Source organism: Malus domestica, chromosome 04, assembly GCF_042453785.1.
Source record: "Malus domestica chromosome 04, GDT2T_hap1".
NCBI lineage: Eukaryota > Viridiplantae > Streptophyta > Magnoliopsida > Rosales > Rosaceae > Malus > Malus domestica.
In genome coordinates, this window is record NC_091664.1 from 10,362,883 (window position 1) to 10,434,971 (window position 72,089).

At 36.8% G+C, this 72,089-nt stretch overlaps 5 protein-coding genes across 8 annotated transcripts; 2 read left to right on the forward strand and 3 right to left on the reverse strand.

Annotated features, from left to right (window-relative positions):
* Positions 1–16,196: 16,196 nt before the first annotated feature.
* Positions 16,197–21,328, forward strand: LOC103437197 (AT-hook motif nuclear-localized protein 1). Its single transcript, XM_008375656.4, has 5 exons — positions 16,197–17,139; positions 19,068–19,135; positions 19,417–19,548; positions 20,482–20,643; positions 20,782–21,328. The coding sequence occupies exons 1-5, from the start codon at positions 16,776–16,778 to the stop codon at positions 21,013–21,015; spliced, it is 960 nt and encodes a 319-aa protein (XP_008373878.2). The 5' UTR covers positions 16,197–16,775; the 3' UTR covers positions 21,016–21,328.
* A 6,362-nt stretch (positions 21,329–27,690) lies between these two features.
* LOC103437196 (ATP-dependent Clp protease proteolytic subunit-related protein 2, chloroplastic) lies at positions 27,691–32,220 on the reverse strand. Of its 4 annotated transcripts, XR_011579960.1 has the most exons (11): positions 32,001–32,220; positions 31,846–31,889; positions 31,679–31,751; positions 31,130–31,250; positions 30,568–30,705; positions 30,379–30,495; positions 29,267–29,335; positions 29,065–29,160; positions 28,788–28,941; positions 28,538–28,589; positions 28,333–28,432 (listed from the first exon to the last, which is right to left on the reverse strand). XR_011579960.1 is itself a non-coding variant. In XM_070820487.1 (10 exons), exons 1-9 carry the CDS (start codon positions 32,075–32,077, stop codon positions 28,804–28,806), a joined length of 873 nt encoding a protein of 290 aa, XP_070676588.1. In that variant the 5' UTR covers positions 32,078–32,220; the 3' UTR covers positions 27,691–28,589; positions 28,788–28,803. The 4 variants fall into 4 exon arrangements, 3 of the variants coding, with proteins under 3 accessions (XP_070676588.1, XP_028956875.1, XP_008373877.1); XM_070820487.1 differs by having other exon boundaries at positions 27,691–28,589; XM_029101042.2 differs by lacking the exons at positions 28,333–28,432; positions 28,538–28,589 and adding an exon at positions 28,595–28,662.
* Positions 27,884–28,623, forward strand: LOC103437207 (uncharacterized). Its single transcript, XM_008375665.2, has 2 exons — positions 27,884–28,403; positions 28,559–28,623. Exons 1-2 carry the CDS (start codon positions 27,884–27,886, stop codon positions 28,621–28,623), a joined length of 585 nt encoding a protein of 194 aa, XP_008373887.2.
* Positions 32,221–42,588: 10,368 nt separating the features above from the next.
* Positions 42,589–45,520, reverse strand: LOC103437195 (protein cornichon homolog 4). Its single transcript, XM_008375654.4, has 4 exons — positions 45,099–45,520; positions 43,807–43,988; positions 43,084–43,206; positions 42,589–42,984 (listed from the first exon to the last, which is right to left on the reverse strand). Exons 1-4 carry the CDS (start codon positions 45,168–45,170, stop codon positions 42,951–42,953), a joined length of 411 nt encoding a protein of 136 aa, XP_008373876.1. The 5' UTR covers positions 45,171–45,520; the 3' UTR covers positions 42,589–42,950.
* A 22,538-nt stretch (positions 45,521–68,058) lies between these two features.
* LOC103408289 (uncharacterized protein At4g22758-like) lies at positions 68,059–69,037 on the reverse strand. The gene is made up of 2 exons (XM_008347145.4): positions 68,595–69,037; positions 68,059–68,480 (listed from the first exon to the last, which is right to left on the reverse strand). Exons 1-2 carry the CDS (start codon positions 68,914–68,916, stop codon positions 68,317–68,319), a joined length of 486 nt encoding a protein of 161 aa, XP_008345367.1. The 5' UTR covers positions 68,917–69,037; the 3' UTR covers positions 68,059–68,316.
* Between the last annotated feature and the right edge of the window lie 3,052 nt (positions 69,038–72,089).

Here is a 72,089-nt window from a genome sequence, read left to right on the forward strand (position 1 = left end):
TGGATACCACAAAATCTTATGTTATACTTAATAAAAGTATGAATAAACTCTTAAGTATTAGTGAATCTATTGTTTTGATGGGATACTCATTCTACGAAACTAGTTTCAATGATCCAACCGTCAAACATGTTTTTATATATTTCGAGATCGCATATGCCAAAAATTGCAAAAAACAAACATTCAGAGAGCAAGTAACTGGACAAAAGTTTTCGACGGTTAGAAACAAAAAATCACGATTTAACGGTTATTTTAACTCCGATTTTGATGATTTTTTACAACTACACTCCTTGACCCTATATGAATACAAGTAATGAATTCGATCTTCAATTTAAAATATGTACACTAGTGGATACCACAAAATCTTATGTTATACTTAATAAAAGTATGAATAAACTATTAAGTATTAGTGAATCTATTGTTTTGATGGGATACTCATTCTACGAAACTAGTTTCAAAAATCCAACCGTCAAACATGTTTGTATATACTTCGAGATCGCATACGTGAAAAATTACAAAAAACAAACATTCAGAGATCAATTAACGGGACAAAACTTTTCGACGGTTATAAAAAGAAAAATCACGATTTAACGGTCATTTTAACTCTGATTTTGATGATTTTTTGCAGCTACACTCCTTGACCTTATATGAATACAATGATTGAATTCGATCTTCAATTTAAAATATTTACACTAGTGGATACCACAAAATCTTATGTTATACTTAATAAAAGTATGAATAAACTATTAAGTATTAGTGAATCTATTGTTTTGATGGGATACTCATTCTACGAAACTAATTTCAAAGATCCAACCGTCAAACATGTTTGTATATACTTCGAGATCGCATACGTCAAAAATTACAAAAAACAAATATTCAGAGATCAATTAACGGGACAAAACTTTTCGACGGTTATAAAAAGAAAAATCACGATTTAACGGTCATTTTAACTCTGATTTTGATGATTTTTTGCAGCTACACTCCTTGACCTTATATGAATACAATGATTGAATTCGATCTTCAATTTAAAATATTTACACTAGTGGATACCACAAAATCTTATATTATACTTAATAAAAGTATGAATAAACTATTACGTATTAGTGAATCTATTGTTTTGATGGGATACTCATTCTACGAAACTAGTTTCAAAGATCCAACCGTCAAACATGTTTGTATATACTTCAAGATCGCATACGTCAAAAATTACAAAAAACAAACATTCAGAGATCAAGGAACGGGACAAAACTTTTCGACGGTTATAAACGAAAAATCACGATTTAACGGTCATTTTAACTCCGATTTTGATGTTTTTTTACAACCACACTCCTTGACCCTATATGAATACAATGATTGAATTCGATCTTCAATTTAAAATATTTACACTAGTGGATACCACAAAATCTTATATTATACTTAATAAAAGTATGAATAAACTATTAAGTATTAGTGAATCTATTGTTTTGATGGGATACTCATTCTACGAAACTAGTTTCAATGATCCAACCGTCAAACATGTTTATATATACTTCGAGATTGCATACGCCAAAAATTGCAAAAAAAAAACATTCAGGGATCAAGTAACGGGACAAAACTTTTCGACGGTTATAAACGAAAAATCACGATTTAACGGTCATTTTAACTCCAATTTTGATGATTTTTTACAACTACACTCCTTGACCCTATATGAATACAATGATTGAATTCGATCTTCAATTTAAAATATTTACACTAGTGGAAACCACAAAATCTTATGTTATACTTAATAAAAGTATGAATAAACTCTTAAGTATTAGTGAATCTATTGTTTTGATGGGATACTCATTCTACGAAACTAGTTTCAATGATCCAACCGTCAAACATGTTTGTATATATTTCGAGATCGCATACGCCAAAAATTGCAAAAATCAAACATTCAGAGAGCACGTAACGGGACAAAACTTTTCGACGGTTATAAACGAAAAATCACGATTTAACTGTTAATTTAACTCCGATTTTGATGATTTTTTACAACTACACTCCTTGACCTTATATGAATACAATGATTGAATTCGATCTTCAATTTAAAATATTTACACTAGTGGATAACACAAAATCTTATGTTTATACTTAATAAAAGTATGGTATAGTACTATTGTTTTATTTTTTTTTCATAATTATTTTGGTAAACTTCTCATAATTTGAATGATTTTTAATGTTTGGTTTTTCTATGCTTAGTTTATGCAGAAGATAGTTATGACGTGGAAAGCCTTACTGAAAACATCATCAACATAACTATTGAAGGTAATAGATCAAGCCAAAGTTCCAATGCAATTTCATGATGATCGATGTAAATCGAGGATTTTGTAAATTGAGGTTTAAACTTTTGAGAAAGATTTCACAACCTTGAAAACAAAAACTGTTTCATTTTGCATATCCTTGCACATTTAAAATTTGTAATAGATTAGTAGTGTATGTATTATTTTTTTATTAGGCTCTTATTTTCGAGTGTAGATGTAGTACTTAAACGACAAATGTGTTTTAATGTTTTGAAGTAATATTTATGTGGCAATGTGTGGTATGTGCAAATTTAAGTAAAAAAATATATTTTTCTTAACGGGTCATAACGGGTCGGGTCACTTTACCCGTTGGGTAAAGTGACACAACCTGTTAAGGACCCGTTAAGATAACGGGTGTGACACGACACGACCCGTTAAGATAACAGGTGTTACACGAAAACGATACGAACACGACTGACACGACCAGTTTGCCAGGCCTACCGCCAACCCTTAACTAGCGACGAAGAGTTTTTTCTCACTATTTTTCTTTTCTTTGTACGCTTCAAACTAACTGGATAGACTAAAGTATACCTAGTCCCTCCCTCTCTTTAAGTTATGGCATAACAACTTTGTCACGATATCCTTGGCTACCTTTCTCCATAAGTTCTCGACCAGCGACTTCTCCTCGACTCAATGTGTCTTCATAACTCATATTTGGTGGCATGCTATGGTGTTGCATGGCAAATAAGTGTGTTTCGCACGATTTGGTAATTATGGGCAAGGTATAAAATATCGATATTATCGATGATATTTCGTCGATAATATTGTTTTTTTAGAGGACGATATTTTCATACTTATCCACTTAATTATCATCAATATATCGATATTTTTGTCGATAATATCGGAGACGATATTTTCAACATTTTAATGCATTATTTGGGCAATATATCGTGACATTATCGATAATATCATGAGATGAAACCCAAAAATACTTGAAAAATGCTGAAAAGTCTCATGTACCAAATTAGCATACTAACATAAATTTTGATGGACTTCTAATGGAATGACTACATTGATTTACATTTGTTCATACATAAATACATTCTTATAATTACAGCGCGCTATGTGCAACGTATAATGTTTAATTTTAATTTGTACATTTGTACCTGTCAAGAGACACTCATTCATTTTAACTTTTTTAGTTAACAAATTGTAGAAAATTTTGCATTGCTAAGTTTAAAATAAGATATTTCTTGCATTCCTGAAAACGTAAAGGAAAATCGTATAAGCAGTAAACTAAAAATAACATGATAGAAATGTTAGCTAAAAATGAGAACCTTATTGTATGCCAAGACGACTTTTTCTCTAGATGTCCAGGTATTATGCTTAATTTTGCCAAACTGTTGCAAAGAGAATGAATGTCAAAGGAAAATTAAACTTCAACAATTAAACCGATTAGAAAACATAAAAATGAAGTCAACCATATGATGGAGATATAAAATAGAGAGGAAAAAATATCTTAACGGAACCATGAATACGAATGAGAAACACAAACTTGCCAAAAGAAAACCTGTTATAGCATGTCAAGATACTTATAGCATTTTTTTACAGTATTATCCTTTTCAATTCATTAAACAAATTTTCATTTGGAAAAGCTTTGCTATGATTCCCATATTATAACATGAATTCATAGTTCAACAAATTTGATGAATAAAAAAAATCAAAACAGGGCTAAAATTTAGCAAGAAACGTACTAATCCAAATGAAAGCAAAACTTTGATAAACAAAGTAAGACAAACATAAAGAGCATACCCGGTTGAATCCTCTAGCTAAACTTTGATAAGTCGAATGATTTTCGTTTTAGTTTTACAATCTGTACAAAAAAAAAAAAAAAAAAAAAAACTTTCAATCATGCAACTAAAGAAAACAAACACCAAAAAGTAGAATTCCAAAACAATTGACTTAAGTCCCTCAAACACAAAAGAAATGATTAACTTAAAAGAGAAAAAAAAATGGAATTAGTAAAAACCAAAGACATCGTTTACCCACAATTCATCCATTCAAGGGCCGGTAACTCTCAAAGGTAGGGTTCTGGCTTTTTGCCTGCGCTTTCCCTCATGTGAGAGGACTTTCTTTTATCATAGTGCACTACGTGCGAATTTATTTTTGTGACTACAAACAATATATATCATTTTATTTATTCTGTGACTTTATATCGGAAGTAAAAGTCAGAATTAATTCGCTCTACTTACGTCTCTGAAAGTTTTGTACAATAAGTAAAACACATCCACCAATTGTAGTAGTTCTTTGAAATCCCAAACTCATTTGCTCCCTCGCATCTATTTTTCAAACACTCTTTGACTATCGTAATTTGCCTCCTCGTACAGTTGTAGAGCCATGAACTATGATGTCCCTACTTCAATCAAAATGTAGATAAATCTAAACATATATTAACTTCTTTAAGTAAATCATCACATTTCTCACAAACTAAACACCAACATTTGACAGGGAGGTAAAGATTTTAAAGAGAATTCTAATTGTTGAAGCAATAAAGTGCTAATAAACAATTAATAATGTCCATAGTGCAAACGGAGAGAATAAAACTGTAATTTATATTCTCTCTTGAAGGTAACCATAATATATAACCAACGAATGGTTTTATCAATAATTTACACATGCTGATCGAACTTCAGAAGTTGGAAGAAAGAGATGTCCACAGAAATTACCCGATTACATGCTACATATTTGAATTCAAAGTAACCCATGATCAACTTGCTTTCCCAATTCTATCTCAACCAAAATTCACCTTCCAAACACAAAAGTTCACGTCAATTCAAATTCATCATAATAAAAAAACAGAGGAAAAAAAAAATTAACCAATTTCACATGAACAAATCAATCTAAGTTCTAAATTAGTTTTCCTACAATAAAACGACCAAAGATAAGAAAAACCAAAAACATAGAATGAGCGATAAGGGAGAGAAACAAATCCCGCTAATAATTTTTAAAATTGACCCAAATCATTCGAAGTAGCAGGGACAAAGCTTCTTCCCTCCTCCTCTAGATTTGTGGAATACTCAATGTACATTTGTGAGTTCTTGGAAGTTATTTTATCTTCTCCGTTGCGGCAGTTTACTTGGAGTCCTCCACGATCATGTTTCCTTTTTGCACATTTAATTTCTTTTCTTATTTTCCTTCTGTTTAATCTCTTTTAATTATTACTTTTTCTTACAAAACTACCCGTGGTAAAAAAATTCTGTATTTCTTTTCAGTTAACGCATTTTTTTGTTTCAGGGGCATTGTTGTCCAATTATTTTTGGTGAAGTCTTGAGACACCAAAATTGACTTCTGGCTTTCTAATAGTAGAGATAAAAATCCTAAATTTTTATTAAAAAAGACGGGTTTTCTCGATCATATCATAAAATGACTGTTGAGTCATTTTTTTGAATATAATGCCTAGGCGGTGAGTGACACACCCTGACCTAGATCGAGGCATGCTAGCCGTCACGTGAGGGTGACATAGCCATGTGCACAATACGGAAGCAATAAAGACATAAGAAATGCGAATAAATAAAAACCAAACCAACTAGAGCACTAGATAATGTAAGGTGCAAGTGCGACATTAAGTGTGAGTTCACAATCAGAGCATAAGTAGCCTAAGTCAGTCCAGCATGACGAATACTAATTATACAACACCAAAGATAATCCTACATTGGTGATAATTTGGCAAAGCTGCTGTGAATTCCTTGTAAGCCACCGACAAGCACTCTTAACTAGAACCTGGAGGGGCGCAAAACAGAAAGTGTGAGTAGGCAAAAACAAAACTTTTCAAAACCATTTCATTTATCAAAAGTTCTAACTCCTCGTCGTAAAACCTGTATAATTTCCCAGAAAATAGAATGCATATATATATATATATATATATCTCAAAACCATGCTCAGAAAATGATATTCATAAATATGCCATGCCAAATATCTCAAAATAACATAATAAGTAACTCAGGTGAAATAACATATCAGCCGGATCCACCTAAAGTGGCCTGCACGGCTGATTCTATATCTCAACAAGTATGCCTGCACACGAGTTGGAACCACCTAAAGTGGTCTGTACGACATGACTGGGTGTAAATAAATAAATACGCTCTAGTGCTTCGATCACATGAAGACTGTGCGAATAATCGCGGGTCATCTACGAGTCGGAACCACCTATAGTGGTCTGTACGATAGGACTGTGCACCTAACTTGGATCCAAGGTGAGCGTATGGTGCAGGAGGTGAACATCACATGAAGGCCTGTGCCCTGGCCACGGGTGGGAGCACTAACATTAGGGTGCAGGTTTATAAATTCTCAACACATCTCACATCATCATCAAATCACATATACACAGTCTACAACTTACATGGTACTTACCTGAGCGTCCACATCATCAAATCACATTTATGCATACTATACTAGTTCATACTCTAAGCATAAATTCAATAGGCATGGCAATTCAAAACATAATGTCATTTAAACGCATTTTTTGGGGAAAAATACCAAGTATATAAGTATATACTGAAAATCAAAAGCCCATTCACTGATAAGTCGAAGGGTCGTAACCCCCGAGTCTTGCTTAACTGTGCTCGTCCTCAGGATATGTCTCACCTATATGCGAAACAACTATATAAACATTATTTAAAGCACATACACAAAAATAGGTAATAACTTCTCATACAAAGCTCAAATAGGGTATTTGAATATACCACCGAGACCTACTCAACCTCAAGAACATCCCCATATTTTTAGAAAAAATTTTCGAGCACCCACGCGCCCTCAAGCGCCGGCCAAGGCACAGCCAGACGCGCGGCCCACGCACAGGCATGTGCCTGACACACCAAACAGATTCCCTAACGACGTTAGGGAATATTCTGTTAAAAATCAGCATATACCATTATAATTACCTAACGGCGTTAGAATATTGCATCAAAGTTGACGGAGTATTCTCCTCCTTCAACCTCAGTTCGCCGAAGTCCAGCGCCGGTGCCGCTGTTATCGTCGAAAACTAGATTTTTTTAAAAACTTCATATCTCTTCCATTTCTCAACCAAATTCAATGAAATTTGTACCAAAATGAAGCTTACAACGAGAAGAACACATTCTTAACACTTTGGGGGACCTAAATTCAACGAAAACTCGCTGAAAAAACTCGAAGAACCGGCCAAATCATGCAACCATATAAACCTGAGTGTTCTTACGTCAAAACCACTCCAAAGTTGATCCAACGTGCTAGAAAAGTAAAAATAATACCTTTTTAGGTCTCAAAACAACTTAAAACCTTCGCGATCACGTCGGAGGAAAAATCACTCATCGCTGGAGTTCGGATATCTCGATTTCTACAGGTCCCTTCCTCAAACAAAAGGTATGACTATGCTCTTGTAAGGAGTTCAAAACGTCCTTATCTAGCTCGATCCATGAGTGATTAAGCTAGTTGGAAGGTTGACCATACGTATTGTACAGACAATGGAAGGAAATCGAGAGGGAGAGAGAGAGAGAGTCAACGAGATTGGTTGGTGTGTATGTGTGGTCCAGATTTGTCACCAAACAAAAACAAACAAGATCTCAAGTTCCAATTGGGTCCAAATCTTTAGGAAAGGAAGTAATTGGTCAAAATATTAAGCTCCACACACAACACAACTCAATGTCCAAGGGTAAATTAGTCAATTCACACCATTGCTAAAATATATTTCGGGACGGGCTGTCACAGTGAGCACTTCCTAAGTCGTTGCAAAAATAATGACACTACCAAACATGAAAATGCATTTAAGGAATCCAAAACTGTTTCTTTACAAGGACAAGCTTGATGCAGGAGTGAAAATTCTAAATTTTCATCGATTTTTGAAACCTTGTAAAAGATATTTTGTCTTTTTTAAAAGAAAAAAAAACATAATAAAATCTAAGTTTACTAGCAAAGATATGCACAAATGAGCTAAATATTTTCAAGATGGGTACTTTCAAAGTAGGGTGGGCACTTGGACCTGAAAACCAAAATCAAAACACAAACGAACAGAATCGCATCGAACGGTTCGGTTTTTGCGGTTTTGAAACTGTTTGGGCTTGAAATTGAACCACAAGCCAAAAAAAGGTTATGGTTTTGGTTCTTAATATCTAGAACTAAACCAAAACCGAACCAAACCGCATAATATAAATAAAAAAAATATATATATATATATATATTTGCAGGCTTTATAAAGTGTATAACAATTAATGTAATTTATATTGTTTTTGTATTGAGCAGAGTTGGCAAATTCAAATTCAAGCATCCATCTCTTACTCTTAATCCACTACCACAACGAGAAGCTCCAAGGCAATCTCAAGTTTCTAGTTCACAAGGTTCAATGGTTTCTCATCCATCGATTTCACTTGCACAAGATCCAAGGTCTTTCCAAGTATCGTCTTCTCAAGCCCGTTCACAATCTCCAACCAAAAGGGTTAAACATTGCCCCGTCCAGAAATATAGCCTTGCAACAAATTATTTTTAAATGAAAAATGTCAGGTTATATTCATATATCATCTCCAACCGAATGGGCTAAATATAGCCCTCTCAATAATTTATCAGTTTTAAGTTTATACTTTAAAGGCTTTTTAGCCAAAATGGTCAATGAGATTTGCATAATTCCTCACTTTGGTCCTTGAGATTTGAAATCGATATACATGGTCCATGAGTTTGTATACAATCAATCATTTTGGTCATTCCATGAAAAATCTCCACAAAATAAGAATAAAATGACAAAAATACCCTCAAATTTTGTCAAATCATTTTGGCCTATTGTTTATTATATTGAGGGTAATTTTGTCATTTTGATCCTTATTTAACATAATTTTTCACCGAGGGACCAAAATGATTGATGGTGGACAATCTTAGGGACCACTTCTATTGATTTCAAATCTCATGGACCAAAGTGAGGAGTTAGGCAAATCTCAAGGACAATTTTGGCTAAAAATCCTACTTTAAATTTATTAGTTAATTTAATTAAACTATGTTGGATGATTTTAAATTTAGCCATTGAATTTGAATTAATTATTGTAACTGAGGAGTTGGCCCCAAAAATGGGCTAAGAGGAGGGGCTACAATTGGCCACTTTGATGCTTATTTGGCAAATAATGAACTGGTGGGCTCCATAGAATTATAGCATGGCCATCAGTTGAAGATGAGTTTTTAGACAAATCAAGTCATTTTTTGGCTTTTAGACCTCTTGTTCTCTCCATTGGAACTGAATGGGCTATGTTTAAACCCTGTCCAGCCTTGCAAAAAAATATTTTTTTAATGAACAGTGCCATACCATATCTATATACAATCTCTAATCGAATGGGACTATTTTTAGCCTCCTCAATAATTTATTATTTTAAGTTTTTTTCTTTAATTTTATTGGTTAATTGAATTAAACTACCATATTAAAATAAAGTTTCAGGACATATTTTGAGGGCCACTTGCCGCTAAATGTTGTTTAAGTTTCATGTTATTAAATATTTTAATTTTACTTGCATGTTGACAACTTAGACATTAAAATGAGGTAAGATAATATGGAAGGGTGAAAAAGATGTGAGAAATTGTGTAGAAATGACTTTTTGTCACAGCCCGTCCCGAGATTCTATTTATCAAGGTTGTGAAATGATGAAATTGTCCTTGACGGGTGCTAAGGGACTTAAAGGACTTTGAATTTTGGTTTGATTTGTTGGACCACACACGGGATACACTACACACACCTACCTGTGCCCTCTCTCTCTCCTCTTCTCGGTTCCCTCTCTCTCTCCTTTTGAATTGTACGGACAAAGAACAAAACCCTCGAATCATCACAGATTGACGCCAATAAGGAAATTCTAAGCTTACAATGAGCTTAGTGAGGTCCTAAGGAAGCTTGGAGTGCTTAGTTTGAAGGTTTTGGACGTCAGGATCACTGAGTTCGAAGTTGGCTGGTTTTCTTGGAATTTCTCCGGTGAGATTTCGTAATTTTTAGAGCCTTAAACTAGTACAACGTGATTCTACATGCTTAGGGCTTCATTTTGATATAAAATGCATGAAAAATGGTTGAGAAATGACGGAGAACAAGGAGATTGAAAAATCTCCAGTTTTCCAGGGACCGGAAAAACCAGTCCGGCAACTGGAGGAAGAAGATGACGCCCGTGGAGCGCATGGGTCCGTGCCCCTCCTGGCATGTGGGGGCGCGTGCAGCCTCAAAATTTTTTTCTAAAAATACCTCGACGTCCCTGACATCGAGTAGGTCACTGTGGTATATTCATATACCTAAATTGAGCAACGTATGAGAAGTTATTACGAATTGTCGGTTATGTGCATTAAATAACGTTGTTTTAGTTGTTTCGCATATAGGTGATACCTATCCCGAGGACGAGCGCATTCAAGGACGTCATGGGGGTTACGACCCTTCGACTTATCAGTAAGTGGGCAGTTCTTTTCTGTTATTACCTATATACTACTGAATTTCCCAGAAATTGAATTTAAATGAAAGTATGTTTTAGAATGCCATGCATGCATATTATGAAATATATGAATTGATAATTGATGCATATATATATGTAAATTGGTGCTGTGGACGCACATGTGAGTTTTATGTTATCCATGTGAATTGTGTTGAGAGCTCATAACCTGCACCTCTGGTGTTAGTGCTTATAGTATTCACCGCACCGCACGCTCACCTTGGATCTAAGTAGGTGCATGTCGTACAGACCATGAGAGGGTTTCGACATGCTAGTCGTACAGATCACTAGAGGTGGTTCCGACTGGTAGGTGACCTTAGATTATATGCACAAAGATTGATGAGAGAAGCACTAGAGCGTATTATTACACCATTCTTGTCGTACATACTACTTCAGGTAGTTCCGACTTATGTGCAGAGTAGTGCTGTACAGGTCACCGTGGTGACTCCGGTTGGTTTGGATATTGAACTATGGAATTAACCGTATATGACCAACTGCAGGGTCTCCGGTTGATTCATTATGTCACCTGTTATATTGATGCATTCTTAATCTGTTATTGACATTTATGGCATGGCATATTTTCTGGGTTTTGATAAAAATTGGTGATTTGAGATATTTGAAGAAGTATATGTATATTATGTTATTTTCTGGGAAAGTATACAGGTTTTACAGCGAGGGATTAGAAATGTTTTAAATGAAATGTTTTTGAAAAACTTTGGTTTTACTGACCCACTCAATTTTGTTTTGCGCCCCTCCAGGTTCTAGTTAGCAGCGTTGGTGGCCCACGAGGATTCCCATGGCGTACTGACAGACTACAGAAATGTAAGACTCACCTGCGGGTGTTGTAATTTAGTTATGGTCCTACTTGACTGCACCTAGTACTTATGCTCTAAATTTGTGTGTTTCACACTTAAACTTACTCTAGCATGTTAGTTGGATATTATTGCTAGTAGTTGGTTTTTATTCCTTGGTAATTCCTTTATCTTTTGCTTCTGCGTCGCACTTTTGGTTACGTCACGCTCACGTGACGGCCAGTACGCCTTGATTTTAGGATCGGGGTGTGTCACTTTTAATTTTTAATAGGAAAAAAAATTATGATTTTTAATTTTTTTTTGAATTTCGTCTTAAAAATATAATAACAAATAAAAAGGTTACATGACGTCAGCTAGCAGCATAACAGGGCCCAACTTTCAAGGATGGCTATGTTTGCCCAGCCTTTTGGCCATTTGGCTATATTTTGGCCCCGATGGGTCCCAAATTTTTTTAGCCCAACCCTCCATTGGAAATGAGTTTTTTGGTCAAAACGAGCTATGTTTTGGCCTATAACCTTTTGGCCGGCTTGGTTGGAGATGGATTTAGATCCCATATGGATTCAAATTGTGGGGTTCCTAGGGATCCTCATATCCTAACGATTCATTGTACATCATACGATCAGAAATCACTTGAATTTTTTTATTTAAAATTAAACACAAATAGTACCTAACGAAAACTGGCCGCATGATGCACGATGAACGACTAAGAAGTGAGGATCATTAGGATCCGCGTAAAGAGGATCCAGAAAGGATCCTCATCCGTTGGAGATGACCTAAGTGTCCAAAAGGAAAGGAAAAGGGAAAGAGTTCAATGATGCAAAGTAGTAACTTGAAAGTTGAAACACCAACTTTTTTGCTGAATTGCATGAACAATTTATTTTTTGGGGTTGTACTACTAATTCCATAAGGCAATTTGACATTGAACTTTGTTTGAACTTTAATTTGAGAATTTTAAAGTGCCAATGATAATTCCCTCACACAAATGTTTTTCTCTTTCTATCTCAAACCCCTTCATTATTCATCATGGACCATGGTGAATGAAAATGTGGAGGCAGAAAAAAATATGTGGAATGCTTGAATACAAATGAATAAGATTTCATCCTATCCCCTTATGATTTTTGCTTACTTATTTTTTTTATCATTTATATTTTTATAGGGTATTTGAGGTCGCACTTGGTGCGATGGCAAGTGCCTTCGCCCATGAGCGGTAGGTCTCGGGTTCGAGACTTGGGAGCAGCCTCTCCATAAATGGGGGTAAGGCTAGCTGACATTCACCTCTCCCAGACCCTGCGTAAAGCGGGAGTCTTGTGCACTGGGTACGACCATTATATTTTTATAGGGTATTTGAATATAGGTCCAATTTCACTGCTTTAATATGGACATAGGCCATTTAGTACTATGGTCTAGTGGTATATTCCTTTTTGCTTATAAGTGAGAGGTCTTAGATTCAATTCTCGGCAAAGATGATTTTGAATCACATTATGGCTAACCCATTGTGAGGCGAAACTCACCCCCCTTCTTTTTAATGTAAATAATATCGGTTGTTAAAAAAAAATATATATATATAGTCCACTATAGTATACTACCCCCTTCTCTAATGAAAATAATGTAGCCACCTTTTTGAAGATAAATTACACCTGCCTTTATTTCAAGGGAAAATGAAGGGAGACAAATCCTTAAAAAATAGGCACCCACTTAATTATCCTTCCTATCAACTTAATCATAGGGTTCAAAATTTAAAAGTACTTTAAATTGGAATAAAGCTATTACTTAAGCATGTAGAAGCTTAAACAATCTTCAGAGTCTGAATGAGCCGCAAAGGTTATGTTTGTCCTTCGCAAAGTATGAGACTTTGCCAGCTACGTTATTGTGTTGGGATTTTGTGGATTATGGTTATGTGCAAGTTTGGGTTTGTTCAACTTTCAAGGTGGACGAAGAGTTGATGTAACTTATGTGCTTGGGGTTCTTACGTCCCCGGAGTTGAGGTTATTTATAATGGTGGAGCTAGAAATAGAAGTTAGGAGGGGTCTCTAAGCCGTATGAAAGAAATTGGTCAAAAAATAATATAACTAGGGAAAAAAAGGTTCATTTTTGGTAGTGGGATGAAAATTTTTAAACGAAAACTAATGAAAATGGCTTGAAAACTTTGAGTTTTAATGATAAGGACAAAATAAAGGGTAAAGTGAATAGTACCAGGTTTGACTTTTTAGTGTAAAAATGTGGTTTTTCGTTAAAGTGAACAGTACTGTGAGCTTTTCGTTAAAACTCCCAAATTTTAATCACAAAAAAAAAAAGATTGAGATAATTGTATCATAAGCACCAAACTCCTTTATAAGTTCTTACATTGTAGTTGAACAAAAATTAATAATCATGACTCAGAACTGCAGCTATGAAAATTGATTTTCAAGATAAATTCTTTCTCGATCTGTTCCATATATGTGTGGTTTCACTGTAAAACAAATCATGTAAAATGGTGAGCTAACTAAGGAAGGTTAGTTTGTATAAGACTTTGGCTTCATAACAATGCTACTATAAAACACACTTTTTGATCAATTAGAGAAATATAATAAAGTTAGCTGAGAGGAAAAACACATAAGTTGAAGAATGCAGAGTATGTAACCAAAATCACACAAATAGAAGTTACAAAGTAAAGAAACTTTAGGGCCTTTCCTAGCCACTTGAGGTTATTTATCGGTTAATCTACTCGGAGTTAATGTTGTTTATCCGGTTATTTATCTAGGGTTAAAGGTTGTTTCCGTCATCTCCTGTACCTCTCTTTCTTGGTGTCACGAATGAACTTTTTTTGTTATGGTTCCACTTCCACTGATTATGTATTGTCGTTAAGAGGTGTGTGTTAGGCTTGAGTAAGAGTAAGTGTATTGTTTTATATGAAAACTAATAAAAATGATTTGAAAATTTTGAGTTTTAACGAAAAAGACAAATAAAGAGTAAAGTGAATAGTACCATTGACTTTTTAGTATAAAAATATAGTTTTTCGTTAAGGTAAATCGTACCGGAAGTTTTTTGTTAAAGTTATCTTGTTTTATTCTGGTGAAAGTGGCGCTTAATTACACGTATGTAGGTTTCTACCACCTTAGAGACTGGTTATATTCCGGTGGAAGTGGCGCTTTATTACTTCTCTGCAATAATGTAGAACAGAAGGTTCTAGGAAGAAGACGAACTATACATAGCAGTATTTGATAGGAGGGTTATGAGATGATAATATTGAATATTTTTAGGGATTAACTTAATGACAATTTGAACCAATCTTATAATAAAGGGATTAGCTTAATGACAGTTTGCAATAATGAATTACAATAAGTTTTCAAAATAAGTAATTTTGGATAATATTATTATTTATTTTATTCATCCCTATAAATTTGGTATGAAAAAAAACAAATTTGAAGTTGAACCAATGTTTAAAATATCGGTATCGGCGAAAAGACCATAATGCAAATTCATGAAAATATCGATGGATATATCTAATATCAATAAAATTTAGGGATTGTCAAACATTGGTTTAAACAAAATATAAGAGTTTCTCTGATATTAACAGGTGTCAAAAATATCGACGATATATGTCGGGTTTAGCCTAAACTTAAGAGTCTTTTCAATATAAGGTGAAGTTTAGACTTCACCCTCTATGTCTGTATCTTTTTTTTTTTTTTTTTTTTTTTGTATTGAAAAACTTTTAAACACTGAGTGAAACCAATCATTAGATCTATTTCAATAATACACAGAAAGCCAACTATTAATAGCACTAAAGAAAAAAAAATTCATTTTTTGCACTCCTCACGGTTGTATTTTTTTTTTCTATATAAAAAAAATTTAGAATACAAAATGAAAATTTAGAAATGCCAATAACAATTCCTTTTTTTTTGTGTTCAAAATATAAGCTTGCATAAAACCAGAGAAAACAACAAAGCCAAACACCATGGGAAATGAGAAACAGAAAGGAAAAAAAGAAAAGGAGCCTGTGGAACTAACCACACGGCAGAGAGGGTTTTTTTATTTTTTGAATAAACGATATTATTATACTAAAGAAAAGAGGGTAGACTAAGTCTCAACAATGAATTAACAATAATATTATTCAAATTTATTTTTGATAAGAATTGAATCTAGTACTCCTTATTTAAGTAAAAAAAAATACTACTTTACCGTAGTTTTTTAGATTTCTCAATTGATGAATGGGAGAATAAATAAAGCAGCTGCAGTTGTTGATGTTGTACCACTACCACAGATTTTTGTTGCCATAAACCAAAAAGTTGATGCCTGCCCAAGCCTGCACCAGTAGTACCCCCCCCCCAAAAAAAAAAACCCAAAAAAATCAATTTTCTTTTTATAGACAATTTATTTCTTCATGCCTTGGCAACCTAATTTTACTTTTCCATTCACTTAAAATACTATAAAATTAATAACAGCAATAATTACTACATTTCACTTTTGCCCATATTTCAAGCAAAATATATGCTTAAGAAAAGAAATAATAAAAAAAATAGTGTTATTTACACATATTTTTTAATTTATTTGATCCTTCACTCGAGAATTAAAGAGTGAATAACACCATCAGAAAATTCCTACCATTAGACAATTCCTACCCTTACCCTTTTTTTAATATATTATTTCTGGCCGGATTCCAACCAAAACAAGATATATTTTTTAACATAAAAATGCTAAAATAAACAACATGCTCAAAATGTCCATTTAATTTAATATTTTTTTCCCTTTATTTGTTTTTCATTTCTTTTGTTTAATCGCAATTCGGACAGTCTAAGGAAAGTTTGGCACCCAATAAACTGTAAAACAAAATACAAAGCTTTTCTTACTATTATCTCAACAATTTTTTCCATTCAAATCACAAAACCAGAAAATCTAAGAGCCCAAAAGATCAAATCCAAATTATTAATTTTTTTTCCTTTGAGCTCTGTTTTTCCAGCTAACTTTGCCTTTAAATAAAATAGCTTTGAGTAAAACTAAACCTTCACAAACATTTGCAGCTAATTGTATTTTTTTCCCTGTAATTTTTATTTTTTTGTGTTAAAAGCTCAGGAAGGAAGCTTCACAGTCTGTTGTTCTTGTTTTAATTTTTTTCTCCATCTGGGTTTTCTGTTCCGAATATAATTTCTGGTTAAGTTTTCAAATTTCGAATGAGTGGGCAATTTTAAATTAGTAAAGTAAAAATGGGTTTTTGTTAAAAAGCTCAAAAGATACAATTTTGGGGGGTTTAAGTGTTAACTATGGAGGGTAGGGAAGGTGGTGTGAATAGTAGTGGGGTTACAGTTGTGGGATCAGATGCTCCATCAGACTACCATGTCGCTCCAAGGTCAGAAAACCCGACCCACAACGCTGGATCAACACCTCATGTGCCGGTTGCGCCGCCACAGGCGGCGTCTCTGCCGGCGGCAGGGTCTATGCCGATGAAGAAGAAGAGAGGGAGGCCAAGGAAGTATGGACCGGACGGGAGTGTCACCATGGCTCTGTCACCGAAGCCCATATCGTCCTCTGCGCCGCCGCCGGTGATCGATTTCTCGGCGGAGAAGCGTGGGAAAGTGAAGCCACCCAGCTCAGTGAGCAAGACCAAGTACGAGGTGGAGAATTTAGGTAATGAAATAACAGTTTTTTGGACATACCCTTTTGAGTTTGAGTGATTTTATGCTTGTTTTTGAGCTAAAGTCGAAATTTTTAAGGTTGGTTTTGTGTGGTTTCTGTGTTGGGATTGGGTGAGATATACTCTAAATAGAGGGTATAGATTTGGGGTTTATGGGATGCTTGTTGGGTAGATGTGGGACCTCTGATTGGATGCCCTTCTTACTTGAAAGATCTTGGTGTGTGCGTGGGTGGTGGTTCTGAAAGATGAGTGTTTTTGTGGGTTGGTGGTATGGGAATGAAGGAATCTTCTTGTTCTGGCTGTCCTTTGGAGGCGGCCTTTCTCTCACCTTTTTGAGGAAGAAAATGATGTCAGGTGCCAATTTATGTACATGCTAAAGTCTGCAAGTCATGGTGAACAGACTTGGACCTGAAACCAGTCTTCAACTTGCTGACAGATCTAAATAGTAAACAATAACAACCTCATCCTTTTATTTATGTCTTGTCCATGTTGAAGATCTGATTCTGGTTTTATGTTGTTTCATAGGTTTCTCAGAATGTAATAATCCTAGTCAGTTACCAATGTTCTTTGGTGTTTGAGTACATCTAGATTGTGGTCAGTCAGCTTTCATAGTATTCTTCGAATGATTCTCTACAACATGAATGGTGGAACATCCGTTGTCATAGATACTTGCATGTGTTGGATTCGAGTTTGTCATCTGCTGGCTGCATGAATGTCTGCATGAAAATTTTGAAATCCCATCTACCAATCATCTGCAGAAATGTGTCGTTTGGAATTTGGGTCATTTTTGGCTATTAATTTTGATAAGATAATTGTTTAGTTTGCATGCAGATTTTTTATTGTATTTTTAAGATTAATTTGGGACTGACATTTAACATTTTGGGACTACTTCCAGTCTTTCAGTGATTTAATTTCATCAATGCATCATAACTCTATCCTTATTTTTTCTTTTTCCTTTTGGATAATGCACTAATTGTTCGGATATATGAACAGTTATTCTACATTATACAAAAGATAGATTGAAGTGAATGTCGGAAATGTTGATTTAGCACAATGGTGTACTTAACTTAGTTTTATAAATAACTAGCTTAGCACTACTGGAATAACCAGGAATAATTCAAATCCTTCTGACCAATAGTTTTCAATTACCTAACTGTAAGCATTACTAATATTCTATTTACATTGTTGATCAGGTATGTGTAGTAGTTATCTGACACAAGTAAAGATGGTAAATTATAGATTATAAGGGAATCAAGTGATATTTAATTACAGGAATGCATATGATTTCTCTCTGATGCGAATGGCAATGCTTTGGAAATGATACCTAAAATCATCTGTTGGTCTGTGTTTGTATCTGTAATTTATGAAGTCTAAAGATGACAACTTCTGGATGTTAACAAATTTATGCAACCACGGCTCTGGAAGCTTGGAAAATCATACTGGAATAAGCTACTCCTCCCTTGTAAATGGTTGCTGTGAGCTTTAATCATAGTATAACGCCAACAAGCCGCAGATGGAAGTTTTTGGATGATGATTACTGCATTAATGTGATAGTGTTATTTTTTGTAGTTGTCTTGGTCTGACATAAAACAAGCGTGTCAGCATAATAAGAAAGTTTTCCTGATATGTTTTGTGGTTGTTGGTGTCGGTTTTCACTGAGATATGCAGTTGCCTGAAGTCATCAACACTTGTTTTTTCTTGGTAAAAACTGAAGATAAATGTGTACCTTTTGTTATGTTTTATATGTTTATTTATTTATGAAGACCATGAATTTATTATGGCTCTTGAAATGATCTACATTACTCTGCCTTTGATTTATGGAACAAGTACCTTGATGTGAAGTGCATGAGTAAAAAAATCTATGACAAGGTTGAGAGCTCCTTGTGAGGTGGCTAATCCTGTTAGTGTTCTATTTTTACAGGTGAATGGGTTGCATGCTCGGTTGGTGCCAATTTTACACCCCATATTATCACTGTTAATTCGGGAGAGGTAATTAACTCTAATAATTATGTTTGTCATATCCTACATTGCTAAAACCTTCATGATGTCAATGGTTGGTCTAAATGAAAATATTACATAAGTTAAATCGCTGGAGATGGCCAATTGTGAGTACTAGATTGGTAGATATTATTTACTTCAACAAGTAATTGGTGGCCTGTTTTACACTTTCAGATCATTTAGCAACTTCGTTAGGAGTTTTGGTTTATAACTTCAATGGGTACTTTAAGAACTTAAGTTGACTTTTCCCTTAACAACCGTGGTTGTCTTAGGATGTCATGATGAAGATTATATCATTTTCTCAACAAGGTCCTCGAGCAATATGCGTGCTCTCTGCCAATGGTGTTATTTCAAGTGTGACTCTTCGTCAGCCTGATTCTTCTGGCGGTACATTGACATACGAGGTGATGCATTTTAACCTTTTTATGATAATATCGCTGTTTCATTTGGATCAGTAATGTGTGGCATTTTTTTTTTTCCTGTAACATAATGTGTGGCATTTTGGAAGTATTCTGGAATGGATAATTCTATTAACAATGATTTGCTTAGTATCTGATATTTTTTCCCCATAACTTTCTCCTGTGTGTACTGTAAGCATAAATATAATTAGTTTTTTTTAGTTGATTTTTTTCTGTTACTGATTGTATTAAGTGGCATACTCATTCTCTGATTCCGCCTTACTCGTAATGAGTATTGTTTGAGACTTCAAAAGTTGGTGACTTTTTTGTTATTGGTAATGCTTCCTCACAGAGCATGCAAAGGAAATCACCAATAAAGACTATATCCAGTTTTTATGTCTCCTTTTAAGACAGGGAGCTTTTTGTTGTTAGCCCGTCTGTTTTCATTTATTTTTCATGTCATACTGTGAACAATGATGAGGCTTATTTTCTTAGTCCGTGTGTGGTTAAAGCCCTATCTTGAGGTAACTGTTATTATTTTTTTCTTTTTTGCCCTTTTTTCCTTGGAGGCCAAGTGATTTTCTACACTTCTGATAATATTGATCGAAGAAAATTTTAGCATCTGTGTTGCTGACAAAAGTTATACTAAACGAAGACGAATGCTTATGCCTTTATTCAGAAGTTTGGTATCGGAAAAGTTAGTTTGGAAGAATTGTGCCTTTCCACCATTGTTGTCAAACTCATTACTCTCTCAATCACATAAATTTCAACTTTTTCCTCATATGCAGCCCTGATTTCTGATAATTTGATTTAGTGATTGTTTTTCATTGAACTTTCCCAAACCACAGGCTGGGTTCGTTTTTACTTATCTTTTGTATTATTAAATGTTCTTTTGCTAACCACGGGTGGGTTCTCGTCTTTGCATTCTTGTTCTTGCAGGGCCGTTTCGAGATATTGTCTTTATCGGGTTCATTTATGCCCAATGAAACAGGAGGGACAAGAAGCAGATCAGGCGGGATGAGTGTTTCTTTAGCAAGTCCAGATGGGCGTGTTGTAGGTGGTGGAGTTGGTGGTCTGTTAGTAGCTGCAAGTCCAGTGCAGGTATGGCTTATTTTATTTCCAAATGTCTACCTGCGTCCTTGCTCACTTTCACAAGAAAGCAAAAAGGCAGGATGGTTACGGGCTGCTTTTTAACGACAACGAAGCATGATCTGAGATTTCTTCCTTGCTTTAAATCAGGTTGTAGTAGGCAGTTTTCTATCAGGAAACCAGCATGAACAGAAGCCCAAGAAACAGAAACATGATTACATGGCTAATGCAACACCAACTATGGCTGTTCCTATTTCAAGTGCCGACCCAAAATCAAACTTCTCATCCTCGACTGCCTTCCGTGGAGATAATTGGTCGTCATTGGCATCAGATCCAAAAAACAAGACTGACATTAATGTATCTTTGCCGGGAGGTGTAATGTGAAGAGTAAGTGCTTCTAGTTGCAATATGAGGTTTCTCACTGACCACATTGGCAATTAAGCTCCCCTATTCCCAACCGTTGGATCTCACTTGTCCTTGTTTGTTGTTGTCTGTAAACTTGACTGCTAGTATCGTCGCAGGGTTCAACCCCATTTGAGGTGTTCTTTAATTTAGCCGCGTAGGAAGGCTTCTAGTGCTGCTTCGGCAGCCTGTTGTGACATCTAGAGTAGTTTGATCATGTAATATTAGCGACCGAATCTGCCTTTCCTTGGATTGATGTAATGTGATTTGAAGTTGTTTGAGACGTATTCACTCATCTTTCTCGATCGTTTGATTCTGTTGGTTCAACTCCGTGAACTTCAGCTTTCGTTCCTTTGATTTAGTTAGAGGAAGGCTGAAGGCAGGAAATAGGTAGCCTGTGGGGATGTACAATCTTGAAAAATGATGAAATTTCTGGGGGTTTCCGGTTTGCTTTGGATTTGTTGTTTAGAGTGCTTTTGCAGGGGGAATAGATACATTCCTAATGAAAGTTGAACGTAGATGGACCTTATCTCCGACTTTCTCAGTCTTTCTTGTTACCGGTTGTATACAGTACGTTTGTATCTCTTACTAAACAGAGGGAAGGAAATTTTGATTTTCCCCATTAACTTTTGATGTTTACACCATAAGCTACATTTAGTAGTTCTCATGTGTGCGGGCGACTGGTTTGGAGGGGACATGAAGTCAAACTCTAACAAGTAGACAATTATCAGACACAAACATGATTACGACAACTCCTATGAGAAACAAAAATTGGGAAGTCTTGAAGATTATGACTAAAAGTTGCAACTACGCACGGCAGATCACCACCATAGTTTGCCAAGCAATCGGCCACCTGATTTCCTTTGCGATAATGTGAGAAATCCAAACATGCATGGAGAGAGAATGGTATAACAATTTGCCCAATCAATTGACAAACGCCAAGGCACATGAGAAGATCCTTTAAAAAAAAAAATGCAGTGCCAAATAAGAATCACACTCAATCCAAAGAGAATGCCAACCCATCTCCAAAGCCATATGAAGAGCATGAATAATAGCTTCAAGATCGCCTCCAAGGTAGTAGCACCGCCAAATATCTTGCAAAGCATTCAAGACAATGACCCAAAATGGTCATGGAAAATACCACCAAAACCAGCCATGCTCGGAGAACCACGAGTTGCATCGTCAGTGTTAACTTGAACTTGAAAAGCACAAGGAGAAATCCAAAGAAACTCATGAATTCTAAAACTTGCGAGCGAATGCCATTAGCACTGATCAACTGTAAACATTTTCCCTTCAAAACGGAATAAATTTCGAGCTTGCCAAAATGAGTAAAAACCTGTCCCAATCATACCCCACCATAATAACTGAAGTTGAGTACCGAAACCACGCCACAAAGGACGTTGACTGTGATGTCGGAGAAAAAAACACTGATTTTGGAGTTTTTGTTTACCAGATTTCATGTCTCTTTCACTTGTAATCACATCCGGCAACTCCAACTCAACTCAAGTCAGCTGTCGTCAACATCAACAACTCATTAATCGGATTTATAAAGAGAAAATGAGTGCACGGGTAGATCTAAATTATGGAAAACTTCGAAATATAAAAAATTATCTTTGCCGGACTGGATTTTTTCCACCCGTTCAGGGCCTGGTGGCGTGGCGTGGCGTGGGGTTGCCATAGGAAGCAGCGGTGTGAACAATTGCGAGAAAGGTAGGGAAAAAAAGGCCTTTGTTGCTTATATTGTTATAGAAATATGTTGGGGTTTTTGAACATTAGTGCTTGCAAAAGATTAAAATTTAAAAAAACCTGATGTTAGATTAAATATTCAATTTAATCCCTTGAGTGTACTTTTATCAAAATTTACATTCAATTTTTCTTATTTAATGTGTATTTTTATTTAATCTCTTATATTAAATTTTAATTTTATTAATATGCACATATTTAATTTTTTAATTAGAAATGAACGTAAATGAGAAAATATTAAAAAAAAAATTGTGATACAAAAATATATAGATACATAAGTGTACAGAAATAATGGTACCAAAATATATAAAATTGACTTTTTTGTACCAAAATATTTGTACGTACATGATTGTACCGAAATATATTATAATGTACCTAAATGTCAATACCAAAATGTATGTACCAAAATGTACGAACCTAAATGTCAATACCGAAAATGTATGTACCTAAATATCAATACCAAAATGTATGTATCTAAATGTATTTACCGAAATAATAATTGAATTAATGTACCTAAAAGTCAATACTCAAATGTGTGTATCAAAGTGTATGTAACGAAATGTCTTATATTGAATCAATGTAACTACATGTTTGTACCGATAGATATACCAAAATATTCAAATGTATTAATGTACCTAAATGAAGACCATACAAAATTGTTATCGGAATATATATTATAAAAAATTTAGTTACCTAAATGTAGACATTAAAATATATTATGATGAATGAAATAAAAATTAAATTTAAATGTAATTAATACATTAAAATAAAAATAAAAAGATAAAATAAAACATCAAAATACAACTAATAAATGATATGATTAAATGTGCTAGGGACTAAAATTGGATTTTAATCTTACATATGGTTATAATCTAAAACTCATCTTTTTTAGGGATTAAAATGAAGTTTTCTAAAATATGTTTTTACTTGATAATGAAACCATAATGCAATGTTTGATGATATGAAAACTTGTCACGGATAATTATAGCTTGTAAGTTGCTACATTGTTTTATTTTTATCAAGGTTTTAAAAACGTTAGGGGCTAATTGTGCGGCAGGCTAGAGCCTAGTGGCTTAAGTAATTTATTATATATTTGCATAAATCAATGCCTATTTATACTTAATGAGCGTTTATCTAAGTATTTAATAAGTCCCTTACATTTTAATGAAAAATCAAAATGCAAACTGAAAGTATTGATTTTCTGTCTAAATGAGAGTCGCAAGCTAGGCGGGTGCCTAGGCAGGCCAGGCACCCGCCTAAACAGATCTAGACCCAATTTCTTAATTTTCAAACGCCAAGGTACTAATCGAGACGCCTAAACAGATCTAGACCCACTTTCTTAATTTTCAAACGCCAAGGTACTAATCGGGACTGTAACCAACCTTTTAGTGCCTAGGCAAGGCTTAAGTGGCGCTAGGCGGAGATTTAAAAAACAATAATCTAGGTGGCGCTAGGCTTATGTTGTCTATCTAAATAAACTTAAAAGGGTAAATTACATTTTACCCCCTTAGGTTTAGGTGCAATTGCAATATCTTATAACATCTTTAAAACATTTCACTCTTATACATTAACTATAATTTTCATTTCATTTTAATACAACCATTAGTCAATCCGTTAAATTGACTGTTAAATAATGACGTGGCATATATAAAATCTACATTTTTAATGAAGTGGATGCCACATGTACAAAAAAAAAATTTAAAATACCAATTTAAATATAAAGCTAATATAAAACAAGGGGTGTGCTATCCACACATTCATTTTTACTTCTTCCATACCCCTTGTTATTTTCTGTCATTTGATATTCTTTAATTCATCCGATCCGACGGTTGAAAATTAAAAGGGTGTAAGAGAAGTAAAAAAGGCTGTGTGGATCCCTTAAAACAAAACTAAAAAAAAACACAAGCGGGCCCACATCTTCTTTTAAATGTCTTCTGAGTCTACACTCCCCTTCTTCTCCAGCTACTTGCTCCAGCGAAAAAACGTATGTAGAATCTTCAGATCGGCCCCAAATTGCAGTACTTAATCGAGCAAAAACCACATAGCAATCCAAATGGATTTGTGGAGGCACTGGGTCTGGGGAATTTAGGATTTGAACAAATCCCACTCCTAAATTCATCAAATCCCACCCCAAAATTTACCTCCCTATCTAGGACTTGCAGGTGGCGGGCGGCGGGCGCGGGAAACGTCGTTGAGGTTGCTGTAGTAGCATGAGGAGAGAGGCGGAGGGACGCCGACTTCGGCCCTGCAACCTGGACCTGGGTTTGGGGGAATTTCGGATTTGGACAAATACAACCCCCAAGTTCACCAAATCCAACCTCCAAAGTCACCAAATCCAACCCCTAATGTTTTCGAATCCAACCCAACCCCTAAATTCGATCCGCGTTGGAGTTGTTGATGGCGTAGGAGTTCTAGGTGTCTGAGGGGTTGAGTTAAGTGGTAGCGAATTTGTCGAGGAGCTTGTTGTCGAACATGACGATTCCCACGCCAGTGCTGCAGGCGACGAGGCCGCGGGTCTTGAGGGACCAGAAGAGGATGAGGAGACACGGAGGAGGTGGGAGACATCTTTGAGAGAGTAGCGAAGGAGTCGACGTCTTAGGGCTTCTTCGATGGCCTGTTGTGAGGAGAGCAGTGTAAACCTTTATATGTGGAACTTAAGTATAATCAACCTAATATTTGAACTACGTGTAAGTATGAGAGAATAGAGTGATTACACTAATATAAACGCACGAAAACATGCAACACACTTACTTGCTGAGTTCGCCATAGAGATCAGAAAGCAAGAAACAATGTAATCACAATGGAACTAGGGTTTGTAGTAGCAGGTTTTACTACAAGAACTTGTGGTGCATGAAAGGCTGTGTTCTTCTCTTCTCTAGGACTCAAAAATGTTCTGCAAGTGATGGAGATTGTATCAAAATGAACTGGCGTCCGAGAAAAGAGACCATGCAACGGTTTTAATCATGTAAGGCCATAACTGCTCCATCCATCGTGGTTGCAGTTATCCCACGTTAAGTAGAGTTTTTAGCAAACTCATTCTCTTAAGTTCACTTCCCTTTTAAGTGTTTTATCATGATTAAAACACAAATTACGAGTCCATTAAATCTTCATAACACATACAATAATATGGTTTTGTTACAACTCACACCACTCGGAAAACCTTACAAGGAGGTGTTGCAGACGGGAGGAGAGAATGAGATGTTGCAGACGGAGGAGAGGAGAAGCCTGGGATTGGATTTTTTGGGGTTCTGCCGACGGATGAGATGTTGCAGCAAGAGGAGAGGAGGAGGTGATGGGTTTTGTCTGGGGAAAAAATTGGGGGACGGGGTTGGTGACGGGGTTTGGTGATGGGAGAAGGGGTGGCTCGGGTGGACAAGGGGGTGGTGGTGGGAGAAGGGGTGGGGAAGATGAAGAATTTGTATTTTATTTTTTATTTTTAGTTAATTATTTTAATATGTTAATATTCAAATTAGATTTTAATTTTTTATTAATTTTGTATGCCACGTGGGACACGTTTGTCAGCCACGTCAACACAAATGTGAATCCCATATTTGCCATGTCATCAGTTAACGGTTCTAACGGATGTATGAAATTAAAATAAAATGATAAGTAAATGTACGAAATTAAAATGTTTTAAAAATGTGGTATGAGGTTGCAATCAACCCCAAACCTGAGGGAGTAAAATGTAATTTACCCAACTTAAAAGCTTTTATCCACCCATGCACAAAATTTCAGGAAATAAAAGAAGACCCAAGAGGATCCTCGCCGGATCTTCTTTGTGAGGATCCTCCAATCATATTCGTTTATTGTACATCGTGCAGTTAGAAATTATTGTAATTTTTATTATTTAAAATTAAATATAAACAGTATCTAACTGATATATGATGAACATATGTGATTGGAAGATTCTCGGAATTTTCACAAAAAAGATCCAACGAGGAAACGAGGATTCTCAATCAAAGAAGACGAGGTCAAAAACATACTTCTTAATGAGTCTGTCATCTCTGCTTATGTAATATTTTATCATCCTGTCCACTTCAAATCATTCCCGAATACTGCTTTTGATTGAAGTCAATGTCTATTTTTATGTTTGTTTTGATCAACAGCCTAGAAAGTTAACCGTGTTTTGGAAACCTGCATTGCCACAAAGATTCCCAGAAGTTGAGTTGTGTTTTAAAACTAAACGTACAAGTCATCAGACACATGCATGCCCTCAACCAAGTCTTGTTTGGGATTACTTTGTAAGAAGCACTTATTTTTTTAAAGTTTTCATTAAAAATACTACAATATCCAAATTGGAAATAAAAAAAATATGCCATGATATTTCTATATAAAGCATTGTTTTGACTCAATAACATTTTTAATTTACCACTTAGTACTACGGTCTAGTGGTATTTATTTTAATTTGTAAGTAAGAAGTTTTAGGTTCGATTTGCTAAAGACAAATTTGAACCACATTATTGCTAGCTCACTGTAAGGCTAAGCTCACCCACTTCTCCCTTAGTGTAGATAATATCGTTTGTTAAAAAAAAAAAAAACTTTTAACTTGATTTCCCAAACACGAGCAAAAGCGTGCTTAGCTGTGAAAACGCTTTTGATCATTTCTTAAGCATTCCCAAACAAACCCTTTTGCTCTGCACAAGTTGGCTTCTTAAATACAACTCTGATTTACATCTAGATTGCACAATTTATTAAAACGTGTTAAACTAATGATCATGTTGACTTTAGTTCCGCAAATACACTCCAATTTCGTATACTTTATTAATTTTGTGTTTGCCCAAATTACACTAATTTTGAAAAATGAGTGAATTTGGACATGGCTTTTCTTCTTAGTAGGTTCAAAAGTTAGCTTGGAAACCCATGAGAAAAGCCGCCTGTTTCTCTGAGCAAGAAAACTCAGAAAACAGTGCTTAATTTATGCTTCAAGTTTTCATTACTTAACAAAAACTATTAGCTAAATTTTAAAGTCAAATTTGGAGTATACAAATAATATACTCCATCAAACTTTCCGGGAAAATCTGCAGACACCTCTATAAATTACATATATTCTCAGAGGAAACTTGAGAATTAAACTATCAACATCCCATCTGTTTGTAAAGACCAGGACATGATGTTTGTTGGCGTACCAAGACCTATTTTTCTATTGCTGTTCTTAGCTTCTGCTCTTGTTCTGAGCTATTTTCTACAATCAACCTCACGACGAGATCTTCAATTCTCGTCCAATCCTCTGTTTGTGTTTTCGTTGTTTAACATCATTATCGGTGCCATCATTGTTGGAAATCACAGGCCATCTTCCGGGGAAGCCGATGACGCCATATCTTTCATGCATCATTCGTATGAACTAGAAGAAGATGGAGCTGATGACGCTGAGGATGCAAAGAGTGATAAATACTCGAGTTTGGAGGGTTGTGACCACAGTAGGGACCATGTTGATGACAACGATGATGGTGAAAGTGAAGATGATGATTTTGATTTTGAAGGCTACGAAGAAGATGACGACGACAATGGTAGCGATGATGAGATTGGTTGGGGAGACATGGATGAATATGACTGTAATTTGGAGAAACGAATCGAAGACTTCATTGCCAAGGTTAACAAGGGATGGAGGGAAGAGAGGTTAAGGGATGGTCTCTCCTATCCCTTACAGCTAACCTACCTGTGAATTATTTACAAAGCTCAAGAAAATAATAATTTAATTTTACTATAATTTTCCTTTGTCTCTCTTGTTCTCTGCCATAGAATGCATAAGTTTAACTGATACCTGCAATGCTGAAATGCACAGATGCTGAAATGCGTGATAACTGTCGCCTCGCCTGTGTGAGTAAAAATGATATAGCATCCTTTTGAACAAATAGTTATTTCCAAAAGTCTTAATGTGTAGTGTTCCTTCAAAGATCAAAGGGAAGCAAATTTTATGCAACAATTACGACTGATCAATAGTTCTATACTACATACAAGTGAACTTCAGAAATATTTTGAATATTATAGCTGCAATCAACCAATTTGCCTACCAGAGCAATAGTTGTACTAACCAAGACCTGATCCGGTGTCCTTGGGAGGTGCGTCAGCCTTGATACGAGGTGGCCTAACAACACGATCAATGAGCCCATATTCAAGAGCTTCCTGTGCATTAAAGCGCTTCATCCGACTTAAGTCTTTGTTAATCTGAATATACATAGTTCAGAATGATCATTCACTGAAACACATAAGCAACGATGCTTCATGCATGGGGTCATAAAACCACTTCACCCAAAAGTGATTATAGGATTATTAGTCAAACTAGCTAACCTTTTCAACTGACTGGCCTGTTTTTTTAGCCAACTCATTAAACAGGTAATCCCTGATTCTGAGAAGTTCATTTGCTTCATTTTGTATGTCATCGGCCTGCCACAAGATTTTGTAAAGACTCGTGAACACAAGGACCAAAAATCTAAGAACTTGAAAGGCATCTATAGAAGCCATTTTAGGCATTGACAGGAAGCAGCGATACCTGACCACGAGCAGCCCCGGCAGGAGACTGTAGTGCAATTCTTGATAGTGGCATTGCAAATCGGTTCCCCTAAGAAAAGCAGAAATTACAAAAAAGGTGGAATTTCAGAGTTTAGTCATCTAATAAATAAATGACAGCAGTAATATTTTCAGGGAAAACTTGATATAAGTCCAATTTTTTTAGCCAATAGTAGGAATAGTCCAATTTATTAAAATAAGTCCAATTCCTTAAATTTAATTATTTAATTATCAATAATTATCTATTCAATGATAAGATTTATTATAAAAATCAAATTTCTTCCTGATTATCTCTTTGATTATTTATTTTTATTTTTTGTTATTTCTTGTTCTTCCTCCTGCTTTAAACCCCATTTATAGATTTTATTTTTAATTTTTATAATCAACCTATATCACAGGTTAATTATTTTTATGTATCTATATGACAGATTTTTTTTTATAATCAACGTGTCACAAATTAATGTCTTGCTTGTAGGTATATTATGTTTTTTCCTACCTTTTAGTTAGGTTTCATATCTCGCTTACAGGTACAATATATATTCATATATTTGTTACTTGAGTTAAGGTAGAATGTTTTGTAGATAATTTATGTTAGTATATTAGTTTTTATTGTTGTAAGATATTACATAGATTTTTTGGGGTTGAAAAATGCATGATACTAGAATATTTTAATTGATTTTTAATATTTAAAAAAAATATAAAATGAGTATAAAAGAAATAAAAACATGTAATTAGATAATTGGACCCACTCCTAAAAACCATCTATATTTTTGGACATAGATCTAAAAGCCCCATATTTTTAAGCAGTACAAGAAGATAATCCATCAAATCATCAATGCATGGCGGTGCTAAACAGCATGAGTTAAACGATGTGGTCAGATAGCAATATTAGAGACAGAGAAGTCCTCTGGTCAAAGTGCTAACTTCATATCTAATTCCCCCACACATTATACCGCATAATCATAGCTGTACTAACTATTGTACTTCTAAGGCTAAGAAGAGGAAAAATGAAAACTTATGTCGACCCTCTTCATGATGAGCATTAGTATCTAGTACTAAGGACTTCATCAACCTGGACTAAAAAAGAAGTATTACCTTCTCTCCAGCGGCTAGAAGAAAGGCTGCCAAATTATAGGCATAGCCTACACAATGGGTGCCGACAGGACTTTTTAGGCTCTGCATCGTATCATATATAGCCATGCTCGGAGTAAGCTGAAAATAGCGCAAGTTTTAGATATGGAGCATGGAAAAACAATAATAGAAAGAAGTAAAAGATTAGCTCACATCTCCACCAGGACCGTTGATATACATATAAAGCCTTTTGGAAGAATCAATAGTGTCGAGGTACAGCATTGTTGCCAAAATTTGATTGCTAAACTCTTCATCTATATTCTGCCCAACGAAGATAACCCGTTCTCGATACTACATTCCAATAAAAAAGAAGCTTTCTTAGAGAAGCAACAAAAATGAGATTTCAGTAAACTCAAGAAGTTGAAATCCAAACAGAATTAATTCTCAACTTCGGATGGCATTTAATGTATTTTTTTTTATCTAGCTATCAAGATAAGTTCACGGAAGATTTGGAATTATCAATAGAAACAAAGTATAAGCTCACAGTACCATTTGAAATATTTGGGTGGGAACAAACAAACTGAAAAGCTTCATCATCTAAATACAAATATGGTAAAATAATCTACTTGAGTGGGATCCAAGCCTCTTAATTGGTGATACACGAAACAAAGGGTCATTCTTAGATGTGTTCTGTACCTAAGTTAATGACCTGTACCTATAACATCCTATGTCAACTGTCTGCTCTTTTCATATGGAATTAACTGTAACCACTTACTAGAGCATTCCACAAATCAACCCATTGCCAAGTTCCCTCACCAGGAGTTCTATAGGGCACCTTTGGCGTCCCTATAGGCATCATTCCAATTTGTGCCCGAGATGGTCTATGGTTTCGTGTCCTGAAAAGTGCAAACATTGAGATACATCATCCGTGCTTTGACAGATTGATTTAGAAATTCAAGCAACTCTCAGATTTAATCAAAAAGAAGAAGTTATTATTCTTTTTATTTCAAGAGAACCGAAAAATTGAGGTTCCTTAGGGAATTCATGATAACACTTATAAAGGGATATTTTGGGGCACGCCAATCTATTGAAAAACGATATTCTAAACTACTCTAATTACGGGAAGGTGGGATTCGAACTTGGGTGCACCTGGCATACACAGCTTTGGCCAAGTAGCATAATCCACATCTGCAAACCCTACTATAATGCTCTACAAAAATTCAAGTGGCCACCACCCATGTATCGAATTTACACTAATTTTCGCCACAGAACCAGAAAACTGCAGAAGAATTAAGCAAATGAACACAGCCCATATTTTAGTTACCTGGACTGAAGGCTCTTATTAACTTTGCCGTAGAACTCAACCGTCAAGTTAGGGTTTTTAGCTCCAAAAGTACCTTTATTTTGTCAAAAAAAAAAAAATTAAAATGATTACATAGCAGAAAAAGAAGACCGAAATTAGCTCCCGAGAAGGATGGAGGCAACGAATACCCAAAGACTGCAGCTTTAATCCTGAATAATGCTTTGTTGAGCAACTGCGGAAGGATAAATGGATAACTACAATTAGAAACACTAATCTTTTTAATTTTTTGGATTAGAAAACGGATTAAAAGAGAAAAGAACAAAAAATCCATGAGAATGATTACCTGGGAGGAGGAAGAGAGAGCCTAGCTTGGCGATGGAGGCCTGGAGAAGAAGTGGTTGGGTGAAAAGAGACTGCCATTTTCACCAACTGAGAGAGAAAGTTTTGGGAGGTTGGGATGGGAGGAAGACGAAGAAGGGAATAGACTAGTTTTTTTTTCTAAACCGTCGTGTTTTTGACGGGCCGGGTGATTGGTTTTGTCATCATCATATAAGATCCGACCCTGATTCAAGTTTGAAATGTCACAACAAAAAGCTTGACTACCGGGTGTACTCAATTAGAATGGAGAATCCTCGTCGAATCCTCAAATCACATTCATTTATCGTATATCGCACGGTCAGAAATTATTATAAATTTTTTATTTAAATTTGAATATAAACAGTACCTGACAACAAATGATCACACGATGTACAATAAACAGATGTGATTGAAGGATCCTATATTCTCAATTAGAAGTTTAAATGACTTTAAAAGAGTTTACAAATGTATTTAATCAAGATTTAAAATAAAATAATAAAATTTTGTAGAAATTCGATTGTATTCATTTGAAAATTTAAAGTTTTTTTATAATTTTTTTGGGTATTGAATTAAGATTTTTAAAGTTAAGGTATGCGGCCAAAAGTAATCTAAAAAATCTTTGAGTTGACACATGAACTTTTATTGGAGATTGATGGAATGTCCTTATTAATCTGGCGAATTCCATATTTATTCCACACACATTTTAACTCTCTTGAAGACTTGAGTTGTTGACTACAACTTCCCCAAACTCCACTACTGAGAAAAGTCAAGGGTATTAAAGATAGGATTAATAACTAATCTTTATCTTTAAGTTTTTCTAATTGAAGACTAACTCAATCAAGTAAGGGATCACAATCATCTCTAATAAAAATACTACGAGATAAATCCTAAGATATTATTTAATTAATAATAATTTTTTCCTCCATCTTATGGATGAACATTGTGCTCAACTGGATGACGACACATGACATGGAAAACCTACATATGTTGTGGCCCTATGCTCCTATAAATACTCTATTCTACAACAAGTTCTGGTAAGTTTTTGCACGCAATTAAGACCTAAACTCTTTTTTTTTTTTTTCTTTAGAAAACTAATATAGGCATAAAAAATTCATTGGCCAACCCTCCCCAACACTCCTTGGGCACCTGCCTTTTGGTCTTTGATCATAGGTGTTTAATTGCTTTGTGATTCGTTAAGACAACGAATTTTTGCTAACACAAATTGGTGCTTTCATTGAGAGTTAAACTCAAATCTCGAAGAAGCCCTCGCAATTCCTTTCAGAATTTTCCCCCTCTTTGAATTTTTCTAGATGCTCCCAATCTTCGAATTTTAATTCCTTGTTTGCGTGCCCTAGGGAAAGGAGACATGGTTGAAAATTTTGAAACTACGATGAACGGTACGCTTTACGTACCTTGACATAGACTGGAGAAAGGAGAACATGACGTAGCCATACGCCACCGCTTCTTGCGGCTGAGCATGATGGCTAAATGACCCTTGGCGCCACCACGAAGCACTACTACAGCCTAGTAGACCAATGCAAGCAACCCAAGCCAAGAGGCCATCGTCGTATGCTAAAGTTAGAACCTAGTGGCTCAAGCCCAAGGTGTGCAGGCCTATAGAGCTACCCCAACAATTGCCTTTGAAGCCAAACACCCCCAAACACCCCCAACCATAGCTGGCCCAACCATCAGATTCAATTCAACAAGCTTAGGCCTTCGCGTGGCAAACCCAGCATTACCTACTCGACCCAGATTCGCTCCTTAGCCTTCGACTTATTCCAGCGATTCGATTGCAGTTCTTAACCGATTCAGTCCAACCGGCCGAGGTTTTTCATCTTGAATTTGGCTCAGACTAGACCGACCGGCCTAACTATTAAATTGACGATTGAATCGGAGGTTTTCTCACCCTATTTTTCAGCCTATTTGATTCATCCAGGCTTAAATTTCGAACCCGTTGTGCTTACAGTTTCATCAATCATATAGATACCTATCAACCAAACTCGTCCACCCTGAATGGTGATCCATACCTATCTTGGCAAGACCCACACACTCTTTTGATTAGGCACTTTTAGGTTTAAATTTATTCACATTCTTCTTCCACTACACTGCACATTATGGCTTCATCACCCTCCAGGTGTCGGCCAACACAACTCGATTCGGAGTCCAAGTGGACATTCCGGGTCGGGGTGTGTCAGCAGGTCATAGAGATGAATGTTGTCACACAGCAGACAACTGTTGGAAACTTTAAGTAAACATTTCATTGTCCGACATTGGTCACCACCAAAAGGTTCTCTCACTTTATAAGACTTTGTCCTTATTAGAAAGTGATTGCAGTGATGGACCATTGAGAGCAAATTTGGGCTCAACCTTGGGTTTGGGCTTTGAAGTGTGATAATTAATTAGTAATTAATATATATTTAATATATAATTAATTATCAAAAGATGAGCCTTGGGCCTTGGGGCTCTTGGGCTTGGGCTCTAATAATTAAATTCAATAATTATTTTAATTTATTAAATTAATTTCAAATTTAATTAATCTTTTTATTTTTCAACAGATTCATCTTTTCAGATGAAGTCTGAGAGTATGAAAAACATATCTGTTGCGAACAGGCATATGACCACAATAAATACATATATCTGCATATCATTCAACCCACTGAAAATCATCAATCCATACAGACAAAACATCCTGAGAGTACCACAAAGATATTCGCCAGAAGTCTAGTTTTCTAATGCTGGAATCTTGACTTAGATCATTGAATTCTGGTGAAGAGACGTCCATCAGAGTAAGGATGAAATTTTGTTTCAAGGACATTGCGGTACACAAGCCTCGATCTTCAACTTTTCTGTTTAATATTAATTTCATTTTACTTATACTCTGCTTAATTATCTATTTGTATTTATTATTAATTATTATCATATATAAATTTATCATTGATTGTTGATATTTATCCAACAACAACCTTGATGAGTCAATACCTTGAGCACATCGAGACGCAACGCACTCCTGACAAGGTGTCTCAAAGCAGGACGAGGGCAGATGATGACGTTTCTTCCAATGGCATCTCGACAAGTAGCCATTCAACCAGCCACAAACCTAGTGTTTTGGCAGTGTACACTCCCACATCGAACATTTATTTTTGCCTGTGAGCTCAGAGAAGCGTTCACTTCGGATTTGGCATGCTGGCAAATGTACATTCATGATTGGGCCAACACACTGAGACCACATACAAAGCATTTTAAAGGGATATAACCAGCATGAGCATGTCACTCTTTCACATACAAGATCAAGTGGACGGACCCATCTAGCAAGTTCAACATGCCTCATTTCACCTTCTTCAAGGGGGACAATGATTCGAAAAAACACCTTAAGCACTACTGCAGTGCCTTGATCCTCTACAATGACGTGCTCATGTGCAAGATTTTTGCTACTGTTGTGAAATCCCATCCCCATATTTCACTATTTAAAATTACGTATTTCGTATTCTTAGTTTTGATGAGTTTATAATTACGGCGTATAGATTTTTTGTCGATAAGTAAAAGGACGAAAACACCTTTAATGAACTAAAAGAACTTTTCGAGGACGTATTTAATTCCTATATGTTTTGTCACTTTTATTTACATATTTGGATAGAGCTTGACCTCATGAGTGCGTAGGCAAAAACCGTTCGTGAAACGAAGTTTTAATGAATGAGAAATTAGCGGTTAAATACAGGGGTAAAATAGTAATTAACCATTAATATGGAGCAGCAATCTGAGTGCCATGTGTATGGATGAGATGGGAAGAAGAGAAGAGAAAGGAGGGAAATGAGGGGAGAAACTAGCAAATCAAAAAGGAGAGAAATGAGGGAAATGAGGGGAGGGAGGAACCAGCTAACTCGGACCCCCTTCGACCAAAGTGATCCGACTCGGTCTTGCCAGAAATTATGATGCCTTTCACAGCGTTTCTCCAACGAATCACAAGGAACCATCAGTACCAAATAACTTGGCATCGTCCCAAATTTTATTCCCACATAAACTTGACGGCTTTTGGTTGCGATTTCACGATGTCTTCTCTGGCATTCACGACGGTGATTTTGTCATTTTGGCTTTTCCCAATGCTTGCTACCACCTCCACTCATCTCTCCTCGAATTTAGGAGCAAGATCCATCCACGGTTCAAGGCATCGGAGTCCAGGTAACGTCAATTTAACGATCACCCATTCTAGGGTTTTCCAGTGAACCGTGTCAGATTTCAGGTATTTCCCGAGCAAATTGGACTTCAGCTCAGGTATGAAAGTTCTTCCCCTTGTTGTGTTCTAAATTTTTTAAAATTTGGTAATTTTTAGAGTTAGTCCGAAAATTAGGTTTCCGTTCAACAAAAATCGCCGCACACGACAGCTCGTGGCCAATGGGCCAACTTTATATTTCTAGGCTAAATTCCATATTCTTAATTCAATTTTGACATTTGTTTGATGTGATTTCGTTGTTTGAGCCTAGTTTCGTAGATTTCCACCCCTTGACCTTTATAGTAAACAATGAACCGATCGTTAGATCGTCACCATATTTTAGTATAGATTTGTATGTATTATTTTAGGACCTTAAAAACTTACGAATTGGAAATCTGATGGGTGGATCTTCCTAATTGATTTACTAGGGTTGGTTTTGCTCTAGGTGTTCTTGATCGTTCTTAAATACTAGTATTACTTGAGACTAAGTAGGGCTTGGTGGGCCTATATTGGTCAGTGAGCTATCCTAAGTAATATATACATCGGTTTATGTGTATGGGACGCCTTGTTGCAATATATATGTGTATTTATCTTCTTGATAATATGAATGATATGTAAGAAAACTATTATGACAATGTGAGTCTAGAATCCCTTTAGAAGTATTCTGTAGAACTTATATGCTTGTGTGACATGTTAGTTAATGGCCATGAGAAGTTGATAGTGTAGATGTCTACGTGGTAACTTATAGGGGTTGAGTAAAGGTAGGTTGTATGTTAAACTTACTACACCATGTAGCAGTGGTACATGGATGGTTCTGCTTGGTATATCTGTGATGGGGGACCATATGTATTTCAGGGGTGATCATGCTTGGTATATCCATGATGGGTGATCACCGCCTGTATGATTAGACTATGCTTATGGCTTTGCTTGGTTTATCCACAATGGGGACCATACACATTTTATGAGTGATCATGCTTGGTATATCCGCGATGAGTGATCACTGCTTACGTTATTAGACTATGCCTATGGTTCTGCTTGCTTTATCTGCAATGGGGGACCATACGCATTCTAGGAGTGATCATGCTTGGTATATCCATGATGGATAATCACTACCTAGAGTTAGGATGTGGTCCTGCTTGGTATATTCACAATAGGGGACCATACGTATTTCAGGGGTGATCATGCTTGGTATATCTGTGATGGGTGATCACTGCCTGCACACTTAGATTCTGCCTATGGTTCTGCTTGGTATATCCACAATGGGGGACCATACGTATACTATGGGTGATGAGGATTAGTTATACTTGGAACGTTTCGGTAGGTGCCATATTTTATTCGGATTCCGTTGAGTGGTCCATAATCCTTGCTCTTGCTCATTTCCACAAAGTTAGTCTGGAACCCTAGATTTGAGTAAATGGGGATTAACCACAGTAGACATTGTGAATATAAATTAGATTTACCATGTTATTACTTATAATCCAAGTAGGGAATTATGTAGAGTTCTTTAATTAAATTCGTGAAATGATATGTTATTTATTGATTGATTAACGTAGTTAGATGTTAAGATCGTGCATTTTTTTATTCATGGAATTGATTAATTGATGTGATTGTGGAATGACATTGGATATGATTGTTATTATTATGATTAGATTAGTCGATCAATATGGCTTGAGAATAATATTGTGCTTCGTTGGTTCTTTGACATGCTACATGATGTGGACTGAGGTATCATGTTGAAAACATAATGATTTATATGATGGATGGAATGAAAATCTTGAATGTCATGTGAGTTTGTTATGTAGCTCTAAACCTAGTAATTTCATGCTTATCAAGTTCTAATAATTGAGGAGTGCTATGCCTTTCTGCTTGAACGTACTATGATAAACATTGGAGTATAGTGAATGATAAACTACGAATGGCTTGATCCCTTCTTAAGGTATATAGGCAATCTAACGCAAATGTTAGATGCAACCATGAAATAGAGGAAATGACTGCATGGTTAAATCATTGATTATTTTTGGTCTTGTCTCGGAGACGAGACATGATAAATAAACAGGGATGTGCTACATCACGTGTTGATGTTGGACGTATGTCGGGATCGGGGCGTGACAACAGTTCTACAAGACGAGGCGTAAGATTGGTACACCCTATAGCCACGGTCAATCCCGTTCAACGAACTTCCTTAGTTTTCACCGAGGAATATTTGTCCTATTGAATCAAGAAGAAGTATTACTACCTGTCTAACATCAAGATTGACTCGAAAAAGATGCTCCACAATAGCTAAAGCAACATTCTTGGAAGGATTTCTGGCCGAATGTCTTTTGTTTGGAGAACTGATCATGTGTGAGGATTTAACCCTGGCAAACTCGTATGCTTTGGCCCATAAACATGCACTTTGGATGATGTTAGGTGAGCCAATAATGCACCTAAGTTAACCTCGAAATGACTCAAATGTCATTTAGAAGAAGATGGACGAGAAGTAATCCAACAACAAAAACAAGCCAAGAAATAAGTGCAGGAACTAGGGGTGGGCACAGGCCAGGCCAGGCCCAAATTTGGAGGGACCGGACCGGACCCGCTTAAAAAGAAAACGGGACGGGCCGGGTCGGGTATTGCAAATCTAATAACAGGAATCGGAACTAACTCGGCCCGTTTGAAACGGGCCGGTTCGGGACGGGTCCATGGGTCCTCTTACTTTTTTTTTTTCGGTTTTGACTAACAGAAAGAAGGCAAAACTCAGAACTTTCTCGACCTCCCTCTCTCTGCTTCGCTGCACTGAGGCACACCACCACCACGACGAACTTGCAAACAAATGGGATCTGGGTCACATGCAAGTTGTGGGCCAAAATGGGATATGCTTTAAATCATACTATACCAAACATTTGAAATCTTAATTCATATTCTGGTTTGCCAATTTGAACAAGATCTAAAATTTCTATTCCAATGGTATTTTAAGTTTGGTTTTCCAATCTGAACAAGAGCCTTTAAGTGACCTGACTTCATCACTTAGCAGCATAAACAGATCAAAGCAAGTAAAGTCCATTAACAAAAGTAAATGATGAGGTTAAGTCAAACATGAGCAACATAAACAGATCTAAACAACAAAAGCAACAAAATTTCATCACAAACTAATCAATTTGAGTCGAATTGAAATTCAATTGAACAACAAAACTTCAAAAAATCCAACAAAACCCACCAAGATCCAACCTTTTTAACTCAAAAATCAAATCCCACATCCAAAACAACCCTAATTAAGATCCCAAATTTTCGAAACCCGAAAGTGATTCTTACAAAGCAATCGTCGTCAATGGTGTAGATGTACTTCTTCTTGGAGACCATGTAGCCGAAGCATCTGCAAGCAGAGTCCTTGAAGGAGATGCAGGACGCCTTGGGACCCATAATCCGGTTGATGTCGTTGCGGTTGTAGAGCTCGTAGTCAAAGACCTCTGGGACCTTGATCACCTTCGACGGGTCGCCGTCCTGGACGATGATAAGGTGGTAGTGCTGGAAGAAAGGCCTCAACATCTCGAGGAAATCGAGGTTTCAGATGGTGAGGATGACGATGAGACGGCGAGAGAGAATCGAGTTCGAGGACTCGAGTGATAGAATCGAGGTCGAGGACGAGGAGACCTAAAACTAACAGTTAAGATTGGATGGAGAGATGATCTCTTAAATCTCGTCCGTCCATTGCAATTACAAACGGGCCGGTCCGGGTAGCTGTTTTTCTATACTTTTGGAACGGCCCGAACTTAAAATTTCAAAGCCCCGCCCCGCCCCGCCCCGTTTCTCTTTTTATAAATTAGGAACCGGCCCGTACCGCCTCGAACCTTAATTACCCGCCCCGACCTGCGGTTCCTATACCCGTTTACCCACCCCTAGCAGGAACCATTCCCTGAAGAAAGAAGGCTTAACGCCCAACACGTTGACCAAGTTCTCAGTCCCAATCTACCAAATCTTCTACAACTTCAAAGATGTACCATGGTTCAAATGGCCGCAACCCTCAAAGGTAGCGTGGGCGCTAGGCGGCTGGCCATCGCCATAATTAAACCCTAGGTATTTGAAAATTAAGAAGGGGCACTTAGACCTGTTTAGGAGACCTGCCTTGGTCACGACTCTCATTTAGACAGAAAATAGATACATTTTATTTTGCATTTTATTTTTTCAATAAATTGTAAGAGACTTGTTGAATACTTAGATTAACACTTATATGCTTGTTCCCTATATTTTCAATGATATTTTCAATGATATTTTCAATATATTCTAATATTTTATAATTTATATGTCATTCTATTTTATAATTTATATATCCTAATACAATTATATATATATATTTAAGTTTAAGTGGACACTTATTTATATATTATATAATAAATTTAATTAAAATTAAAAAAAAAACCGCTAGACCCCCACCTAGACATCTAGGTGTTAAGCTCATGTCTGCCGCCTAATTAGTGCCTATCCCTTTTATAACATTGATGATGATACATAATAAACGCTTTGAATTATAAAATTTGTATAGTAAAATAATATCACATTGTCATGTAAGAATGACCCAATATAAATTATTATAAGATTAGAACGACATTGATGAGCCCATCCCATACATCCCATACATGTCCTTTTCCTAGCAGAAAAAGTTCTTGAACCGAAGTGCACATAAAAATATAATATTGAACGTGACGTCTAAAATCAATTACTTGGGCAATTGACTTTCCCTCTCTCTTCCTTTTACAAATTCTGCTTGTAATTAAATTAAACTAAAATTAAACATCATTTGAATAAAGAAATCAATTACTCTCCAAATTCAACAGTTTCCCACTATTTAAAATCAAGGTTCAGTATTCCACTAGTGTCCTCTCCTTTCACCGATAATATGAAAATTGAAAAAGGAACAAAAAGAACTCATTAAAATCGCAAAAAAAAAAAAGGTGTTTATTTTTAGCAATGACACTTAATTTTGTGTCCTGGTTTACATTATTCTGTCAAGTCAATTCCTTCAACAAAACCATTAAATTGTTGAAGTGTCATGAACATTATGGTAAATTTCTTCCTTAAAAATCAAAATACAATGAAAAATAACCATAAAAAATGAAAAACAATTCAACCCCCACATCTTTCCTCCCTCCAGAGTCCAGACCATCTCCTCTCTCTCTCTCTCTCCTTCAATCACTGTTTCATCTTCTTGAACCTCATATGGTACTCTTTGGGTTAGCTAGGAAAAAATATGTGGTAAAGATAGGAGCAAATTTTCTAGACAAGTCAAATGCTTAATTTAATTTTTCTTCAAATGACATGAGCAACTTTCTTGAAATTTTCATCGGTTCTCTTTCTCCTTCACCAATGTCAAATGCTTAATTTAATTTTTCTTCAAAAACTGCTTAATTTGTGTAGCAACCATAAGGAAACGCTTGTTTTCTTTCTTGAAAAGATTTCCATCAGATGATTAAAGGAGATAAAGAATCTTGTATAAGCTTGGCATTCACTGCAAACCACCAAAAAAATGGCCATCGAAACACACTTCACTATATTTAATATAGGATAAAGTTCCGATTTAGTCCCTAAACTATTACCTCAGAAAAAATTAAGTTTCTGAATTATTTTTTTGGTAGAATTAAGTCCTAAATTCATTAAAAATTGCTAATTTCATCCTTACTATTATATTCAAAACTATTTTATCCAATCTTTCGTCAACTTAAGTCACTTGACATACTTTAGAGTGTAATACCGTTATTTTCTCGCCTATAAACCCTAACATTTATATAGGTTGCAAATCTAATGTCTAATTTATCCTCCAAAGTTAATTCCATACACTTTCTTTATGTGAATTACCAATCTATCATTCAATGTGTATCACATGCAAGTAATGTGACTTAAATTCACAGAAAATTGAATATAATATTAGGGATGTAATTGACATATTTTTATAATTCAACGACTATTTTTTCTGATAAAAATAATAATTTAAGACCTAATTTTCACTGGGACGACATAATTTCCATTCCATGTCTTCTGACTCCAAGGTAATATAATTTCTCTTACGGGAAGCTGCGCTGCAGCACGTATCAGATAAGAGCTTCGTCTGACAAAGAGCTGGAGGAAAGTTTTTGATAGACCTCTGATGATAAACAACATGATTTAAAAAGGGGGGCTCCAAATTGGAACGCCGGAGAAGAAATAAGGAGAGGGATTTCAGCATCACGGTAAATCATCGTTGAAAAACCTAATTCCTTTTATTATTCCACATGGCATCAACTAATTGGCCTTGTGAGCCTCACATGGTTGCCACATTAGCGCACTAGCGGATTTATTAACGGAGTTGGACGGCAAGGACAACATCGATAACTTGATCAAGAGATGAATGACGAAATTGATGAATTTGGAACATAACATAAAAGACCAAACTGATGAGTTGAAAACACACAATTCGAGACAGCAACCCATGAATACAGATTGCTTGAACCTGCCAATCTACGAAAACACAACCTAAATACCTCAAACTACAGTTGTAACAGAAGCGTTGTGAGAAGTGACACAACTATACCAAATTAATTTACCATCCCACAATCATACAACCTCGATCATTGTCCCCCAAACTACACCATTTGTAATTTAGTGGCAATAAATCACGAAAAAGGAGCAGTAAATAGTAGGAACTGCGAAGACAGGGTAGTAGTTTCGACACTAAATCTTTCCCGTAAGCACTCAGTTAAGGCCGCCATTGTCCCCCACTTACTCATGGTCTTCCAATGCAGTTAGAATCATCCTACAACAAATATACGAGCAAGAGAATGTAACTAAGCAGTAATGAACATAAAGAAAGGAATAATTTAAGGAAGAAGTGCAACCGTCTGAGCAACCGTACCAGAATATTGAGAGAAACAGGAGGAAAACAAGATAGAAGAGTTTGAAAAGCCGTATCTTCTTTTCTTTGTGAAGCATATTGAATATCTCGGTAACATCTACCAGATGATTCTTTCTCATATACCTAATCAAAAGAGAGGATGATTAGAACATAAAACAAAACAGACAGCACATTCAGTAGCTCAAAACCAAGTCACGATCACTGCACTAAAAGCATAAACGTGTCCATAAATCACGGGTATAGCATTATATGATCCATGAAGCTGGGGTTTGAGTCTCATCATCGAGCAACATACCATTTCCATGTAATAAAAACTCAGCAATGGTGTCTGAAGCCCTGGAGAAGCGTTCTACTATTTTTCTGGATAGAATATTACACACCATTTATATGAAATTTTGCGCTTTCCACCCCACTGTCACATATTTATATATAAGGGTGTGCTTATGTCTACAATTCTGAACAAAACTATATATAAAGAATTTAAACATATAGCTCTCGATCCTCAACACCCCCAGTCAACTCTAGCTTCTGACAGTTTCTCTTGTCGATCATCTCAACGATTATTTCCCTTTTTGTTTGATTTTCCATCGACTCGTATTTTTGTATATTTATCGGTTTTGGTAATCCTAGCTTGAACGTTTTTCCTTACTGTTGCTTAGATTCTAACTTTGCAATAATCACAATGCATAGCATCAGAAATATATAGAATGCACGAGAACTTACAGTTTCACATTATAATAGAGGTACGGACCACAAAACAGTGACATGCACCAATGCCCTGTTATAAGAAAAAGAGCGCACAAAACTCCTTCTGTGATATACTCTGGCAAAATCACTCTGTTTATCCGAGTTGAAGAGTCATAAGGGTTGATATAATCAAACTCAAGATCCGCCAGACACATCAGCTGCACCAATTTTGTAAGTGTTAAATTTCATGTTTCATATTGCTAAGCTATACAAGAGTAGCAATATTATTATACCACATAGATGCTATAGTGTGTATAAAAATTAACCATATATCCAGGATACCACTTCACACCAGATAAAATATAGTTATATCTATGTCCCAACATAATCTTAGCACCAGCCATTTCGATTCAAACTGCTGCCCTTACAGCCATTAGCATTACCATCGCCAGATTAATTGGCGATGAAGCTTCACAACAAGCTACCCTAAAAATAACGCAATGGGGGTTACCGATCCAAATCCAGTAACTTGTAAAACCAAAGGCAAAAAACGGCAGCAATAGAAAATCCCTAACTAGTAACTACCAACGTAAAATGTAAAAACCACGAAACTTTATGTTCCATGCATTACATAAGGAGTATGGAATTCAGCCAAAGATGTCTTCGACCAAAATTAGAAACTTTGCTGAAAGTTTTTCAGTTTGATAAATTTTCTATTGTCTGGCAGACAGCAGGAAATTCTTCCAACGAAACTCCTCCTTGTTGATACTGTGCTTAAACCGTGGTTAAACCATTCCAACCTTTGTCCTAAGTAAACATCCATGAATCTTGGAAAACTTAATCCCAACACCGCAAGAAACATAAAGAAACTAAGGGGCAGACGAACCCCATTCCAAAAGAATAATAACGTAAACGAACTAAAAAGAAAAAGGACCCTAAGCATCCTACATAAGCAAAAAAAAAATGCATTTGAATGATAACTAGTTAAGAACGCTACGAATTAAGCCATAACAATCCACGATTAAGCTCGAATTAAGCAGAAACCGACGTGCTACATCTCAAAAACACACACAACACATAATTTAGCCAAAAGGGAAAATGTATTTCAATCATATCTAGCAAGTACCTAATCTCTTCATTCTCGTATAGCCAAAATATAAAAAATTGACAGAAACACACACACATTCAGATAAATACGGAGACCCTTTAAACTAAAAGTGACATTTGGGTGATCAAGGCATAAAATTTCTTCCTTTTCAGGGATAAATGTGAAATTAAAATAAATAAATTGAAATTGAAATTGAAGGGAGGTTTGGGGAGGGATTGACCTGGAAAACAACAAGGGCGAGCAGGGCAATGAGGAAGAAGAAGGAGATGAGCCAAACGTAGAGATCTCCCATGCTCTCAGTCTCCTCTTCCTCTCTCAAAACTGACTCTGCAACTTCTGTGTGTGTGTGTGTGGGTGTTCGAAACTATGTGCGCACGATAGCAGCCCCACAGTCTGAGATGAACTAACAGAGGCAAATGGTGCGCAGTTCGCGCGGCTGGGTGGTTCTGTGGCTTTTGCTGCGGGTACACGGAAAGGATCGGAGCGGAATCCTATTTTTTTTTTCGGTGTTTTGGACGGTCGGAGGAGGAGACTGAGGATTCGGTACAGCCAACGCGGTGCGCCGAGGACGAATTAGAATTTTATTAATTCTTCCTTTTCAATAAAAACAAAAATAAGAGCGACAGTCACCATTTGTCACACGTTTTTTTACAAATAAAAAAGAATTAAATAAATGAACATGATGTTGCAGTCATATGTAAATCCTAATGTATCTAGAGATAGATTTGAATATTTCTTTTAGTAATTAAAATCTTATTAGAGTTGTAATTCTAAAAGTGTAAGGATTTAACTTATCATGCCATTATAAATAAAGGCACAATGGGATGATAACACACCTTACAATTAAATCTCTCTCTTATTGTCATCGGCCTCCTATCTCTATTCCCTTAAAATAGTTCAATCAAACAGGCCTACAAAACGTTATCAACCCGCTCTTGTCAGAAACTAAGGGACTGAAAGATCGTAGGAGGAGGCTCTCTTGTACAAAATTTAAAGGCTTTTATTTGTTTTCTGTCAATCAGGTATGCTTAAAATAAAGGAAGATATTTGGAACGTCCACGAACCATGAAAACTTTCCCCATGATGCATGAACCCCCTATGTTTATATTTTCCTTCCGATATATATATATATATATATTGTATATGTTTCATATATTTGTCAATATATATATGTTTCATGCATTATGCAATTATATTGCTATATGGAATTTGTGAGTCAAAGCATATAAATAAATTAGAAGCAATTTAAAGTATTTTAGACCCTAGAAAAGTTGAAAAAAATATATATATAATTTTAGGAATTGTGCGGCACAGCCGCTAAACCACCTTGGCATTTCTGTCGAACCACCGCCTCTGGCCTGAAGCCCAACCGCGTGGACCATATCATGGAACGGTGTCGTTTTGACACCTTCCACACGGCAACAGCCCTTTGGGCTTTGCTGCGCCGACCCAGCCCAAACCAAGAAGCCTGCAGCCTTCTTGGCCTTTGTCCCGCGCGTCCCTAGCCTAACTCTAGCAGCCTTTGCTGCTGGGCTTTTTCTTGTCCCATGATTCGGCCTGCCCGCAATAGTCCATAACTAGCTAGGCTTCATCCCAGCCCTCGGCCCACTTGCCCATAGCCTTTGCTGTTGGGCTTGACCAGCCCCGACCCAAAAATCCTAAACCCAGCTTCGGCTGGTTTTCCCTGCACCAACCCGCAAGTCAGCCTTGGGCTGGCTTGACCCGTGCATGGTTTTTAGGCCCAAAACCAGCAACCTTCTGTTGTTGGGCTCCCCAGACCACACGACCTAGAGGCCTACAGCCCTCTAGTGACCCAATCAGCATGCAGCCGAATTGCAGGGCCCACTCCCATGTTATTTTTTTGACGCAATGTCAATTTTTGGCATCCCCGCGTTATAAATCATGCCCAAAATATTTTTTTTGGGGGGTACTTTGGTTTACGCTAATTAATTCTAATTTAATTGATCACTTGGTTTATCACCAACCGAAGCTAATACGACCCGTTTGTCATTATTTTGCTTCTACGATTGATCCTGTTTGGTCCCGATATATTAAATTAATCAAAAGTGACCTGAAGTCCATTAATCTGATAATTAATCCAAAATTATTGACCTGAAGATCACTTTTAGACATTAACGATTCAATAATTTATTTTTATACTTTAAACCATTGACATCATTTCGTAATCCAGAAGCTCTCACACTTGAGTTCCTGAAGCAACTCAAATCCATTACACTTAAATCAACATATTGCATTATGTGTTCTTATAGGAACCTCTCTTTTATGAACTAATCATTCCTAAAACTAAATTGAACCTATAGTTTCATATTTAGTACCTTTGAAACCCGAAGTTTTCATTCAAAATTTACCACATGAAACTTGTAGCTTTCATGTTTAAATTAAACCAATAAATGTCTATAGAACCCGTATGTTCTACGATGTATGTCTATGGATTACCATATGACTAACCACGTTTTGTTGTACACTCGGTTTTAGGGACATGTCGAACTTGAAAATGATTGATTTCACTGCTCTGGAAGTATCTGGAAGAAACTACCTGAAGTAGGTTCAAGACGTGAAGCTCAATCTTACTGTAAAGGGTATTAAAGCCACCATTAAGGCACCTACGGACGACAAACCCGTCGATGAAGCTCAGAAAGCTATTGCAATGATTTTCATTCGAAGACACATCCATGATGCTCTACAGACCAAGTACCTCACTGAGGAGGGCCCACACACCATTTGGCTTACTCTGGCCAACTGTTTCGATCACCAGAAAGACATTTACTTGCTTGAAGCAAGGCATGACTGGCAGCATCTACACTTCTAAGACTTTAAATCCGTCAATGAACACAACTTTGAAGTTTGTAGAATCCAATCACTGCTTAAGTTCTGTAAAGTGGACTTAACCGAATCAGATCTCATGGAGAAGGCCTGTTCGACCTTCCATGCCATCAATATTGTCTTGCAGTAACAATATAGGGCGTAGAAGTTCACCAAATTTTCGGATTTGATGTCTATTTTACTTCTCGCTAAACAGTAGCTTTTGATGAAAATCATCAAGCTCGACTCACTGGCTCGAACGTCGCGCCTGAAGCATATGCGACTAATTCTAGCAGCCACAAATGACGTAAAAATCGTTGTGGCCGTGGAAATGGGCGGCAAGCTCCACTACGGGCCCAAGGTCAATAGAGTTAAGGCCTACCCAAGGGAGGAAATTTGACCCAAAAGTGTCAACCCTTGCCCCTAAGGCCAAGTATCATTTCCGTCGTGAGTTTAACTTTGCGCATGTGGAACATCCCAAAGATGCTACTACATCCATGGCGATATTAGATTTTCAGGAGGCATCAACTCTTAAGGACGACTAAGTTTGTATTCTTCTAGACATGTTTTTAGGGTGTTTTACTCCTAGGGGCCCAACCCACTAGGAGTGGCCGAACCCCCCCCTAATTTTTAGGTTTATGGTTTAATTTTTGGACAATTTTTCTTAAGTATTTGGAATAATTTGTTTGGTTTTGATTTGTTTTGAATTATGAATATTATTTCTCGAATTGATTAATTGAATGAATGGAATTATATGTATGCATGTGACCAATTCAATCAATTTATTTCTAGGTATGTCTAGTGAGGAAGTTAGTTGTCCGGCTGATAGTGCTACCAAGCACACCATATTGCGTGAGCTACACTATTTTACTAACTTTGTACCTAAGAACACACATCTGACAACTCTCTCAGACTCATCTAACCTGATTGAAAGATACGAAAATTCCCGTATAATGTTGTCTAATGGTATTGTCTTAACCATTAAAGATGCCTTTTATTCTCCACGTTCCGTAAGAACGTTGCTGAGTTTTAGAGATATTCGAGATAATCAATATCATATTGAAACCACTGAAGATAATGGATATGAATTTCTTTGTATCACTTCTTACGAGTATGGTCAGAAGCGTATTCATGAAAAGTTAGAATGTCTTATGAGTAGGTTGTACATAACAACCATTTCCGACATAGAAGCCCACCATATGGCCGGCCCTGTGCTTGAGTTCTAGAGCATTTTGCTACTTTAGCATGACCGTATGGGACATCCCGAACGTGATATGATGCGCCGTATCCTCAAATCATCACATGGGCATCATTTACCTCCTTACATTGGATTCCTGCCATGCAAAGCGTGTTCTTTGGGGAAGTTGAATACTCAACCTTCAATTACAAAGATTATTCACAACCCTCCTAAGTTTTTTCAAAGGATTCAAGGGGATATTTGTGGACTTATCCAACTAGCCATTTCGCTACTTTATGGTGCTGGTTGATGCATCGACACGATGGTCACACGTTTCTATTGTCCACACACAATGCTTCATTTGTGAAACTCCTAGCACAAATTATTAAGCTAAGGCTTTACCACCCTGATTATCCGATCAAGTCGATTCGACTGGATAATGCTGGAGAATTTACGTCACAGACTTTTGACGATTATTGCAGGTCAGTTGGGATTGATATGGAACATCTTGTACCCCATGTTCACACCCAAAATGGCTTGTCATAAGCTTTCATAAAGTGCTTTCAATTGATAGCTCGGACTTTTGGTTATGTGAACCAAACTGCCGGTATCTGCCTGAGGCTATGCAATATTGCACACAACTATGTTGGTTCGCACGAGGCCCACCGCTACCCAACTCCATTCACTGTTACAATTGGTTACTGGATACGAGCCTGGCGTCTCACATTTACGTGTGTTTGGGTGCGCAGTCTATGTGCCAATAGCTTCGTGACTACGTACCAAAATGGGTCCTCAAAGAAAAATAGGAATCTATGTCGGTTATGATACGCCATCAATATTTTGCTATTTAGAGCCCTTGACAAGAGATCTCTTTCCCGTACGTTTTGCGGTTGTCACTTTGATAAGGTAGTATTCCTGTCGTTAAGGGGAGATAAGCATGCTAACGTTTCTGGAGAACTTTGCAAATTATCGTGGTATGTTCCCACTATGACTCATTTAGATCCCCGCATTGTCCAATTTGAAACTAAAGTGCGATGAATTATAGATCTTCAGAGCATTGCTCAAAGAATGTATGATGCTTTTACTGATCTAGCTAAGGTGACAAAATCACATATACCCGCTGCAAACGTACCTGTAAGGTACCACGCGTACATTGTAATTCCACTTGGGAAGGCTGAACTATCCCCGAAGGTGGGGAGGCCGCACCATCCACACGACTCGGTGCATTGGCGGCTAACTAATCATCTGCTCCGACCCTGAAGTGTGGCAGACCCCTTGGTTTAAAAGATTCACAACTCCAAAAGAGGAAAACGACACCAACTAGTGACCCTAGTTTGAATCTGACCATCGCTCACTCATCTATTCCAACGCATGAGGTTATTTTAGATTACGGTGATGTCTTAGACAAAACAACCCGCCCTTCCAAGAATCGCGAGATTTCGATCCACTATGCAGTAGTGGATGAGGTTTGGAATCGGAATGAGATGAATGTCAATGATGCATATGCGTACATAGTAGCTACTGACATCATGCTTAGTGATGACATTGAACCACGTTCTGTTAATGAATACTGACGTATAATGGATTGGTTAAATTGGAAAGAAGCAATTTAGGTTGAACTCGATTCGTTTGCGAAACGTAAGGTGTTTAGACCTATAGCTCCTACTCCACCACATGTGAAGCATGTGGGCTACAAGTGGGTTTTCGTGAGGAAGTGTAATGAGAAGAATGAAATAGTGTGATACAAAGGCTTCTCTCAGCGCATTGGGATTGATTACGCGGAGACGTATTCCCTCGTAATGGACGTTATAATGTTATGATACCTAATTAGTTTGGTAGTTTCCGAAAAACTGAATATGCATCTTATGGACGTGGTAACCGTGTATCTTTGTGGGGATCTAGATATGAAAATCTACATAAAAGTTCCAGAAACACTTCCATTGACTGGTTCAAATAGTTCTAGACCACGGAACGCTTGTTTTATTAGATTGAGGAGATCACTATATGGATTGAAACAATTTGGGCAGATATGGTATAACCGTCTGAGTGAATATTTGACAAGTTAGGGTTATGTGAACAGTGAATTATGCTCATGCGTGTTCATAAAGAAGTCACATTCTGGATTTACAATCGTTGCAGTTTATGTCGATGACATGAACCTCATCAGAACTCCCGCAGAGCTTGAGGAAATTACCGTTCACTTGAAATCGGAATTTGAGATGAAAGATCTTGGGAAAGCTCGATATTGTCTCGACCTGGAGATCGAGCATTGCTCGAATGGAATCTTAGTACATCAATTGAACTACACCTAAAAGGTGTTGCGATGTTTTAATGAGGATAAAGCGAAGCATTCGAGTACTCTTATGGTCGTTTGGACTCTAGATGCTAAACAAGATCCCTTCTATCCCAAGGAGGATGAGGAAGAGATTTTAGAGCCCGAAGTTCCATACCTAAGTGCAATTAGGGCTTTATTGTACTTGGCTTAATGCATGAGACTCGACATCTCATTCGCTGTTAATCTTTTGGCTAGATACAGCAATGCTCCCACACGTAGACACTGGATGGTGTTAAATACAATTTTCGCTACCTCAAGGGTACAATGGATTTAGGCTTGTTCTACACCCACGAATCCTCGAGAGGAGTCGCCGTCCTCTCTATTCTCGGGTTGATTCTTGCTTTGTTGGTTACGCAAATGTTGGATATTTGTCTGACCTAGATGGGGCACGTTCTTAAACGGGCTATGTCTTTACCGTTGGAGACACCGCTATATCTTGAAGGTCTACCAAGCAAACGCTAGTTACGACTTCTTCGAACCATGCTGAAATCTTTGTCCTGTATGAAGCATCGCGTAAGTGCTTTTGGTTAAGAGCAGTCATGGAACATATTCGAAGCACTAGTGGTTTTACTTCTATCGTTGACCTTCCTACAACGATCTTTGAAGACAATGCAGCATGTATCGAGCAGTTAAAGAAGGGATACATCAAGGGAAACAACACCAAGCATATAACGCCGAAGTTCTTTTCTTTTCACCAACAACAATAGTATCAGAACATTGAAGTCAAGCAAATTCGTTCCCAGCATAACCTGGCCCATCTCTTTACTAAGTCATTGCCCAAGTCTACTTTTCAGAAACTCGTCCAAGGAATCTGTATACTTAATTATCTGAATTGAATTGCTTATAGTTCTCTTATTTGGAAGTTATGTCTAACTCAGGGGGAGTATCTAGAAGCATACTCACTTGATCTTAATGTACTCTTTTTCCTACGATTATGAGCATTTTTCCCACTGGGTTTTTGCTACCTAATGAGGTTTTGATAAGGCACCATCTTGGGATGATCATACCCCATTGAGTTCATTACTTCATACCCCGTTGAGTTCATTACTTTCTACCTATTTGACATTTGTTTTAGACATTATGTACTTCTTACTTTTCTCCTTAGTTTATGGGTTTTCACCTACCTTGGGTTTTACCATAACGAGGTTTTGTGAGTTTTACTACCAATGCATATTTTCTTTAAATTTGAGACTCGTATTTGCCTGTTGTGTCGTTGACTTCATCAACTGTTCTACCTTATATGCTGAAGATCTGATGCTATGATTTGTTGAGTATTTACACACTCAAGGGGGGTGTTGCAGTCATATTTAGAATAGGAATGTGATTGTGTAAATACTAGTGTATCTAGGGATATCTTTCAATAATCCCTTTAGTGGTTAATATCCTATTAGAGTTGTAATCCTAAAAGGGTAAGGATTTAACATATCCTACTACTATAAATAAATGTTTAATGGGATGATATCATACAATATAGACTTCATAATTAAATCTCTCTCTACTCTCTCTTATTGCCGCTGGCTTTCCCTTTCTATTCCCTTAGAATTGTTCAGTCAAATATGCTTACAACATATGAGATTTGTAATAACAAGGAGTTTTTTTTTTTTTTTTTTTTTTTTTTTTTTTCTGTGAACAATTGATATGATTTAAACTAAGACCATCTCCAACCTTTGAGCTAAAACAAAAAAAATTTAGATGAGAAGTTTAGGTTTTAACCTAGAAATAGTTTTTTTGCTCCAACCATTATGGGTTAAAATTTTAGCCCCTGATCATTAAAGAATGAATTTAGGCTAATTTTTTTTTCTTAAAGTAACTTGTTTAAAAGAAAAAAAAAATTGTGTAGACTATTCTAATTTAATTTTATAAACATTTTAACCTAAAAATATTTAGATTCCGACAAATATTGAAAAATCACTAACCGACACCATGAAGCTCGTGAACCACTATGAAAGAATATGAAACACATAAAAGATTTTTTTTTAATTACTTTAGCCGTTGGATTTAAATATGGACCATTAGATATATTTTTTTTTACTGTTGGATTTCATCAAACTAGATCTTAACCATTGGATTCAATGAATTTATAAATATAAAACTAAAAAAAATATACATATATGGTGGACCAGCCTCACTAATACAGGGGGAATCTTGGGCTAAATTTGGCCTAGAAATGAGTTTTGAGTTTTAACTCATATTTGCCCCAAGAGTTGGGGCAAGTTGGGGTAAGCTTAGAACCTAAAATTTGAGTTTTACTCCAAGGGTTGGAGTAGGTATAAGAGGAAGGGGTGGGCTTAACCTCACAATGGACTAGCAATAATGTGGTTTAAATTCGCTTTTGGCAAAAATCGAACCTAAGACCTCTCACTTACAAGTGAAAAGGAATACCACTACATCGTAGTACTAAGTGACAACAAGGAGCTTTTTTTAGTTTACATAGTCTATATGCGTACACATAGTTTGTGAAATATTTTGTTTTTGTTTTTAAAATTGAAGGAGAGGAAGAAAGTGAGAGATAACGTGCGCGTGGGGAGAGAGGATTAATATTTTTTTTAGGAAAAAATAATTAGAGATGTTAAAACCGCATAGTTTGTGAAAGATTTTATTTTTGTTTTTAAAATTGAAGGAGAGAGAAAGAGAGTGAGAGAGAATGTGGTAGTGGGGAGAGAGGATTAATTTAAAAAAAAAAATTAGAGATGTGAAAATCACCTATAAGTGTTGCTTAAAAAAAAAAACAAAAAAAAGCAAAATTTTGCTTTGTGAAATTATGTTACTGCCCTTAACTTTTTAGTTGTGATAGAAGATTAAATAGTCTTTTTACCATTTTTGGATTGACAAAGAGGGTTCTATTAATTTGTAGTTTAGATACCACCCCTAACAAGATTTTTAGATAAAATGTAATATTTTAGTTTAGGTATTGTTGTGGGACTTTTAGGTTGAGGTGGACTTGAGCTTTGAGAACGTCCTCTTGTCTCCTTTGGTTCGGTTTCGTACTAAATCCTGGAATGTCTCAAAAGAGTTAGCTCGTCTTAGGAAATATCCCAGTCTGATTAATGACTTGAAGATTAGCATGATAGAACAAATAATAACTTGATCAAGAGAACGTAGTGTGGAAGCTAGAAGTTCATTAGTTTTGCATGAAAGAGAGAGAGCTTGGGTGATTGTGTGGTGTTTTCTATTAGATAATTTGGGTTTCCTTGGGTGGTAGCAAGGCTTACGATGGCTAGGATACTCAGAAAAAGGACATGGAAAATACGAAGATTGCAAGGTGATGTTTCTAGGTTTATCTGGTTCTCTGTGTGAAACTGGGGAAAATTGGGGGATCCTTCTTTAAGGTTCTCAACCTATATTTGTAGTTGAATGATTCATTCCAAGGGAATCTCTATTTTGGACTTGTTTCTCCCTCCCCTTTCTCCCTAATTCTTTGGCTACCCTTTATTTTGATGGGTTTTCACCTAAACTTAGGGCTGGAATCTGGTTTAGTCCTAATTAAACTAGTTAGTTTGCTAGGGAAAGAGGTAAACTAAGCTAATTCTCTCTCAATACTTGCCTACATGCAATGGCGAAGCCACGTGAGGGCGAGGAGTGGCGGCCCTCACTCCCCTCGCCGGAAAACAAAAGCAGGAGCGAGACTTGAACCCTTCTAGTTCGGCTGGAAACTGGGAACCACGGTGATTCTGAAATCTGATCCCTGCATCCAGGGTTTGTTTTAATTTTTAAATCCAAGCCAAAACAATGTTGTTTTGGACCTGGTAAAAAAATTTATTTTTTTTGGTAAACGGTGTCGTTTTGTGACTGATCTAATAAAAATAAAAAAATTAAACGAGGGACCACGGGTCCCCATCCCCATCCCAATCCCAGCCCGTTTCAATTATATCCCCACCTTTTTCCCATATAACAAATCCCATTTGCCACCTTTACCCCCTTTTCCCACACATCAAAAACCCCTAGGCTTCAATTTTCAAAATTGTCCCAAATCCCATGATTGAACACAAGAAAGCACAACAGCCACCCCGTTCCATTGGCCACCAAGCTCCAAACGCAACTCGCTACGCTACACTAGCCGCTCCAATTGAAGTAAAATTTTAATTTATATTTATTTCAAATCCTAATACATTATGTGGTTATCGATTATAGATTATTCATATGAATACTATGATTATTGAAATTTTTTTTTTGAAGTACATAAAAGAGGATTCATACATTATATATATATATATATATATATAGGGAAGTGTTATTGGCACTCAATACTCTAAAAATCTCATTCTACACTCCTCACAAATGTATTTTTCTTTCCTAATATAGAAAGTTTGGAGTGTAGAATGAGATATATATATATATATATATATATATATATATTTTATTAGCACTTCAAAAATCTCATTCTACACTCCTCATAAATGTATTTTTCTTTTCTAATATAGAAAGTTTGGAGTGTAGAATGAGATTTTTGAAGTGCTAGTAATAATTCCTTATATATATATATATATAGGAACTTGAATCACACATGGTCTAGCAAGAAAAAAAAACAGCTGAACATGGTGAAGACTTTTACATCATATTTATATTAACATAATAAACCCCAATTCAACCAACTAAAACCTTAATTCAAATGCAGCTCTGCAAATGCCAAAAAATTGATTGCAGTAACTACAGTAACCACTATAAACCCTAATCAACTTACTCGATTACTTAAAGATCCTGATGACCAGTTGTTGTTTAGAATAAAAATTGAATTCTTGATTATTCATATGATTGTTAGTAATGATTAATTAAATTTGTGGTTTGATTAGATATTACTCATATTACTCTATAGTCTACTCTAGGATTAAGAGTCTAAGATATTTGCTTTTATTGATAATGAGCCTATTATGCGACGTTTTCATGACATGAAACCTCGCCGACAACAACTGTAATTTATTTGTATTGATTAATTATGAAAGATATTACTATATAAAAAGATTTGGTTGTTGCCATTTTTCTTTAACCTTGCATTCATTTAAGTTCGCCCCTCTCCCTGTGAATTCTTGGCTTCGCCACTACCTACGTGGACTTCGAAGCTTATGGGCTAGGACATTTTTGGCCCCCAAGTAGCCCAAAGTCTTCCGTAACATTGATTCCACATAGGTCTAATGAATTTCCGTAACCATCCACACCACAATTCACTTGACAAGCCCCGAGCATGTGATTTGGGCTTATTTTAGCATGGCAAATAGGCATGGCGTGATTTGTGAATATTCGGTGTAATTACCCTAGCATGGCATGTTTGTAAATATATTTCTTCCTCGATCCTACTCTCTGCATGTATTTGGACCCTAGGTTTGCATGATAGTTGGACTTTGAGACTTGTTTGGACTTGCTTATAACATTTTTGGGCCTCAACATGTATTAATGAAAAAGTTAATCAAAACAAGTTACAAATACTATTATAACACAGTTTACAAGCTTTCCACTCAATTCCACCATTTTTTTTACCAGTTGACTTTTCCTAGCAATTCACCGATCAATTTTTGTAGTGACTGGTCAATCAATGTTTTTTAGTTAAAGGTCACTGTCCAATAGTGACTTACAAAAAAATACATGTAAAGTGATGAATTTTCTCATTATTTCTTTAATTTTATTGTGAATACATGTGAAAAACACAATAAATACAATTGAAGATGAAAAAGTTGAACCTATTTCTATTTTTGAACGTCACTGTTGAACAATTTTTGAACATATGACAACTTCTGGTACTGGCGTAGGTGACATGCGAGTCATGTGTAAGGGGGGAAAATGTAAATGGTCATGTGTTTATAAATATCTTGACTCATAAATTGTTGCTTAGAATGGGTTAAACCTGATACTTTTGCTTAAAATTGGTATTCTTTCTTAAAATCTATGTCCAACTTGATATCTAAACCTATTATGCACATTATTAGCACACATGTGATTGTGTAAATCTTAAGTAGAAATAAAGTAGGAATCATTCAGGATCTAGAATATGGGACCATGATTTTCTAAGACCGGAGTAAGGTTGATCCGAATACAGTTACCTCAGAAGTCCGGTCATGGACCTGCCAACTCTGAGCGAAGCTGTATCGCTGTATCAGAAGAAGTAACGGTGCCACGGCATGTGCCACAAGTAATCACAACTCCTAAGAGGATGTAATGTCTACTAACTAAATATCCTCTAGGATTCTCCAGGTTTAGAACGAAGATTCTATCGTAAAAAGGTAGGGTTTATCTACGATAACGCAATCTATACACTTCAATTATTTTGCTCATTGCATGAGTCTAAGATCATTCACTAACTTGATCGTCAGAGGGCCTTTAGCTGGCACACCTCCGGTTCTAGGCTTGCTCACGGTTGTTTAGTGTTTTGCAGGTTACTCGAGTTTGTGCTCAACCACCGTTCATGGAGATGCGTGAATTTGTTTCAACAATTGGTACTTTTATTGAGAGCTAATTTATATTCCACCGACCAAATCTCTCTACCGTGAGCAACAACCCTAAGCAAACGGTTCTAGTTCTTCGTCGTGTTGCCGCTGCAAATAAGAACGATCAACGACGAATATGTTGGACAACGCAACCAGGAGATAAGACCTTAATCTTCCCTGCTTATATTTTAATTGTTGTCTGATTGCATGATTAAAGTTATTTTTTAAATCAGATGGATTGTTCCACTAAACAAACCGATTAACTTTTCACATAGCCACATGTTATATGCTTTACGAGACTGACAGGACCATGGTGGTCAATGGAAAATTGTCTTCTCCTGGTCATTGTTTTGGCTATAGGAAAAACATGATTTCATAACCAACGTTGTTTAAACAACAGAATTGTTGCAGATTGAACAAGAGGCAGAAGGGGCATATCAGTCCAGAACCCACTGTAACAGCCATTAAAACGCTGCCATACCAGAGAAGAATGCTTATGTAAGAGCTCCCTGACATCGTTCCAACGTCCTTATCACTGCCATAGCCAAACCCTTGACCAAGCAGCCTTGGCGAGCCTGTGAAGCTAGAACGAAGGAATCAGCAGCCTGCTACACACTCATGACCAAACCGCTCTGTATTTGGATGAACACAGTCCAAATATTAGCAAGAATTCAGACCCATGCTGCCACAAGAGAATTTAATATTCATGATCAGGCTAAATCGTTGCCTAGCAACGAAAGAAAAAGTAAATTAGCTCTTCCCTCTTTTGCTTTTGCCGCAACCCCCTTCTCAATATGGTATGCGATTTTTTTATTTTTTATTTTTTATGGTGTCTTCCTCCATACAAACGAGGAACATGAATTTCCTTATAAATCCCACGGCAAGGGCAAGAAAAAGCCTAATTAACCCCACTACAATCATAATCTTAATGGACTTTAGTTCTTTTTTTTTAACAAACGATATTATCTGCACTAATGGATGTGGGAGTGGGTTAAGCCTTATAATGAGCTAGCAATAATGTGGTTCAAATCCACCTTTAAGTTCTTATTAAAGAAAGAAAAAATAAAAAAAAATAAAAAACAAATAATTATGTCTCTCATAAAATTCATTGAATAACATTCCCATGTCTATTTGATCTCCAAATCCTTTGTAGTTTCATATTTTCATTGTAATGTGTTTGTACCATACTTAGGGCCTCCGTATTTAGACCTCGTATAAATACTCGAGGGACTCAAATGTAATTATGTAATAAATGAAGGGTCAAATATGTCGTAAGTGAGGATCCCTTATTCTATAAAAGGACTCCTCACTTTCTTCATTAGGGGAGGCCAATTCTTAGGCCTGAAGCCCCCTCACCCTCTTAGAGCTCTCATCCTCACAGAGAAGCTCTCTCCCTCACAATCCTCTCAGAGAAATACAATATCAGTGTGGATGTAGCCCAAACATTGGGGTGAACCACGATACATCTTGTGTTCTTTACTTTCTTGCAGATTCACTGTCGGATTTACGTTGTCCCAAGACCCATCCGATTTTGTGCATCAACATTTGGCGCCGTCTGTGGGAATCGACATAAAAAACTATGTCGGTTCTTTTTCATTTTTTTCATCAAATCTTGCCACTGTCAATCTGCAAAATAAAAAAAAAATCAGAAACCCAGTAACCCTTCTTTCTTTCTCCCCCTCAATTGTAGTCAGTACTCATCGTTTCCAAGTCAAAGGACAAAACGAAACAGAACCCAACTCATTCAATTTCTAAGCTTCTGAAATCAGAAGCAGCAAAAAATGAAGGAAAGCTGCAGATCCATGCCTTGCCCAGGACCCTGACAGCAAGGTTGCCTGTGAGACTTGCACCAAGCTTATGGACGCTAAACTCCGGCCCCTTGTCGCTGATCTTATCTCCCTCCCAACTCCACCATCCACATGTACACTGGAGGGAGAGGAGGGAAGGATGCATAGACGCCCAGATCAATGGTCGAGATCCGCCAAGCCCACTACCATCCATGGCTGCGCTCAGTCCGGTGACCTTATTAAAGTTCAGAAACTGCTTTGGGAAAACCCATCTTTTCTCAACGGGAAAAATGCAGATCCATGGTTCATCAAGGGCGCTGCTCAGAATCAGAAGCAATGGGGTGGTTTGGGGAGACCCTGGACCCCATCAAGTCCATTCAGATCAGAAAAGCTCTTTCCCAAGCTGTCTCTCTCAGATCTGACGATACATGAGTCTCTAGTGCTTGATTTATCATCATCTGATTCATCATGGTTCTCTGGAAGAACAATTTCATCAATTTCATTATCGTTTGTCTCATTCTTCGGCAAACACCGCCTGGCCGGACCGTCGTCCTCAGTCCCGAAACCGACGTAGAGACCGTGTCGATGACTTAGTGAAAAGCGTACAAGAAACGCCTCAGATCTGCAGAACGGTCCCACATCAACCCTCATCTGGCTGGCTCGAAGGTGGATCTACAGAAACCAGTAGTCCCCCAGGACGTGATATGACGGCCCACGAACTATTGTCACGTTTTCCACAAAGGAAAGCGGTAGATCAGGACATCATCAACACCATGTCATCATAAGCTGCAGTAGACGAGGTGGGGATTATATATATTTAGAGAAAACTGGGGGGAAGATGAGAAGGATTGAGGAAGAAGGTGGTTCTTGGATACGATGGTGGTCCGAGGGGCAAGATCCAAAAGGCTATTTTTCAAGCCGGAAGACACGAGCTCCGTGGTACAAAAGGCGAAATGCACCGGCGGATGAGAGATTATGAATCGGAGATTGAAGGAAAAGTACGGTACCAGTCATCTTGGCCAACGCCTTCGATACCAGTCACTTCGGCTACTTCTAGAGGTTCAGCGTTAAGGAGTTCGCCGTCTTCGTCGGTCGCACCGCCGCTCGACGCACCTCGCCCGGCCAACGCCAGTCTGTCAAGCACGAACAGTATAAAGTACATGCTTACAACATGAATGGCCTCTGTGCGCTGGGCTTTATGGATGATCACTATCCGATTCGAAGTGCATTTTATCAGCTCAACCAAGTGCTAGATGAATATCAAAATTTTTTTGATGATTCTTGGAGGAATGCAAAACAGGATGGCACACAACCATGGCCTTATTTAAGTAAGGCTCTGACGAAATTCCAGGACCAGCTGCGGCAGCTCAAGCGGTTCAATGTCGACGAGGACTGCCCTGTCTTTGATGGGTTGTACTGGTTTTGCCAAACCTACGCAGGCGGGTCGGTCGGCGGCGCTGTGAAGCTCAACCATGGGATTTGCGATATTTCGATTAATTGGGCTGGCGGTTTGCACCACGCTGAAAAGTGTGAGGCTTCTGGGTTTTGCTATGTGAATGACATTGTTCTTGCAATTCTAGAGTTTCTTAAGCAGCACGAGCGCGTTTTGTATGTAGATATTGATATTCACCATGGAGATGGTGTTGATGAGGCGTTTTACACGACAGACAGGGCTATGACCATTTCATTTCATAAGTTTGAGGATTATTTCCTTGGCACAGGGGACATTAGCGGCCTTGTTGATGCTCAAATCCCATCTCCTGTGACATGGCTCACGTTAGCGGCAATCCCATCTCCTACGACTTGGCTCACGTTAGTGGCCTTGTTGATGCTTAGATCCCATCTCCTACGAATACCACGAGCACTAGTAGAAAATATGAAGAAGATAAGCTTTCTCAATAACAATCCTATTATTATTCCTCTGCCATCTTCCAACTAACCATTACAACTAACAAGCAGAAGATGAAAAGCAACAAAGAAGATGCCCACACTTTCATCATGCATGTTCCAATTTTCTGAGAAAGCAAAAGCAAAGCAGAAAAGAAAAGAGAAAAGAAGAAACAGAAACAAAAGCAAAAGCAAAGCAGAAAGCAAAAGAAGATAAAAAGAAGCAGACATAATTACGGTGGTGATGGCATGCAAAAAAGGGAATTATGGGTGTGACCCATTGAGCAGAAGGTCAGATTTATTTTTGAATGATGTAATTTATTTTTCTTGTCTTTCAGAAACATTTGTATAAACTACATCAGAGGGTAATAAAAAATAAAAAATAAAAAAAAAACGGCAAGCCCAAAATAATGGGCTGGAATGTTATGTGGAGGGCCAAGGCCCATATGCCCAAAAGAGCTAGGCCCTATGACTTCAAATTTATTCGGTGATCTGCCGCTATTATCACCAACCAGGTGATCAAAAGTACGCTCAGTACTACAAAATTATTCGGCAGCCTGCCACTATTATCACCAACCAGGTGATCAAAAGTACACCCAGTACTCCAAAATTATTCGGCAACCTGCCGCTATTATCACCAACCAGGTGATCAAAAGTATGCATTGTCGCTATTATCACCAACCAGGTGATCAATGTTTATATCTTCCTTTCTCCTAAATACTGAGTTTTATGAGATCACACCGTCTTATGTTTATTGTATAATCTTATGCCGTTAGAAGAATTATCATCTTTTTCCTTTCAGATTTCAACATATTTGGAAATACTTCAAATTTTTTGTAGTGCAGTTTGTAGTTAACATGATTACGTAAGTTCTGTTTCTTTAGTAAATTTTTATGCAGGAAAGAGTACGCCCAGTACTCATACATAAACATTCATGAGCATCACTTATGTCAAACATACATAAACATTCATGACCATCACTCTGTCAACATTCATGAGCATCACTCATGCTAACATCCATGAACATCACTCATGTCAATCAACATAAACATTCATGAGCATCACTCATGTCAATCAACTTCGAAAGCTTTATTTATAGAGCTCTAGCTTCAAAAGCTTCATTTACAAAAGTTTCAGCTTTAAAACTTTACTTGCAAAGTTTCACCTACAAAGCTTCAGTGCAGGGTATACAAATACCGCCTCCGAACAACCTCCACTTCGGCCCATACATGGATTCAATTTGAAGTCTTCAGCCAACAGACTCTATTGACAAAAGACTTGGGGACTACATTATGTACCATATATTGGGCCTCATGAAAAATACTTTGGGGACTTAGCCCATTATTTATGTACTGAGGAGTGAGCCCTTATTCTATAAAAGGGACTCCCTCACTTTCATTAAAAAACACCCATTATTCATGTACTGAGGAGCAAGCCCTTATTTTATAAAAGGGACTCCTTCACCTTCATTAGAGAGCATCACCGTCAGCTGAGCAACTGCCTTGCCGCGAGCACCAACTCTGGCCCATCATTTATGTATTGAGGAGCGAGCCCTTATTCCATAAAAGGGACTCTCTCACCTTCAACGCCACAAGCCGAGCTAACCAAGGCAACATAAGCCACAAGCAAAGCAGCCTCGCAACATGTGCCACTTCTAGTTGAGCATCATTTCAGATTAAGCACCGCCTCATATCGAGTATCAGTCCTAAACAACATCTAGTTACTTCAGCCCATACATGGACTTAATTTCAAGTCTCCAGCCAAAAGACTCTCTTGACTGAAGACTTGGGGACTACTGTTTGTACTATACTTAGGGCCTTCGTATTTAGACCTCGTATAAATACTCGGGAGACTCAAATGTAATTATGTAATAAATGAAGGGGCAAATATGTAATAAGTGAGGAGCCCTTATTCTATAAAATGACTCCTCACTCTCTTCATTAGGGGAGGCCAATTCTTAGGCCTGAAGCCCCCTCACCCTCTCAAAGCTCTCATCCTCATAGAAAAGCTCTCTCTCCCTCACAATCCTCTCAGAGAAATACAATATCAGTGTGGACGTAGCCCAAACATTAGGGTGAACCACAATACATCTTGTGTTCTTTACTTTCTTGCAGATTCACAGTCGGATTTACATTGTCCCAAGACCCCTCCGGTTTTGTGCATTAACATAATGCATATGCATTGACGCAATTAGTTAGCCTCTTCCTCCTTTGAGATTATTGTAGACACCCAAAATCATCATCTTCTTCTGCATTTTCAAGTAGTTTCACTATCAAATACCTAAAGATCAAAACAATATAGAATATACTAAATCCAAAGGAAGTATATGATAAAAATATATGAAAATAAGACCACATCATGATCACATTCAATTAAGTCCTAATTAGGTATGTTTTTGTGGGGAACTTAGCTGTCTGCTTCCATATGCTAACTTTATACCTAATAACCCCCCTAACAACCTTTTCAAGCTTATCCAACCTGATTGTGGATCATGGCACTGCCATATCAAGTTGTTCAATAGTACTAATTTTACCATAAGGGAAGACTTATACTCACTTTGTTCCAGAGGACCGCTTTTGAGCTTTAAGGATATTCGAGAGAACTATTACCATATTGAAATCACTATAGAAAATGGAGTAGAATTCATTTTGCATAACTTCCTATGAATATAGCCAGAAGTGTATTCTAGAGAAGATGAAATGCTTCCTAAATGAATTGTACATCACAATCATTTGCATCGTAAAGGTCAACTATTTTTGTTGTGACACGAACGTTTAAGACATCCAGGTTGCTTATTGATGCATCGTATATGACATCCCTTTACCAACAAGAACCTTGTACCCGGAAGCGTACCTTGCTAAGAAATGTTCACCGATCTTTATTGCGCAAGCTAATTACTAGCCCAACTACTAAGATCATTTCTAGGCACGCTAATTACTCACCTATGTACTATAACGATCCTTACAGATCCTCCATCTTTCTCAAAGGAATATTTATGAACTAATCCAACCAAAATGCGGGTAATTTTTGTTGACGTATCAACACATTGATCACATGTTCATCGACACCAACGATGCTTTGTTAGACCCTTGGCACCAATTATTAGGTTGCGGGCTCACCACCCCAATTATTTATAAAGTCCAGAAGACTAGATAATGCCGAAAATTTTACATTGACAAATTCAATGATTACTACATTTCCCTTAGGTACATAAGTTGAACATTTTGATTCCCTATGTTCACACTTAAACATTCTCGCATATGGCATTCATTAAATGCCTTTAAATGCTTGTATGAACCTTGGTAGTGAGGGCACCAAACTTCGGTTTTTCTGTGTATAGATATGTATTATTGCATACATTTATGAGGCCCATTGCCACCCAATTCTATTTTGGCGTTACAATTGATAATTGGGTACAAACTTAAAGTTTTGTACTTATATGTTTGTTTATACTTTATATGCCAATTGCACTGCTCCAATGTACCAATATGGGTCCTCACAAAAGAATATGAATCATTGTCGATTATGATTCTCCTAAGCCCTTGTAAGTGATCTCTTTACTGCTTTATTAGCAGATTGTCAATTCAAAAAGACAGTCTTCCTGCTGTTAGGGGGAGATAAGAATATCAACGTTCCTGAGGAACAATGAGATTTATAGTGGACGCCGCCACTATGTCTCATCTGGGTCCCGTAATCTAGATTATCATAGTGTTACCCGATGCTTTCTCTAATCTAACAAAAATGACAAGATCATATACTACAAACATGCTCACAAGGATAGATGTTTCTAATAGACGTCATTGCCTCAAAAGGAAGGGGACGTTGCAAATGCGTATGGACATCCCCCAAATGTTGGTTGCCACACCTAGTGGCCGATTCCAGTACATTGGCGAGTAGACAATAAATCTGTCTTCTTTCTTAAGCGCGACAAATCACTCGGCTCGAAGGATTCACCACCTTAGAAGTTGAGAATCATGACACAAATGAATCCCATCCTTGATCGATGTCTCAATCATTTTCATCTCATGAGATTAATTCGAATTACTACTGAGACCTGATGTTCTTGGTCTAATATACTAGTTTGGATGAGATATGGAATTGGAATGAGATTATTAACGATGATATTTCACTTATATAGTAGATGCAAACATATATGAAAAACGACAATATAAACAACATTCCTTTGGTTAGTGACAACGTAGAACATATTGGTTAACTGGAAAAAAACAAATCCATGTCGAATGGGATGAATGAAATAGTTCGATATAACGCCGCCTTATGATACAAGGCTTCTCTCATACGCCCTGGATTGATTATGGCTTATATACGTAGTTGTAGCGTATATCTCTAGGATGATGATATGAAATCTACATAGAAGTTTACGAAGTATTTACATGTATTGATACAAATAGTTTTAGACCACAGAGCACCCTCTCAATTTGGATAAAGCATTCACTTTACGGATGTGGAACATCCAGACAGGTGTGTTATACCAATCTATGTGAATATTTGATATGTTAGGGATATTTGGCCTTGAAGTTGAACTTTGAGATGAAAGATCTCCGAAAAACTTGACACTATCTTGACATGAAGTTTCAAGCATATTTTTTACGATATACTAGTCCATTAGTCTAACCACACCCAGAAAATGTTGCTTTTGAGTAAACCCATGATCATCTGTACACTAGAAGCAAATGAGACCTTCAAGGAGGTTATAGAGATAATAGTTCTATATATGAGTGCAATTGGTGTTTATTGTTTTAGTTCAAAGCACTAAATCAGACATCTCAAGTGCTGATAGTCTTTTAGCGTAAAGCAGCACTTCGCCTACACGCCACCACCAAATTGGTGTTAAAGACGTTTTTTCATTACTACATAATTTGGCTTAATCTATCCCTATGCATCTTAGAATGAATCACACCCACTTGGTCCTCGGTAACATGTCTACCTTGTGGGATACGTTGACACAGACTATATGTCTGATATGCACAAGGCACGTTTCCAAAGGGGTTATGTATTTATCGTTAGGAACATTACAATATCTTAGAGGTCAAACAAATAGATCTTAGTTACAACGTCTTCGAGCTCATCATTATACATCGAGCCATATGTGTACATGGAAGCATATTTTAAGCATCTACAATTTTAATCCATCGTTCAGTCTAAAAAATAATCCATGGAGACTATGCCGCATGTATCGACCAGACCATCACATGATACATGCAAGAAGTCAACGCCAAATATATTGCATCTACATCAGCATGAGTATCTAAAGATTGAAGTCAAGAAAATCATATCCCAACACAATCTTACCAAAGTCACTACCAAAGTCTACCATTCAAAAACTTGTTTGAGGAATTGGAATGCATAACTATTTTTTTTGCAATGCTTGTAGTTCTCATTTGGAAGTTTTTTCAAACTCAGGGGAAGTATCCAGAAGTATCTCACTTGGCCTTAATGTACTATTTTTCCCTACGATTAAGAACATTTTTCTCGCTGGGTTTATGTTACCTAACTAGGTATGAACAAGACATCCTTCCTAGGCTAGTCATACCCTTGTGAGTGTTTTGCATGCATCTTGAAGACGTTTAGTTTTGACTTATGCAACTTATCACTTTTCTCCTTAGACTATAGGTTTTTATCCCACCTTAGGTTTTACCATAGCGAGATTTTGTGAGTTTGACTACCAATGCTTATTCCTTTTGTTTTGAGACTCGCATTCACACGTTATGCCTATGGACGACTTCATCAACTATTTCCATATTTGCCTGAAGATCGGATGCATCTACTGCTTGAGTATTTACACACTAAAGAGAGAGTGTTGTGAATACTATTAGCACATGTGAGATTGTGCAAATCCTAAGGAGTGATAAATTAGGAATCCTTCGGGATCTAAAAGATTTTTCCTATTATACTTGTATTACTTGAAAAACAATTGTTCTCTTATTCTTATTACTATAAATAAAGACACAAGGCATGAGAAATAACATACATAATTACTCGAGCCCTTCTCCATCTCTTCTCTATGCCCCCACCTTCCCTTTCTCTCTAAATATTGGCCACAACAAATCCTATTTAATCTTAAAAAGAATACAATTAGGTGCCGTTTAACATGTGAGACCGTCAAAATCACTTTGTAGCAGGACGTTAATTTCTCTTTCTACTACCTGAATTGAGAAGAACGTTAATTTCATAACGTGACAAAAGTTCTTTGGTCTATTCAACCATGAATACAGAGAGGTCAAATAAACTGTAAATTTCATGATAACTCTGACAAAAGTTATGGTTGTCATAGAGGAATTTAGGGTAAATTTGGCGAGTTTTGGGTTTTTTTATTTATTTATTTTTATTTTTTTTTATTTTTTGGTAACATGCTAGAGCGAATGTTTGTGTTTTCAAATTCTCAAATTTAAAATTTTGTTGTATTTTTTAAATTTGAGAATTTAAAAAATTGGTTGGAAAGACCAAAAGAGCCTTTGTCATGCTGGCAAAATTAATACCCCCTTTCAACCTAGTTGACAGTATCGGGTAATGCGGAACACGAATAATGAGTACGTGAAATTTTGTGTAAAATAGTGTGGACATAACTGAATATAAACCTAATCAAGATTAGGCATCTATTTACCACCAAAATATGGAGAAATTTTCCAATGTGATCGGTACACGGGGTGGTACATCATGTGTCACTATAAAAATGGTGGGATATGTGTGCTAAAAGTTAATAACTTAAAAAATAAAATTTCTCACCACTCCTATTAAAACAAGTAGTGTACCATTTATGTTCCCGTCACAACTAAAAATTTCTCCAAAATATGAGCCTAAGGAAGACAACCAAGCCATCGAGCTACCCACATTGGTGCACTTCAACCCAAAAGAAGCCAAAGTACAACAACAGCTCCTGGAAAAAGTAATATATTGCAAGGGAAGTGATTTTCGCACTGGCCTATCTCACACTCTTTTAACAAAAGAGAAAACTTGTTATTACAAACAAGCATATTTTTTCGATGAAATATTTACAGCAAGAAATCCATGAGCTTTATCCATGAAAATTGATAACTGATTGCCCTCTTTGCTTCCTCAGAGCAATTACACAGACCGACGGGGGGCTTTGACTTTGAGCAGCACAAAAAGAAATTCCTAGACCCCAACTTTATCAACTTCTCATCTCCTTTCAAACCTGCACCGTCGTTAAAAGTAAAGAAGTTGATAGGCAACAAGTTAATAAAAACAAAAGGCAGAGACTTGCATGCAAAATCACAAATATATATTGTTTATATTGCTTAGTGCTTACTCTCCAAGCTGAATTGCGAGTAGTGAAGCTCAAAACGGTGCGGATCAGTCTCCTTTACCAACGGCCTTCTCTTCTCCCTCACGTAAATCTCTACAGCTGCCTTGATCAAATCCCGGACTGTGTTTTCCGGCGACATCACCACCTGCACAGGCCCTAAGCTCCTCTCGATCGTCACGTTCAGAAGCAACTTCGTCATCCTTCGGTAGGTCTCCGGCGCTGGCCAAAGCTTCACTGGGACAGAGATGAGGCCTCCTCGATGCCGGACGAGTTTGCCGCTGTGCCTCTCGGGCGGAAACGTATGAAGCGCCGTCTTGGAGATCATAGTTTATGAAGAATGAAGAATGCAGTTAAGGTGTTATTGAAATGCTTGTGTGAGGGTGGCGGAGTGAATATCAGAGTGTTTGGCCAGATGTGGAGAGCTTCAGAGAAGCAGAGAGACTTACATCCAAGGTTTATGACATGGAAAGGTTAAAATAGGGTAAGCAAGAAGCTTCCTAGAAGCAACGTACCTACAATACATCCCTAGAGTTTGAGATTATTACAACGTTTAAAAAGTAGGAAACAAGTAAAGGAAACTTTAGATTCGGTCCTTAGTCATTAAAACTCTTTGACTAAAATTTGAATAGTATTCAAATTTTAATCAAAGTTCTTTGACTTTTTACACCTCATTATATTACTATTAATATATATATATATATTTTAAATATATTTGACATTAATTGTTTGACATTTTATGAGAGGGCGGATCCATGGCACAATAAAAAAAAACACAAAATTTTGGCACTTGTTTTTTTCTTTGCCGCGTGCGGGGGGGGGGGGGGGGGGGAGGGGCGTGGGATCTTTACACTTATAATGGTTGAGATGTAATCTAATTAGTTAAATTTTATAATTTAAATAATTATCCATTAAAAAGAAAATCCTTATTTAAGATTTTGTTTTCTCTCTCACTCACTCTTTAATCTCCTATTTTCTATTAATTGTCCTTCCTTCTACCTCCGCTCTATTTGTTTCATTAATTCTCCACATTATATAGGTTCTAGATTTTCCACCATTTTTCCTCCCGTTGAGACCAAATGAAACTTAATACTTTAGTTTGTATGAATGAATGATCTGTGGTTATTGTTTTTTTCGTGTTTTTCCTTTCCTGCCAGCTTTTTCAATAGAGAATCAGTGGGGGAGATGAGTATAGTAAAGCCAAAAATTATTTGCAATGCCCAGAAAATGTAATAACTTTCTTATTATTTACCAGGGGACTGCGAAAAAAATATAGTAGTATTTTTCAAGAGGATTGCGAAGTTCTCATCTTGCCAATTTAAAATCTAAATGGTTGAGTTTGATTATGTTGATCAATGAATGATATGCATATATAATTTGATTGAGTAATTCTGAACGGAATGGAACAAATCAATGATTTTAAGAAAATCCTAATGAGAAAAAAACTCCGATTGTAGTGTAAATAGAAATTGAAATAGATGTTATGAGCGATTAGCATTAGGGTTTTACAGGATGTGGGAAAAAAAATCTGATTGTAGAGTACATAGAAATTGAAATAAAATTCTGATTGTACTTATGTGACCGTTAAGATAAGGGGAAAAAGGGAAGGAGAAACAAATAATGACAAGCACATCTCTAAGTGAAAATAATAAGATAGCAGTGAAGACAAATGGAGAATAAAAAAAAAAAAAAAAACTAATGAAAAAGGTTTGAAAACTTTGAGTTTTAATGATAAGGACAAAATAAAGGGTAAAGTGAATAGTACCATGATTGACTTTTTAGTGTAAAAATATGGTTTTTCGTTAAAGTGAACAGTACTGGGTGTTTTTCGTTAAAGTTCCCTAAAAAAAAAGGAACTTTAACGAAAAACTTCCGGTACTGTTCACTTTAACGAAAAACCACATTTTTACACTAAAAAGTCAATCCTGATACTATTCATTTTACCCTTTATTTTGTCCTTATTGTTAAAACTCAAAAGTTTTCAAACTCTTTTCATTAGTTTTCCTTAAAAAATATGCAAGAGGACCAATACGAAGAGAACAGGAGAAGAAATAAGAAAGAGTTGAATGGGAAATTAAGAGATGTCAGAGTTAATGAAAAACAGGGGCGAGACGATAAAGTCTTAATTAAGGATTTTCTTTTCAATACATAATTATTTGAATTATAAAATAATGTGGACTAATAAAATTACATCTCAACGATTAAAAGATGGCTAATATAATTGTCTAAAATTTGTGCCAAATCTTGTGTAAAAAATATGGTGTCATGGATTTGCCCTCTTTTATGAGATTTATAATCCCACATTGTGTGTATATATATGTGACAACCCGTCCCAAATCTTACGTTTTTACAAAATTTAAAAGTGTGATTTTATGAAAATGCCCTTCAAGGATGAGGTTTTGACTTCCGTTGACAACGTATAGCGAGGTATATGAATTAATCCATTAGCGTTTTCCTAAAATACTTTTGTTTTGGTCACTATTTATATATTTTTCAAATGTATTTATTTTATTTATCATTTAGTGATTTTTAAAAGAGTTGAAAAAGGAGGAAAGAAGAAGAGGGGAAACAGAAAGGGAAGAGAGATGGGTTGTTGCCCAATCGAAAGAGAAGCTTGATGGCCAACCAAAAAGAAGAGAGAAGTGAGGTACGAATCAGAGAAGGGAAAGGAGAGGAAATGAGGGAAGCAGAAAATGAGGGAACCAGCGGGTCGGGTCGGAGAATGTCTTGCGAAACCTGTATGTTGACCTGACAGCAACAACCTCAAATTCAGGCGATTTTCAGGCGAGATGAGGTCCACCACCATCAGTAAACATCCTCTCGTAGTCCTTCCTGCAATTTCCACCTCAAACGCGAATGGGTTTGACCTCGGTTTGGTGAAGAACCCACGGTGGGTGTCCCGAAGCCACGACAGTGGATTCCGCTGTTTCTGCAAGTTCCTCCATCGGCCACCACCCTCGTTCACCTTCTTTGGAGGTTAGAAGCAAGGCCCAAACAAGTTTGGGGACAGTGGAGTTGCAAATTTGGCGAATCGAAACTCACCCAAATTCTAGGGTTTTTCGGCGGGTTTGATGAAATTGGAGCCTTTCCAGGCCAAATGAGACTTAGTCATAGGTATGAAGTCTACTCTACTCTTTGAGATCTTCAATTTTGTAATTTTTGAGAATTTTTAAAAATAGGTGAATTTTCCGGCAAGTCGGGACGACCGACCGCCACCCGTGGCGGTGCGTGCCGCGGCACGTGGCCTGTGGGCCAATGCTGTTTTATTTAAGTGCTATTATATGCCCTGGGTTCATAATTGATATCCGTATGACGTAATTTCATTATTTGGGCTTAGTTTCATTTCGACACGTGAATAGGTCAAAATATGAATCGACGATCCAACCGTTGGATCGTCACCAAACTTTAATAAATTATAGTTCATAATATTTGAGGATCATAGGAACTTACGGATCGGGAATCCGACATAGGGATCTTTCAGAATTGGATTTGTAAGTTTAT

Coding starts and splice junctions, on each gene's coding strand:
- LOC103437197 (XM_008375656.4), top strand. CDS start 16,776: ATGGAGGGTAGGGAAGGTGGTGTGAATAGTAGTGGGGTTACAGTTGTG. Junction 17,140..19,067: donor GTACGAGGTGGAGAATTTAG/GTAATGAAATAA, acceptor CTATTTTTACAG/GTGAATGGGTTGCATGCTCG. Junction 19,549..20,481: donor GCGGTACATTGACATACGAG/GTGATGCATTTT, acceptor TTGTTCTTGCAG/GGCCGTTTCGAGATATTGTC.
- LOC103437207 (XM_008375665.2), top strand. CDS start 27,884: ATGATGTTTGTTGGCGTACCAAGACCTATTTTTCTATTGCTGTTCTTA. Junction 28,404..28,558: donor GGAAGAGAGGTTAAGGGATG/GTCTCTCCTATC, acceptor TGAAATGCACAG/ATGCTGAAATGCGTGATAAC.
- LOC103437196 (XM_070820487.1), bottom strand. CDS start 32,077: ATGGCAGTCTCTTTTCACCCAACCACTTCTTCTCCAGGCCTCCATCGC. Junction 31,890..32,000: donor CTCTCTCTTCCTCCTCCCAG/GTAATCATTCTC, acceptor ATCCTTCCGCAG/TTGCTCAACAAAGCATTATT. Junction 30,496..30,567: donor TCAACGGTCCTGGTGGAGAT/GTGAGCTAATCT, acceptor CGCTATTTTCAG/CTTACTCCGAGCATGGCTAT.
- LOC103437195 (XM_008375654.4), bottom strand. CDS start 45,170: ATGGGAGATCTCTACGTTTGGCTCATCTCCTTCTTCTTCCTCATTGCC. Junction 43,207..43,806: donor CTCTATTATAATGTGAAACT/GTAAGTTCTCGT, acceptor TCTTTTGATTAG/GTATATGAGAAAGAATCATC. Junction 42,985..43,083: donor CTGTTTCTCTCAATATTCTG/GTACGGTTGCTC, acceptor TATTTGTTGTAG/GATGATTCTAACTGCATTGG.
- LOC103408289 (XM_008347145.4), bottom strand. CDS start 68,916: ATGATCTCCAAGACGGCGCTTCATACGTTTCCGCCCGAGAGGCACAGC. Junction 68,481..68,594: donor CTCGCAATTCAGCTTGGAGA/GTAAGCACTAAG, acceptor ACGACGGTGCAG/GTTTGAAAGGAGATGAGAAG.